This window comes from Lineus longissimus, chromosome 13 (genome assembly GCF_910592395.1).
Source record: "Lineus longissimus chromosome 13, tnLinLong1.2, whole genome shotgun sequence".
NCBI classification, from domain to species: Eukaryota; Metazoa; Nemertea; class Pilidiophora; order Heteronemertea; family Lineidae; genus Lineus; species Lineus longissimus.
In genome coordinates, this window is record NC_088320.1 from 9078688 (window position 1) to 9138163 (window position 59476).

At 43.1% G+C, this 59476-nt stretch overlaps 3 protein-coding genes across 3 annotated transcripts; 2 read left to right on the top strand and 1 right to left on the bottom strand.

Annotated features, from left to right (window-relative positions):
• Positions 1 to 19437: 19437 nt before the first annotated feature.
• On the bottom strand, positions 19438 to 19839 carry LOC135498384 (uncharacterized). The gene has a single exon (XM_064788641.1). It carries the CDS (start codon positions 19837 to 19839, stop codon positions 19438 to 19440), a length of 402 nt encoding a protein of 133 aa, XP_064644711.1.
• Positions 19840 to 33363: 13524 nt separating this feature from the next.
• LOC135498385 (uncharacterized) lies at positions 33364 to 35797 on the top strand. The gene is made up of 3 exons (XM_064788642.1): positions 33364 to 34473; positions 34790 to 34868; positions 34968 to 35797. The coding sequence occupies exons 1-3, from the start codon at positions 33364 to 33366 to the stop codon at positions 35795 to 35797; spliced, it is 2019 nt and encodes a 672-aa protein (XP_064644712.1).
• LOC135498386 (uncharacterized) lies at positions 35794 to 36660 on the top strand. The gene has a single exon (XM_064788643.1). It carries the CDS (start codon positions 35794 to 35796, stop codon positions 36658 to 36660), a length of 867 nt encoding a protein of 288 aa, XP_064644713.1.
• Positions 36661 to 59476: the final 22816 nt, after the last annotated feature.

The following is a 59476-nucleotide window of genomic DNA, read 5'->3' on the forward strand; positions in this document are numbered from 1 at the left end:
CTTCACATACAAAAAAGACCGTCCCAAACATTTGGCTGCATCCACTTCATCAATGTCCAGACAACAGTCGGTTCATTTGACCATTGTAAAGCACCAGACCCCACCTCACAAAATACACTGTAATAATTATGTACCTTGTGTCCATGTGCATGTTATTAGTTCCACCTACGCTGCATGAAGACAAGGACTCCACTCTTTGACGTCACCACACAACTCCTTGACGTCATCACACACCCCACTACTGCAACGGCAATAGAAATGACTTTACGTCATAATACCAGGGTGACGTCAACTCAGTACTTCAGCATGCACTGATATAGCAAGAAGGTCTTTCGCATCAGCACTTCTGCGTGCTAGACGTTATAGCTTCACGTTGCCTCATAATAACGGTACCGACACACACTTGGCCCTTGCTTTCACCTATCCATTTCAGCTGAGCGCCAGGCCCTTGGGCCTCTTGTTATCCAGTTATGTCATTGTCATTCCATCTTATAGGTTTGCAATACCTAGAATGTTCTCAAATTACAGTCTTGTTAAAGCTCCATGTATCATAGTAATACAAATAAATGTGAAATTGATACGCAACCAGTTAGGCTACTGTTCATAGCAGTACAACCATTCAAACTTTTAATTGATGTTGCGAAAAACTGAATAATATAAATAAAGATGTACGTACCACTTTTACATTCTAATACACCGTGACATTTTCAGCATTATTTGATAATGCAAAATAATCTGGTAACGTAGTGTAAAACAAACTTAAATGTTGTCAAAGCAACATTGCAACCGCTGCAAAAATAAAACCGTGTCATTAATCAAATAAAGTTTGTTTTCATGATGGTAATGCTCAAAATTGAAATGTTCTTGTGGTAGGACTTCTGTAGATAAGGTGATTTAAAGTCAGTATTCCATTTTTCTGCTTGGTACAATAAACAGAGTGAAACTGGTATGTGCATGCTCGGGCCGTATTGCCGCACACTTCTAATGAAAACTTAAATTGATAGTCATGTTATAAAGTGCATAATTATAGTTCTCCTACATAATCCTTTCGTAAATTTGCACATTCAGTTATAAGTTTCTAAATCCAAAAATCTTCAGATGGGGAATTGTTAAAGTGAATTCCACTCTGAAAGCACATCACAACGTAGTGTTCTCGCTATCCAATTCGTTGTTGTTCTACCTAAATAATGATTAAGAGTAAAAAGTTTAGTCCGCATTTGGCCTTGGCTCCTTTCTACAACTTTAAATATTACGTTCCCTCGGATGATCAGATGGCGGGCATAAACTTTAATAGAAACACGAGATCGGGTGAAAACAAAATACACAGTTCTCCTTTTTTCGTCTATATTCGTATATTCGTTTTACCTCATCCATTTAACAATGCATTGTCCTTTTTGGCTCACCGTAGGGGAGTCTATACGATACCGCAGTGTCCGTCGTCCGTCGTCGTCCGTCGTCGTCGTCGTCGTCGTTGTCGTCGTCGTCGTCGTCGTCGTCGTCCGTCGTATCCTAGTTCAAAAACAGTGGCACGTTTTTTAACCGCTAGGCCTATGAACTTAAAACTTTGTACACATGACCCCCTAGGTCAGATGACCCGTGACACTAAATTTCTGTCCGATCTGATTCTCTACTTGGCCACCAGGGGGCCAAATGTGGATATCTAAAAAGTGTGATATCTCGCTTATTAGTGACTTGTTTTCGATAAAACTTTTGTGGTAGGTACTCAAAGCAAGGATACATCATATATCTTACGGGTTTTTAATTTGATCTACTTTTCAAGGTCGCAGAGGTCAAATGGCGTGAATTGGCCGTTTGAGTGTAACTATGGCACGTTTCTCAACCACCAAAGCTATGAGCTTGAAACTTGGTACATATAACCCCCTATATCAGATAACCTCTGGTGCTGAATTTCAGCTTGATCTGATTCTTGACTTTGCCACCAGGGGGCCAAAACAGAAAAATTGAGAAATGCAATAGCCTGCTTATTAGCAAATTGTTTTTGATGAAATTTTTATGGCAGGGACCCCTAGCAAGGTTACCTCAGATGTTGCACGATTTTTCGGATTTGACCTACTTTTTAAGGTCGCAGAGGTCAAATGGCGTAAATTTGCCGTTTGAGTGTAACTATGGCACGTTTCTCAACCGCAACAGTTATGAACTTGAAACTTTGAACAAATGACCCCCTAGGTCAGTTGACCTTTTACACTGAATTTTGGTTCGGTCTGATTATTGACTTGGCCACCAGGGGGCACAAACTCAAAACTCAAAAGTGTGATTTCTCGCTTATTACTGATTTGTTTTTGATAAAAGTTTCATGGTAGGTACTCCCAGCAAGGATACATCACATATCTTACGGGTTTTTGATTTGACCCACCTTTCAAGTTCACAGAGGTCAAAGTTGAAAACTTTACCGTTCTTGGTACGTTTTGTCGTTGTTCAATGTAAAGAGTTTTAATTTTGTGTAATGATGCATCTTAGAAGCCACTATTTGTATGCCAAGTTTCAGCCAGATCGGAATTCAAATATGGCCGAAATTGCATGTTTTGTGGGTTTTTCCTCGTATTGTGGCAATCCAAAGGTCGTGAGTTCAAACCCCGGTCAAGGACAGCCAAAAATATTTTTATTTTTCATCTTTTCCTTTTTTCTTTTCTGAGTTCTATCTTACATTTTCTTCATTTTTTGATTTATTTGGTGCCATAGATTTAATTAGGCGGCCATCTTGGAAATCGTTTTTTGCCGATTGCTGTAGTGTAACAAGTGATGAAATTGTTATGGTCAGGTGGATGTGTCTACATCACATATCACCCTGGTTTGTTATTTGACCTACCTGTCAGGGTCACTGAGGTCAAAGTTAAAAATATATTCACCATTGTCATGGAGTGGCACGTTTCTTCACTATCATTTTCACCTAGACTCTACAAGCTTGGAACCACAAGTCTCGGATTCACCACTTGGCCAGGGCCGGCTCTGAACTGGTCACAGATGCATGTATAAATTATGAGAGGCCTACATACTGTAGCACTTTCTGTAACTGTCTACTAAAAATACTTACGGTGAGCACAATGGCCCCTGGCCGTTTCATTACTCCTCAGCCCAAATGGGGTATTGTCATCATGTGCCCCGTCCAGGCGGGCGGGCGGGCGTCTGCTACTTGGTTTCCGTCGATTTATAGGAGAACGGCTTTGACAATCAATTCAATTTTTGGTATGTACATTGGGGGTGACTAGAGGAAGGGTCCTTTCGAAAACGGGCTTGTTCCGATTAACAATATGGTCACCAGGGCGGCGTGTTTGAAATTGGTTTCCGTCAATTTCGAGGAGAACCGTTCGTCCGATCAAATTCATTTTTGGTATGTACGTTGGGGGTGACTAGAGGAAGGTTCCTTTAGAAAACCAGCTCTTTCTAATTCTCAATATGGCCACTAGGGCGGCGTTCTTGAAATCAGTTTCCGTCAGTTTCGAGGAGAACCGTTCGTCCATTTAAATTCATTTTTGGTATGTACGTTGAGGGTGACTAGAGCGAAATTCCATTTGAAAACGGGCTCGTTCGGATTATCAATACGGCCACTAGGGCGGCATGCTTGAAATTGGTTTCCGTCAATTTCGAGGAGAACCGTTCGTCCGATCAAATTCATTTTTGGTATGTCCGTTTGGGGTGACTAGAGGAAGGTTTCTTTCGGAAACAGGCTTGTTCTTATTATCAATATGGCCACCAGGGTGGCGTGTTTGAAATCGGTTTCCGTCAATTTCGAGGAGAACGGTTCGTCCAATCAAATTCGTTTTTAGTATGTACGTTAAGGATGACTAGAGCAAGGGACCTTTTGAAAATGGGCTCGTTCTGATTATCAATATGGCCACTAGGGCGTCGTGCTTGAAATCGGTTTCCGTCAATTTCGAGAAGAATCGTTCGTCCGATCAAATTCATTTTTTGTATGTATGTTGGGGGTGACTAGAGGAAGGTTCCTTTTGAAAACTGGCTCGTTCTGATTCTCAATATGGTCACCAGGGCAACGTGCTTGAAATCGGTTTAACTGTCAATTTCGAGGAGAACGGCTTGGAGGATGGAATCAATTTTTAGTGGGTGTAGGCCTAATGCAGTTTTGTAAGGGGAAGGTTTCTTTCGAAAATCAGCGCGATTAGAAATTCAATATGGCCGCCCACTAAGCCAACTCCACCATTATCTTACCTTCAACCTTAATAGGCTGAGGGGTTATGCTCGCTTTGCGATGCTATTTTTAGTGGGTGTAGGCCTAATGCAGTTTTGTAAGGGGAAGGTTCTTTTTGAAAATCAGCGCGATTCGAAATTCAATATGGCCGCCACGCTCACATCCTCAAAATAGGTTTCCACAATTTTAATTTCCATATGCAAACTAGCCACTCCACTAAGCCAACTTCACCATTATCTCACCTTCAACCTTAATAGGCTGAGGGGTTATGCTTGCTTTGCGATGCTATTTTTCATTTCTTTTGTCATTATAACATCCATCCAGATTGTCTCTTAGTTGCATGATACAAAATGTACAGCAAATCAGGGCCGTAAAATAAAATGTCGCAGTCCCAATTGCTTTTTTAGTTCTCTCTTTTCTCTAACAATCAATAAGGTATCTTGTGCAAATCGCTATTAACTCCGCTTGATTGTATTGCGTTAAATTTTCCTGTAGAAGGTCGCCATGAAGTGTATGGGCTTTCGCCCTCCAGGTTCCGACTCAATGTCAACGCGCTATATATCCTTTATATTCTTTATTTCCTCTTGCTTCTTTTGCCCAGTCTATACTCGACCAGAGCCAAGGCTAATCTCCCTCTCTTCAGAAAGTACCCCTTGGTTCACCTGGTATCATTACATAACAGAGCTTGGCATGAGATGGCACAGGATGTTCCTATTGGCTGCTACCAGTGAACTTAATACATATTCATATGTGACCTGTTCCAGCAAAACCAGTTGCATGTCGCTCTGAGCTTGGCAGGTTGAGATGGACTGTTTGTCTGCCTTTTGTGAAATCTAACGACATCAATTTCTTCTATTATCTCGTGGTGTCATCTAGGCTCATCTTATGTGCGACATGCGACTGGTTTTGCTGGAACGGGTGACATATGTTACATTACAATCAAGTTTGTGTACGAAAAACAACTAAGATGACAACATTTATATGTGTACGAGATGTCTCGTACTTATGCTATAGTACGTTTTGTGCCAAAGTACGATAGGTCTCGTACCCAAAGCTTCATTTCGAATTTTGTGCTATTGTGACGACATGTTGAATTCAATTGGGATATTGCGCTGCCTGCGCGTACTTTATGAACATAAGCAAATTTGCAATCAAATTTCAAGCGCTATTCTGCGAAGCCTGTAGCAGAAATTTGTGCTCATTCAGACTTCAAATTGAGTGATTTGAATTATGATGTCACTGATTTTGATCACTGCTGTGAGATGTACCACTCAAAAGAGAACTTATAATCAGGAGGACAGGACTAGAAGAACAGGCAGACAAAGTTTCTTGAAGATATCTTCATTCTATCTATATTCTTTATACAAGTGAAAAATGGTAAAAATCCTCAAAACACTGGCATTTTAGGGGAAACATTGTGGAACAACCCATGTCACCAAAGGTGTTAAAGTCGATCTATACCCTTGCGTGGTGCAAAACTGCACAACTTCAACTCAAGATGATTCAGAAAAAAATTATGGTACGGTACGTTACGTATGAAGCATCTAAGTGAACTTTCCCCTAAAATAACTGGATCGTTTTTCTGGACTACCCCAAAAAAAACCACTTTAAATGGGAAGGTAAAAAAATCTCCTTGATCAACTTTATGTCAACATGCTATGTCGCATCGAAGCATACTCTGTTGGAAAGGACACAGCCATTCCTAGCGAATGTCCGTATAACCACCGATTTAAAAAAAATAAATTCTAATTATGCATATAATTAACAAAGTATAGCTTTTTACTCCATATAATTTCTCCATTTCCGAAATTTCGCGGAAGTCTACTTGAAACCACTTTGGGAAAGTCAAGGGGAATAGGTGGTCATTATGAAATAGATTAATTAAGGAAACAAGTCATTTAACTTGATTTGAGTTCATTCATAAACTTCACTGCTTGCAACCCTAAGAAGAGGTGGTTGAGCCAATGAAGTAGGTTATCTTGTCAATGGCACTCATAATAACTGACAATAGGCTTATGTCATGATTGACTTGGCTGAATTGAGGCAAAACTGCCAAATCAATGATGTTTTCAGAACATTTTTGGGTGCTTTCCCAATTGAAATGTTAAGTATTTTTTTCACTATCTTGAGGAGTTTGTCACGGCGATTCTTATGGAATGTCTAAAAATGCAAAGCTCCCACTATTTACCCTTCGTTTTTGGGTTTGAAGCAAGATAAAAGAAATTTATTCGGTCAATTTCAATTCAATGTTTCACAATAATTGATGTTTTGGGCTATGGTGTCATCCATGTTTGTTTCAGAAAAAGCGCCCTGGTAGTTTTTGTTTGATCACAATCCAAGGGATGGTACCTTAAACACCCAGCCCCTTTACCCAGTGTTAGTCAGGAACCGGGCGCGATCACGCCGGTGCCAGTGAACACCCGTGAAAACGAATTGTTGGATTGATGTAATGACGCTGCTGAACCATTTTACTGGCGCACTTTGATAGCGCCCGTCAATCATATTCTTGCAGCGTGAATCACGCCTGTGATCATTCTCGAATCACGCCCGTCATGTTTCTTCAGCCATTAAACCAAAAGTTGACGAAAAGTACTGAGTCATCTCCAGGAACTACCGAAAACCATGCACGGAAACTCGATAGGAGGATTATAGCTATTCACAGCAGAAAGACTATTTGGCAGAAATTGGCAGATTTTAAGCTGGAAATTGTCGTCTGGTCAAAAGTCGCAAAACGGCCTCGATCCTACCTGTCACTGCAATGTACTGAACGCGCTACACATAAGGCATTGCCCTAAGGCATTGCAGCCGAGCGCTGATAAAGTGATGGCGATTTTGCGAATGTATAGTGTGTACGTTTACTTCAAAACATAGTTCCAATCTAAATTTTTCATAACGAGTAATAGAAAGTGGTATTTCCCTATATTTTGACTCTCAATGTAAACATGTCGTTTTGTGGGGTTATTTTGTCTAATTCTTATTAATATTGCCGATAAAAGACACGTAGAGAAACCCAGATTCATGCGCTCAGTTCATCTACCATGTCTATGTGTACGGTAGACGTTTTGACAGAAAACCAGGGTGAGTTTTCTCTGTATTTTCTCTTGATTTGCTAGGTACAATTGGCCATTACAACTTTTATTTGAAAAGTCATAGTATAGAATGACTCCCACAGCTTGTTTACATAGGAAGTGTTACCGTTTTTGGCTTTCTGTCTCGTTAAATTTGCTTAGTCATTGAGTCGAAGTCGAAGATCAAAACACTCATGAACGCCATTGTACATTTTATACACAAAACGGTGTTGCAAAAATTTCTTCCCAATCATCAGAATGAAATAATCGTAATACTTCACAATTATCTATCACACATAGATATAACAACTAAAGGAGAATGACTTTGAAATCCAGACAAAACTTTGTTATAAGAATAGGCTCTTTGTATTTATAAACATCATCGATGTAATCAAAACAAACCAGAACGCTATATGAACAAACATGGCAGACCGCTTCACAAGAAGTTGATGTTTTCTCATGTTTCTTGTCAAAATAACAATGAAATCGTACACCTTTGATAGTTACACTGGTCAGAGTACTCAAAGAATAGCGACGAAGTAGTCTGCGGGAATTGCGAGGTATTTTCAACGAACAATAAAACTGCCATTTGCAATCTATGCTGATACACAAAACCGGGAGGAGCTGCATGAACTTGGCCTACATTATTTACCATACATTACACACCCGATACTGGTACATGAACAAATGCAATGCACTGCATCATATGTTCAGGGGAAGTAAAGTATGCATTGCAAGCCATGTGTCCAAACTCTACCAAGGTGAACTTTAGTAAATAAGGGTGAACTTTTTCAAATTTAACTTTTATAGGTTTTTGCCCCTCAGCCCAAATGGGCTAAAGGGGTATTGTCGTCCAGTGCGCCATCCGTCCGTCCGGGCGGGCGTCTGCCACTTGGTTTTTGTCGATTTCTAGGAGAACGGCTTTGACAATCAATTCAATTTTTTGGTATGTACCTTTGGGGTGACTAGAGGAAGGTTCCTTTCGAAAACAGGCTTGTTCCGATTATCAATATGACCACTAGGGCGGCGTGCTTGAATTCGGTGTCCGTCAATTTCGAGGAGAACCGTTCCTCTGATCAAATTCATTTTTGGTATGTATGTTGGGGGTGACTAGAGGAAGGTTTCTTTCGAAAACCAGCTTGTTCTGATTCTCAATATGGTCACCAGGGCAACATGCTTGAAATCGGTTTCCTTCAATTTCGAGGAGAACGGCTTGGAGGATGGAATCAATTTTTACCCATCGGCCTGAATGGGCTAGAAGGGTATTGTCGTCACGTGCGCCGTCCGTCCGGGCGGGCGGGCGGGCATCTACTACTTGGTTTCCGTCGATTTCTAGGAGAACAGCTTTGACAATCAATTTAATTTTTTGGTATGTACATTAGGGGTGACTAGATGAAGGTTCCTTTCGAAAACAGGCTTGTTCCGATTATCAATATGACCACTAGGGCGGCGTGCTTGAATTCGGTGTCCGTCAATTTCGAGGATAACCGTTCCTCTGATCAAATTCATTTTTTGTATGTACGTTGGGAGTGACTAGAGGAAGGGTCCTTTTGAAAACGGGCTTGTTCTGATAATCAATATGGTCACCAGGGCGGCGTGTTTGAAATTGGTTTCTGTCAATTTCGAGGAGAACCGTTCGTCCGATCAAATTCGTTTTTGGTATGTACGTTGGGGTGACTATAGAGAAAGGTTCCTTTCAAAAACCGGCTCGTTCTGATTCTCAATATGGTCACCAGGGCGGCGTGCTTGAAATCGGTTTCCGTCGATTACGAGGAGAATCGTTCGTCGGATTAAATTCATTTTTGGTATGTCCGTTGGGGGTGACTAGAGGAAGGTTCCTTTTGAAAACCGGCTCGTTCTGATTATCAATATGACCACTAGGGTGGCGTGCTTGAATTCGGTGTCCGTCAATTTCGAGGAGAACCGTTCGTCCGATCAAATTCATTTTTTGTATGTACGTTGGGGGTGACTAGAGGAAGGGTCCTTTTGAAAACGGGCTTGTTCTGATAATCAATATGGCCACCAGGGCGGCGTGTTTGAAATTGGTTTCCGTCAATTTCGAGGAGAACCGTTCGTCCGATCAAATTCGTTTTTGGTATGTACGTTGGGGTGACTATAGAGAAAGGTTCCTTTCAAAAACCGGCTCGTTCTGATTCTCAATATGGTCACCAGGGCGGCGTGCTTGAAATCGGTTTCCGTCGATTACGAGGAGAACCGTTCGTCGGATTAAATTCATTTTTAGCTCAGCTGACAAAGTCAGCGGAGCTAGTCAAATAGCTATTCGATTGGTGTCCATCCTTCCATCCATCCAGCCATCTGTAGACAAAGTTGGGCATTTTGTAATCATACAACCGAGGCACTTCAAATCTAGTCTTGCTTATAAACACCGCAGAAAATGTTGCTTACGGAAAAAAATTTGGGCGATTCGACTCAAATTCAGCTCCCCAGGGGGCAAAATGCGTAAATGAAAAAACAATTTTTTGACGCTCTATTCCAGCAGATAAAAGCTTGAAATGAGGTTGAAAAGGTCTTCATGATACAGAAGTTTTGATATAAAATAGATTAGTGTCGATTTATATCACCAGTTGGCGGTAGTGAGCAAAACTGTTGTTTGACCCCGGATGACCCCACTTTAAGTTTCCCGCCGAGGTTACCTGGAGTACTATCATCAAGAAAATGCCGGTGACCTTTTTATTTCTACCAGAGCGATGATTTTGTAAGTGACAAATTTTCTTTTTTAAGCCTTTACGGAAACGTATTTTGGTACGAAACTTCACACGTTTATAGAAAAGGTCAACGAGAATGTGTTCAAATGCCCTCATAACGATGAGTTCAACAGAATTTGGTCAAAACAACCTTCGAATGGAGTCAACTTTCTTTGCGAAATTGAAGCGACGACCTCATTATTTATCGTAATTTATGCAGATCTGAGTCCAGCTGATGGGTGATGTTCTGATTTGTGTTCAAACTATTGGAAACTTCGGAAATTAGTTCTATTAATTCTACTATTCTGCAGGAGTATATTATAGCCATTGATGTTGACAGCTAAAAGCACGAAAACTTTGTTCAGGTTTCTCGTCCAATCACGTGACCTCTCCAACACTCGATAATGCACTCTTTTCGTCCACGTTTTAGGCCAATCTTCGGCCTGAACATGAAATCTAATAAGCGCAGTACTTAAATCAGATGTTTCTCTCGCCTTGAAAACATTCCTGGGTAAAATCCATTGAGATTAGCCAAGTTAATCCACTTTTTCCGTGCCTAAAATCTCTGCCGCTGAATTCTATAAATAGAAACTATTAACATCGCGGCAGTGTTGTTCCCATTGTGCGCCCTCCCACTTCACACCATGTCAGGAACTTTTACGGAGAAAGAGGGCGTGCGGTAAGAAGAATGGCCAAAATGACGTCACGTTTTCCTGGCAATGTCGCCATTGGGAAAGCGTCTTTAATTCAGACAACGTTAGAACTAGAAAAACGAATATGTTAATTTGCAAAATTAAAAGCAGATTTCACCACTAACCAGCCAAATCGGAATACGACGGCGCAAAATGTTCTCGCTTTCCTCCTGCTAAAAAACCTTGTTCCCGCACTCCTATTTTAATTTATGCCAAGGAATATGATATGATCTGTTTTCACTTTTTTGTAATTAAATGGTATTCATATAATGAGATCAATAGTAGTGTCCGTGTCAGATCCCATCATGGAGGTATAAACAACTAGTCTTCTCTCCCCAGGTGCCTCACAGGGACCTTCACGTCCCCATACTCAAGACCAACTCTTACAATATCGCCCTCAAAACAACCCTGGAGTCATGAATTCACAGGTGCTCCTGTGAAATCTCAGTTCTAGTTTATTTATCAAACTTTATCGAGGGTTATCGAATCGAATGGATGTGTCGATCGTCGGGGCGGATTGATATGTGGTTAGGTTGTGCGTCCAAGGCGATTAGGTCATTCAGTTAGTTTGAGAAAGATCATGATCATAAAGATGCGTGTTGTGTTATCATAACTGGAAAATAAGTTGAAAGTTATTATTAGTACTACGATTCTTACATGAGTAAAAAGTAGACGTTTTAAGCAACACAATAATGTTACTCCCATAAAAAAACTGTCAGTTCTCCTTACCACTCACAGAAGCCAAGCCATTGCTGTTAAGTTATGCAGGGGCTTAATCAATTACTTGCACTCCCTGTGGGGTGAATAACATAACCTTTTGAACGGCTGGCTGTAGGGGGATGATTGGAACAGCCGGTATACCTGCTGACCTGCTGAACCGAGGTTAATGTTATTTTCAATCCACGATTGCAGGTCACCTGATTTTCGAGATTTGCGGGAAATGAAATTGTAAACAAACGCATGTGTGCAGTTCAAATGTAAACAAAAATGTATTTTTGGTACTTTTGGTTGCTGGACTTGGGTTTTCCCGCAGTTAGGAGCTGGATCAAATTGGTGGTCTATTGTGCTGTTTTAGTCAGAGGTAGCACTTGATTTTGAAGGGATTTTCAAATTAAGGTGACCATGGTCTTTTATGTGCTCAGCTCACCACAGCTTTCAATACTTGATGTATCTGAAGAGGCGCGCGGAACCTGACATGGCCTTACCAAGGAGCTGCTCACTTTGCCTTTTTGGCTGAGACATTGCTACATGTAGGACTAGGAGGAGCACGCATTTTAAAGTTATAGTAGTGATAGTACAGTTGGTTCGAGCCATTTGGAAGCCGACATGTGAAGGCCTATCTGGGTTCTCCTTCTTCTCCGTATAAAAAGGGGCATATTGCTGACTAAGGAACAAGGCATATTGACATTGCCTCATCATCTCTATGGGACCAATTGATATACTTTTATATGCACGCATACATCGTGCCATTTCAGGGTCCGAGTCTGTGGACAATTGGTTTGATTAATTTGTCTCTTCGATATTGCTCCTTTATTGCATTAGATTTTCATCGCAATTCGATCTATTCAAGATATAGCCAATTTGAACCTGTCTGCGCCAAGGATAGATTGGTTCCAGATCGACTCACTATGACTAGGAATACGCAGTAGAGCACAATGTCATGAAAAACGACCCTTTGTATTGTAAATTCCAATCACCTGCAGAACAGGTCAATTTCTCTCAATAAAATTAATTTTGTTGACTCCTGTAATCTCTACCTTATTAAAAAAAAAAGAAAGTGGTGCTAGTCCCAAACTGGTAATTTCTATTTATTTTGACCTCTGTTAAATCAGGATACCTCTCAATTACACTTACAGACATCATTTTGTATCCTTGTGCTGTACAACCCAGCCTGGACATACCACAGTTGTCCATGGAGAAGTCTCATCCTCTCTGACACTTTTTTTCTGTAAAGCTACTGATACAACATACTGAACTAGGGATATCTTCCGTTGCCTCCTGTAATATTTACATACCATGGCTGATTAGTTCAATCATATTTCATCCAGCTGGCAGCTCTGCATTGGAAATTTTAGTGGTATAACGTGTTCTCTTGACCTTCAAACAGTAGTACAAAGCCGATATTTACTACTTTATAGTATACCCTCAGTCCTATGTTATCAGGTCATCCAGCTGAGCGCAAGGCCCTTGGGCCTCTTGTTGGTATGTCCGTTGGGGGTGACTAGAGGAAGGTTCCTTTTGAAAACCGGCTCGTTCTGATTATCAATATGACCACTAGGGTGGCGTGCTTGAATTTGGTGTCCGTCAATTTCGAGGAGAACCGTTCGTCCGATCAAATTCATTTTTAGCTCACCTCTTAGCAGAGGTGAGCTTATCCCATACCGTGGCGTCCGTCGTCCGTCGTCGTCGTCGTCGTCGTCGTCCGTCGTCCGTTAGCAGGGCACGTTTCGTAACTGTTAGAGCTATTGAGTTGAAACTTGGTACACATGTACCCTTATGTAATGACACCTGGGAGACCAAGTTTCGGTCCGATTCGTTTCATGGTTTGGCCACCAGGGGGCCAAACGTTAAAAGTGAAAATATGCAATATCTCCCTTAATAGTAGTCGGGAAATTTTGAAAAAAATATGGTAGGTACTTCTAGCAAAGGTGCATCATATATCCTCCGGATTTTTGATTTGACCTCCTTTTCAAGGTCACAGAGGTCAAATGGTGTAAATTGGCCGTTAGGATGTAACGATGGCACGTTTCTAAACTGCAATGACTATTGATACCAAATTTGGTACACATTTACCCCTTAGTCAGGTGATCTCAGCAACCGAAGTTTGGTCCAATATGATTCACCACTTGACCACCAGGGGGCAAAATCCAAAAACCTTAAAAATGTGATTATTCCTTAACTTCTTGCCCGATTGCCACCAATTTGATATCATGGGTACATCTAACCACCATACAGTATATGTCACACAGGTTTTTAATTTGACCTTCTTGTCAAGGTCGCAGAGGTCAAATGGCGTAAATTCGCCGTCGGGCCGTAACTATGGCACGTTTCTTAACTGCAATGACTATTGATCACAAATTAAGTACACATGTACCCCTTGGTCAGGTGATCTCAGGTACCGAAGTTTGGTGCGATCTGATTTGCCGTTTGGCCTCCAGGGAGGGGGCCAAATCCTAAATTCTTCAAAATGCCATTATTTCTAGTAATGACTTGCCCGATTGGCACCAATTTTATATCATAGGTACATCTAATTCTAACAACCATTCAATGTGTCACCCGGGTCTTCTTTGATTTGACCTACTTTTCAAGGTCACAGAGGTCGAATGTACTGTAAATTGGCCATTTTGGGGAAATTGTAATTGCTTGGACCTACATCAAACCTAACACTACATGACACAAGACCATGCTCTTTATCCATCTTTCCTCCACATGAGGTGAGCACAATGGCCCTGGCCATTTCATTTGTATGTACGTTGACGGTGACTAGAGGAAGGTTCCATTTGAGAACGGGCTCGTTCCGATTATCAATATGGCCACTAGGGTGGCGTGCTTGAATTCGGTGTCCGTCAATTTCGGGGAGAACCGTTTGTCCGATCAAATTCATTTTTGGTATGTACGTTGGAGGTGACTAGAGGAAGGTTCCTTTTGAAAACCGGCTCGTTCTGATTCTCAATATGGTCACCAGGGAAACGTGCTTGAAATCGGTTTTCGTAAATTTCGAGGAGAACGGCTTGGAGGATGGAATCAATTTTTAGTGGGTGTAGGCCTAATGCAGTTTTGTAAGGGGAAGGTTCCTCTCGAAAATCAGCGCGATTCGAAAGTCAATATGGCCGCCATGCTCACATCCTCAAAATAGGTTTCCACAATTTAAATTTCCAAATGGAAACTAGCCACTCCACTAAGACAACTTCACCATTATCTCACCTTCAACCTTAATAGGCTGACGGTTTTGCTCGCTTTGCGATGCTATGCTATTTTTTTATGATTAGGCCTAGGCCAATTTTATTTTATCTCCCCCCCCCCACCAGTTCGCTTGTTTTTCACACAAGTTTTGATCCTTTTTTGTACATTTATGTTTTACCATACCACCAACATGAACAGCAAGCCATACAGGGTTGTATATCCTCTCACGGTTTCGCATAATCTGCACAGACTACTCATTGTTTTTGTAACATATAATGGGGAATGTTAATAATAAATATCTTATTTTGATGGTGTTTTTTTACAAAGTGCTATTTTTTCTGATGTTTACAGGATGATGCAGTGTATCATCTACGAGTCATTCCGGTGGTCTCCACAGGCAAAGTGGTGTTGCTGTGCATGCTGTGGAACTGATGTCACGAAACCGATCAACCAGTCAGCCATGAGATTGACAGGATCGGGAAAGAAGATGCTGTATCTTAGCTGATTTGTCCTTCGCATTTTGGCTTTGTCTTACTGTATTATACAAGTTGATTGAATAAAGAAGCCTTGAAATTGAAAAGGCATCTCTGAATTTTTATTTATTATAATATTAAAAAATAAAGCTTGCCCTTTAAACCTAAACTCTTGAACATGCAACCTTTAACCCTTAAAGTGTCATGCTAGACCTAAGGTCGAGTTAAAATTCCTACCCCTTTACTGTCGCGCTGGACCCTGGGTCGATAGAGGGTAATGCCTCAGAAAAAAAATTATCCACGGCCCAATAGGAGTCCGTTATGTTTAGTTTATCTGCCAGTGTAAAGACATCACTGCGTCTGATCATTTGATACCAGGAAACCAAATTGTTTCTACATGAAAATTTCCCGCAACTTGCAACTGAACGTCAAGCACCTTTTCAGAACAGGTCAGGTCATGCCTCCTGTCACAATCAATTAAGAGACCGCATTGTCGCCTGAATGATATGAGACAAGAGGGTGATGTCACAATCAAGTAAGTGATCGATATAAGAGAAGAGCGTGATGTAAGGGACGTTATCATGCCTGATGTCACAATCAAGTAAGACTTTGTTGTAGCCTGATTGATATAAGAGAAACGGGTGATGCAAGAGACGGCATCATGCCTCATGTCACAATCAAGTAAGAGACTGTATTGTAGCCAGATTGATATGAGAGTAGAGGGTGATGTAAGATACGGCCTCATGCCTAATGTCACACTCTAGAGACTGCATTGTAGCCTTATGGGAGGGAATAGGGCAGTGTCACAAGAACTAATCTAAACTCAAGGTAATGAAGGCGAGATTTGCACTAACCTACTTTTATGACCTTCTGCCCTACTTTAAGACTGTTATAGCTAAGTAGTTGTGTTTGGTATCGAACTAAAGATAATGAACAGTAGGTTTGTGCTAACCCATTTTCATTACCAACTGACCTACTTTGAGACGGTTAAAGCGAAAGGTGTCATCCGTGTTTGATATCAAACTAAAAAGAGTTTAAGAGTATGTTTACCCTGATATACTTTTATGACTTACTAAACAACTTGAACACCGTTGGAGGAAATCAGTCGTGTTAATGGTATCAAACTAAAGGTATTGAAAGAGCAGTTTTGTGCTGGCCTGCTTAAACACAGTTGGAGCAAAGGCATTGAAGGTATTGAAGAGTGGCTGTGACAAAAGAACCCCTCAACTACTTCATTCACTGCAGTTCAAATTAAACTTTGACAATTGTCATCACCCCTAGGGCCAAATTCACAAAGGGTGTATAAGGGTTAGACGTGTGTTTCTTCTCCCTGATTGGTTATAGGGCCTATTCATATTCTGTGAAGATTGATATGAAGGACCTGAATCTGTCTATTCAGTAGTTAAACACTGTTTTAAGCTGAACGCCCTTCATGAATTTGGCCCCATTTGTCTAAGCTTGATTCCATCTCGTCTGTCTACATCTCCCTATCTACCATTCTGGTATTCGCATATACTACTTGTTACATTTTCTTGTCATTCATCTCATTCCTTGCTATTCAATTCCGCCAGCGTAGCTATTCAGGCTGCCAGGCCTCTAAACTCATTTTGGTCTCTTAAAATATTTGAAGGTATTGTTTTGGCAATTCTTCCAAAATGGCCCTGTGCCTGACCAATAAAAAAACAAGGGCCGCTGGCCCTGTAGTGTAGCCCCTTTCGACCCTAATAGCTCCCTATCCAACCTATCCTCTGAGGCTTGAGTTTCAGGGTGAAGCTAAAGGTCTGTGACTCTCTACATTTGTCACCATTTTTGCCTTTTTCCCCTGATCGTATTCAAACGCTTTTCGACCTTTCGTGGACCTTTGCCCCAATACTCTATTGTCACAAGCGTTTTACATTGCAGTTTCCTCCGGAATCAGTGTGGTCATTATGCCATGATTTTTCAACTCAAGCATTTTCGGTTCTCGTCGATCACCAAAAGCTCCTACTTTTAATTGTTGGTACATATTTTACCAATTTCGAACACTTCTTCATATTTTGCAACTTAAACTGAGTTACCCCCCATCACCTGTTCGGCTAGCTTGTAATGCTTTTTTGCCATTGTCGCCCACTGGATTAGTTTCTTCCAGATGAACCTGAGCCTAGCTGCATGTTTGAAACACCTTAAAAACCTTAATCCCTGGCCCCAATACCCGGGCAAGGAACGTCTCCAACTGACGACCCAAGCCAGCCGTACAGAGTTAAATCTTTCCCAACAAATGCCCTGCCAAAGTCCATGCCCTTCGCCGTCCACTGACTTCCTTTCACTTGTTAGCCAGAGCTTGCCTACTTCAAATGATTAAAGCACATAATAGCACATTTCCCAATTACCCAATACTCTTCCAACGTCGGCAGCTATTGCCTATAATTTAGCATACATGTACTGCAATCCACCCTGTTTGATGTTGACCTTCCAAAACTGCCCCGTTCATAGCTTTCTTCTGCTCAAGTCTGACAACAAATACTAATAGTACCAATATTACCTCACTGGCACAATCTTTAATGCCTTTCCCTGCGTCCTGACGCCTTACTTTACCCCGGAGTATCGGCTTCCGCTGATGCCCCAAATGAGTTTACATCACTAGGTTGGACTTTCACGACCAGGGTATTCGTCGGGCCGTATAATCTATGGTCCATCCTCGAAGGGATTGACATTCCACCTAGATGGTCTTCCCCGGAAAGGGTTCCCACCCCTCATACATGGTCTGTCCTCGCGAGGATTCCCATTCCTCACTCTATGACCTATCCCCGAAAGGATTTCCATTCTTTAAACATCATACGAACCTACCAACTATCAGTAGAAAAACTCTTCTACAACCAATTACCAACACTGAAAAAAGAAATAGAATGATCGACTACGGCCCAAAGATCCATTGCCCTGTACATACATGTACCGCATGTACAGAACAATGGAACAAAGGGAGCATAAAAACCTGCACAGGTCGGCATTCCAAAGCAGAATGAATTATATGGGTACATCACCCCAGTCGGGGTTAAGTTTTATATTTTATGCTTCATGTCTTTGCAGTTGTTCCTGTGTCAAGCATACCATGAAGAAATTAGAGACAGGGTGATGGCTTTCATTGAGAAGAATCACGACAAATTGAAATCGGTAAATGCTAAAACAAAAGTTATCTTTTTTTGTGGTTATTCCATGTTATTACCTGAAATGGCAGTATCAGTTTGTTGGTGTCAAATCCAGCAATAAAAAAAGCCTACCTGTCTTTCAAAGTTGTTTATCTGAAAGATGTTACTGCAGGAAACAGGTTGAAATCATGATCTTTATTATACAATATATTTCAGTATATAATGCATATGAGATAGAAGGAGATATGTGACCCAACACAACGAAATGAGTCAAATGGGGCAAAATTGAAGTATTTAGTTATGTATAACACTGGAAAGAAGAAGTTAGCTTCAAAATGACACCAAAACCATTTTATTATCTGTAAAATTGGCCGCGATATTATATTTTCATTTCAGTGGTATTCGGGACAAAGAGTTTGTAACATTTTGAGAAAAACAGCTTTAAATGATCATTTTAGAAGGCCTTTGCAAACAATGACTACATCACTTATCATACGGGTTTTTGATTTGACCTAAGGTCACAGAGGTCAAATGGCATAAATTGTCGGTTTGAGTGTAACTATGGCACGTTTCTTAACCGCTAAAGCTATGAACTTGAAATTTGGTAGACATGACTCCCTATGTCAAGTCACCTCTGACATCAAATTTCGGTCTAATCCGAATGTGTCCGAATGGAGTACACATGCAAAAGTCTGACCTGGGTAGGTATGAACTAATAAAATGACATTTTATGTCGTTCATACTCTACCCAGGTCAGACTTTTGCATGTGTACTCCATTCGGACACACCCGAGGAAGAAATAATCTATTTATAATAGAAATCTCTTAGCTAGTTCGCTCAGCTACACCTAGGCGGCGCCCCTATACAGCCTCTGCCTCGTGTGAGCCGCCATAATCAGTACTTTTTCCTCGGCACATTGTTGCACACTGTTCGAGTTTTTCTACGTTGTTTTCACCAAATTTTGATCGATCCTACGTTCGAGAAGGACACCCCGGGACACCTTCGGGAAGCTTATTATCTCTAGGGGACGGATGAGATCGTTGTTTTACCATCCTCCCTCGATTTCTGCTTTTGGAGCGTGCTTTTTCTGCGGTCTCCCAAGAAATTTTTTCTCCGTTTTCCCGGGCTGTTGGTCATGTGACCGTTCGTTTTTTTTATACTTTTGTGGTTTTTCTGTAAGAAATTTCGGCGTAATGACATCGTTATTGCCGTCCTTTCTTTCTTCTTTGGGTGTTCCACCCTTTGTTTTGGACCTCCTGCCCTTCAGGGCGGGTTTCCGAGGTCTGTTTACGGGTGTATCGGGGATTCATAGTCCCCGGCCCGGTTCTTCCCCGTGTCGGGGTGCGGGTAGTTCTGCCCCCATTGGGCCAAACCCTTTCGCCCCCGGGATGCCTTCCTCTTCTCCCGGCACCGGCGGCAAGAAGATGAAGAAGGTGAGGAGAGGAGCACGGCCCTCAAAGGGAAGGGGGTCTTTGACTCCCTCTCCCTCGCCCTCCTCACGGACCCCCGCTAAGCGGCGAGGTCCACGGGGCTCTGGGGGGTTTCGACCCGTCCCGATCCCTCCCCCCAGGCCGGGCACCCCTCTTGGGGGTGTGCCACCTGGGGAGGCCTTGGGTTTGAGTTTTGATGACCCTGATTCAGGGACACTCCCCAGGGTTAGCCCTGCCCCCTTTCCAGGGGGCAGGGCTCCGGGTGGGACTCTTGACATTTTACGTCCCGATCCCCCCACCGACGCCCCCTCCTGTCATGGGTTGGTGAGCAGCGTCGCCCCCGGTGAGCCGCCTGTTATTTCAGGTGTGCTCCCCTGTCCCCCTCCGGGGTTTGCGACGGGGTTGCGGCCGCTGCCCTTGCCGGCGCCAGCGCCACGGTTGAGTCCACGGCCACTCTGGGGATCCGCCACCCCTTCGCTTTGGGGCGGGCTCGTCCGTCCAACCCTCACTCTGTGAGTCGGTCGTCTCTTCGGACGCCCCCTGGCGGGGCAAGACCGGTTTTCACCTTCCCGTCTTTGCCGTCGTTCACCGCACCCGGAGGTGTCCTGCCCGGTGTGGGCAGGGGGTCGGTGATCGACCACTATTCACGGGCGAGGGGCCTTGGTGCCCCCCCCCCCCCCGTTATGGGTGCCGTCAGACCGACTATTTCCCCGGTCCGACCCCACCCTGCTCTGTCGGGTATGTCGGGGTTGACGGGTGTGGCTGCCGGTCAGGCATGCCCCCCTCCCCCCCTCCCGTGTCTGCCCCACGGGAGTCCGATTTGAGCTCTGAGCCTCTGCCTCTTGCTTCCTCTCTCACGGAGGATCAACGGCAGTTGCTTAGGAGCCTGACGGACCGCATGGAGGCTTCCAACCTCCATGACAGGTCCTCGGCTCGCCCGGCCGAGAGGCCGGTGGCTTTTGATTTGAGTCATCAGCCAATGGACTGTGAGTTTAGCGACTCACAGTCTTTTTCGGCCTCTCAGGCTGACCCCCCCTCTGGGGGTGAGGACTCCGCCATTGTCGCGGGTATGCGCGACTTGCGCGCTCTTGTTCGGCAATTTGTGCCGCAAGACACATGTCCTCTCCCGACGGTCAACCCTGCCCTCGGAAAGGTGCCGTTCGACTTGTTCGGCAACGCCTCCGAGCAGGAGTCGGATGCGGTCCCTGACCGGGCTTTCCAGGAATTGCCCGCGTCTCCGGCCCTGATTAGAGCCTCCACATGGTTGGATACGGCTCTCAGGGATACAGCACCTTCTTGCGGGGGTCACCAGCGCGCCCTGGTCTCGACGCTCCCGTCTACGGGACCGGGTGCCTGGACTCAGGCTGGGAAGCGATTCACAACCGCTTCCCCTCCAAGCCTGTCCTATAGATCCGATTATTATCGGGTCTCACCGTCGGGAACCGACCCGGTTTCACTGTCGCCCCTCAAGGACGACATCCAACTTTCGGGTTTGGTACCCCCTAAAGTCCTCTCTTCTTCGGCCTTAAAGGATGCGAAGAATGACGAGGCCCTGGCTAAGGAGACCCAGGCGGTGTTATCCTACGCCAACCTGACTCTGTGTGCCCTTACCAGGTCTCTAGCTGCGGATGCCTCGGAGGAACAGTGTATTCTCGCGATGTCCCTCCAGCAGTCCCTGCAGCATGCCAGTGATCTGACTGCTAAGCAGGCGGCTAACGGCATGCTAAAACGCCGCGACCTGCTCATCGGGGGGTTGAGCACGGTCAGGTCACAGTTTCTGCGGGGGGCATTAAGGACCGCTCCATTGAGCGGCCCTTTCTTGTTTCATGACTCCCTGCCTGACACCATGGGTGCTCAGGCACAGTCTGATCGCCTGATGGAGTCAGTCTCGACTCCCCAGGCCGCCCCCCGTCCGCGTTCCTATTCACAGGCCGCGGGCAGGGGACAACAGGTGGGGTCTCGACGCCCCCGAGGTTCGTCGGCTCCTCGTGGGCCCTCGTCCTCGCGTGGCTCCTCCTCCTTTCGTCCCCAAGGGCAGGCAGAAGCTGCGGCTCCCTCTCGCCGCTCCAATAAGCGCCACCGCTCCTCAGGCAGGGGCGGGGGCGGCGGGCAGCCCAAGCGTCCCTTCCAAGAGAAAGGTCGCGGGGGCAAGCGCAAGTGACTCTTTAGTCCTTCCTCCTGCGCCTCCAGGTGGCGCCCCCACAGTTGGCGTCGTGGGTGGCAGACTGCGACACTTCGGAGACTTTTGGGACCGGTGGTGTCAAAAAGACTCCCCCGTGCCGGATATGCTCCGACACGGTGTCCGATTGGACTTTTCCCGTCCCCCCCCCTATGACGTCGACCCCACCCCGGTGTCCCCGCCAGTAGACCCCGTCAGGGCGCTTGCCCTTCGATCGGAGGTCCTGTCTCTTCTCAAGAAGCAGGCAGTGGGGCTGGTGGACAACCATTCCTCCCCGGGCTTTTACAGCCACGTCTTCTTGGTCCCCAAGAAGTCGGGGAAGTGGAGACTGGTCATCGACCTGTCAACCTTGAATCGGTTCCTCCAGGTCCCCAGCTTCAAGATGGAGACAAAAAGGTCAGTAGCGGTCGCGGTGCAGCCCAACGATTGGGCTATCTCTCTGGACCTTCAGGACGCGTATTTACACGTCCCGGTCCATCCAGAGTTTCAGCCCTTCCTTCGTTTTTTTCTTCGAAGGAAAGGTTTATCAGTTTCAGGCCCTTCCTTTCGGCCTGGCTTCTGCTCCGCTGATTTTCACAACAGTCGTCAAGGCGTTTGCCGCGCCTTTTCATGCCATGGGCTTAAAGCTCCATTGCTATCTCGACGACTGGCTGCTACGGCACCAGGCTCATCGCCGTCTGGGAAAGCAGGCAAAGTTTCTGCTCGTCACAACCGGACAGGCAGGGTGGTTGATAAATTGGGACAAATCCGAGCTGGACGCAGCTCAGGATTATGTCTTCGTGGGGGTGCGATTTCGCACACGAGAGGGCCTGATGTCCCCCCCTCCGGACCGAATTCGCAAGATTCGGTCCTTGGTCGGGACAGCGCCACAGCCCGACATTTTCTGTCGCTGCTGGGGCTGCTCAATTCGGCAGCGGACCAGGTTCCTTTCGGCCGCCTGTATATGCGCCCACTCCAGCTCCTCCTGCTGTCGAGTTGGCATCCATTCACAGACTCCCTCGACCAGCGGATATTTATCCCGGGGTCTCTCCTGGGGCAGGTGTGGAGTTTCTGGGGTTCGGAGACGGAGCTCCTCCGCGGAGTGCAGCTCAGCCCTCCGTCGCCCCAGATGTCCCTATTCACGGACGCCTCCCTTTATGGTTGGGGCGCCCATTTGAACGAAGGGGATCTGACCACCAAGGGCACGTGGTCAGAGGAGGATGCGCGTCTCTCGATCAATATCCTCGAGATGCAGGCTGTCATCCTGGCCGTGAGGGCCTTCACGTCTCATCTGAGGGGTCACAGGGTTTCTCTTTTCTCCGACAATTCGACGGTGGTCGCTTATATTCGGAGACAGGGGGGGACGAGATCCGACACATTGTGCCGTCTCACTTGGGAGCTCCTGCAGCTTTGTCGCCACTTGGATATCCAGCTCCTCCCCCGTCACATCCCCGGCAAGAGAAATATCTTGGCCGACGCCCTTTCCAGGTCGGACCGTCTGGTTAAGACAGAGTGGACCCTCCATCGCGAGGTGGTCTCTCGTCTGGGGGCCCTGTGGGATGCTCCGGTCGTGGACTTGTTTGCGACTCGGTTGAACAAGAGGTTCCCCCTGTACTACTCACCCCTCCCGGACGGGGAGGCCTTGGGAGTGGACAGCCTGTCGGCCTCCTGGGACGGCCTCAATGCTTATGCATACCCGCCAACCCCTCTGTTGCTACCGGTACTCAACAAGGTGGCCAGTTCACGGGTCAGACTTTGTCTGATAGCACCGTGCTGGCCGAACCAGGCCTGGTTCCCGGTTCTGCTGGAGCTGCTGACGGATCACCCCCGCCGCCTGCCGGCGTGGGACCGTCTGCTTTATCACCCGATCGGCCGGGTCTATCATCAAGACCCTTCTTTTTACAGGCTTCACGCCTGGAGGCTGTCGGGTATTTCCTCCGAGAGAGAGGCTTTTCGGAAGACGTTATCCGTAAAGTCGCCCAACCTTAGAGACAGTCTACCCTTGATTCATACGATAGCAAGTGGGCTGTCTTTCGAGACTGGTGTCGGGAGCACGGAGTTTCTCCGGTCGCTTTCTCTCTTCCCAACTTCCTCGACTTTTTGAATTTTCTATTCTCGGTCCGGAAGTTTTCGGTTCAGGGAGTGAAAGGTTATCACTCCGCCGTTTCGGTCACCTTAAAGCTGACTGAATCGTGGCAACCGTCTTGGAATGACACTGTTTCATCGTTGCTTCGCAATATGTCTTTGGAGCGTCCTCGCTCCATTCAGCTCTCTCCCAAGTGGGACCTCTCGGTGGTCTTAAAGGCTCTCATGAAATTTCCATTTGAACCCATGCATCAGGCAGATTTTAAACATCTGACCTTTAAGACCGTTTTCCTGGTGGCTTTGGCCACGGCACAGCGGCGGTCTGAGCTCCATGCTTTAGCCTTTGATAAATTGGCTTTCACTGAGAGGGGCGCGGTCCTAGAATTTGAGCCTGCTGTTCGCCTAGGCAGGAAGCGCCTCTTTTTGTCTTATAGAGAGGGGTTTACTAGGGAGATAGCTGCAGCCAGGGTCACCAGATGGTTAGTGGCCACCATCCGCATGGATTATTCTATGACACTCGGTTCTCCAGAGCTTCGTCGCCTTGGCGCCATTACGACCCACGAGATTCGGGCCATTTCTACTTCGTGGGCCGAGTATAAGGGAGTGGCGCTGAACGAGGTTTTAGATGCGGCTACGTGGAGTTCTCACTCTACATTCTCCCAGTATTATATGCGCGATTGTTCCGGTTAACAGACGGTATGCTGTCTCTTGGTCAAGTTGTCGCTGGTCTAGGTGTTTCCCTGCCTAGACCACTCGTCGATTTTCTCTCCTGCTGGCTGTCTTGTCCTCCCTCCTTTTTAAGCGGGGGGGGGGGTTGTTCTATAGACTGTCGCCGGGTCTTCGGGCCCGCCCGTTCGCCCCGTCCAGCTGTCCTAGGGTTCAGCCGCCTAGGACTTTTGAGAGTTAGTCAGTGAGGCCGCTTCATGTTATTCTGGGGCGTGCTCTCCTTCTTATAAAAAAAAAAAAAAAAAAAAAAAAAATAATAATTTTTTTTTTCTCCACATTGTGTCTCTTGACGATATGTGCCTAGCTTATACCGTGTTGAGGTGGTTTTGTCCCCGTCTAGGAGGGGATGGGTTTTCCCAGTTATGCTTCCCTTTGTTCTCAAAGGGCCTGTTGACCTCTAGCCCGGGTTTTCCCCAAGCATTTTTTCTCTGGGTCCCCTGGTCTCACCCGTTGGGTTCTGCTGCGCAGCTTGGAGACAGTTCACTTCACTACATGGTAAGTCACCGTTTACCCTCCTTCCTTTGGTTGTTGGTATTCGATGCAAAAGTCTGACCTGGGTAGAGTATGAACGACATAAAATTTCCATTTCCTGTGGAAATGTCATTTTATTAGTTCATACCTACCCAAGTCAGACTACCCGCCCTGCCTGTCCCCACAGCAACGGGACTTACTCGGTGCGCTTGAGTAATAAGTACTGATTATGGCGGCTCACAGGAGGCAGAGGCTGTATAGGGGCGCCGCCTAGGTGTAGCTAAGCGAACTAGCTAAGAGATTTATATTATAAATAGATTATTTCTTCCTCGGGTGTGTCCGAATGGAGTACACATGCAAAAGTCTGACCTGGGTAGGTATGAACTAATAAAATGACATCTCCACAGGAAATGGAAATTTCCACAGGAAATGGAAATTCGCAAACCACACACTTTTGAATTTTCCTGTATTCTCCGCACGATTCAAGAGATTCATGTTTTGTGAAGTCATATCATCCGCAGTATATTCTCGTTCCTTTTAGCCTCTTTCTGCTTGCCATCACTTGGCCTTACAATCTCGATCATAGAAGCGCACTATCATTGGTTTGGGTTTTTAGCTCAGCTGACAAGCTGAGCTATTCATATGAGTAATTGGTAGAATGAATGTCCGTCTGTCTGTCTGTCTGTCTGTCCGTTAAACAGGCACGTTTCAAAACTATGGCGGATAGGCGATAGATTTTCCCTATAAGCCATTTAGACCCTTCAGGACTCCTGAATAGACCAAGTGTGGGTCCAGCAGGATTAACAGTTTGGCCACCAGGGGGCAAAAAGCCTAAATCACAAAACAATTTTTTGGCGCTTTATTCAAGCAGATTGAAGCTTGAAATAAAGTTGAAAAGGACCGCATGCATGTAGGTCTTGAAACTACTAAGAGTAGTTTTGATTGATACTACCAGTTGGCGTTACTGAGCCAAAATCTGTGTTGACCTAGTTTAAGCTTGATTTGAATTTCCCGCTCTTGTATGACTCTGAAGGTTGTGGGTTCCAATCCCACTTCGGGTCAATTTTTTTTTTTTTTAATTTTTACTTTTTTCACTTGTAAATACATTTTCTTTACTTTTTTGAATAATTTGGTGGGCGGCCATCTTGGTTTTTTTTTTCTATTTTAAAGCCTTTGCTGTATCCAGAGTGACATGAATTTTATGGTTGGTGTACAATAAGTCTCCTTTACATGATATCACATGGGATTTCTATTTGACCTACTTTTCAAGGTCAGCCTGGCTCAGGCACTTAGATTTGACTAATAAGTGGCATATTTGTCACCATTTAAAAGTCTTTTTACTTTGGTATGTTTGCCTGATATATTGACAAAACTGAGGTTGAAAGAGATCTATCGGGTACTTTCCATGTTCATATATTTCAGCTGAGCGCCAGGCCCTTGGGCCTCTTGTTCATTTCCCCTGCCTGAGTCGATGTGCAAACGCCTGGTTATAAGGTTCTGCCGTAATGCCCATCCTGCCAACTATATCCTCTTAACACTGCATCTTTCGAATCCTCGTCTTACTTTTCTTTTACACCAAACATTCTCACATTGACCTTTTATACTGGGCCTGTCTATTTGATTTGATCTTAAGATGCTTTATCTCGTTTTTCAACTCCTCGACCATCGCTGCTGGTGCTTCCCTGCATTACTTCAGCGTATCCTCCATCTTTTCTATTCTGCCCGCCAACACATTGATCTTCTCGGTAATTTGTTTTAGTGTGTCTTTCACATGTTTTGTAATCTCTATTTGGAATGTCTCAAACATTTTTCCAGGTTTTCTTTTGAATTCATCCACTATAGTGTCTGTTTTCTCCTCAAGATCAGAAGGCTCCTCAGAATCTTAAACGTCCTCAAGGCTATTTTTAGCTCAGCTGACAAAGTCAGCGGAGCTAGTAGTATAGCTGTTCAAATGGTGTCCGTCCTGCAATCCATCCATCTAGGGACCCATCTGTGGACAAAATTGGACATTTCTGACCGGGAAGGCCTAGCCACTTCGTTGACGGTGCTAAATTAGGAGTTGCCCAAGGTGAACTCAAAAAACGAAAAAATCGGCGCGATCCGACCTGTATTAGGAGAATGAGGTCATTTCGCGTTTAGATTTCTTTCCCTTTTTACCTCGGTCCACAGAGCAAATATTGTTTTCAAATGTGGCTGAATATTTTTAAATATTTTTTCATTTTTTACTTTTAATGGAATTAATATAGTTTTCACCGCCAGTTGGCGCTGCAGGCACATTGCCTGAATTTTGGCGATTTCAAATTTGGCGGTGGCTTAACTTTTTTGCAAGCAGTGCCGCTGATTGGCCGATCGATAGAAGAGATGCCACCATTTAAAAATGGCGGTAGTCGCTGCTTCGATGAAGGTGAGTGAACTTTCTCATGTTCAATCGGTTGATACTATTTTAATCAACATGACCATGTACCTGAAATTTATTTAGGTACTGAAAAGAGTCTATATAATTCAGATTTATCAATAGTTTTTTATAATATTCCGGAAATTTTGTGCACAAATTAGCAGAAGTTGGTGCTCGTCTCATGTCATTTTAGAGCGAGAAATTTGTTTCCGTCGATCTCTACCACTGAAAAATCGCTTGCATAGCTTCAAATTTTTGTGAAAATAAGTATCTGAACTTGGTTTCAAATAGTCTAGAGAGTTACCTTTGTGGTGATACATATGGTATGTGATAAATATTTGTGGAATTTGTGAAATTCGGTTTTCAAACGTGCCGATGATGCAAGCGATCTCGCGCGAATTTTGCAAGTCCTGATATGTCGACCGGGTGTCAAAAATCACTCGCCTAAATTCAATTCAAAGATCGAAAATGATATCTGAACTTAGTTTCAAATAGCCTACGCAATTATCATTTCGGTGATATATAATGCATGCATGTAATAATTGATTAATCTACCTAAAACGCGCAATTAAAACGGCGAAAGATCGTGATAAACACTCTGGTGGGGGTCACACTAAATAACGACCGGTAGGGCCCGGCGTGTGGCGGAGAAAAAAAGGGATTTTTATGCACTTTTAACTGTATATATATGTTGTTTAGATGTTTTTCTAACAGTTCTGTAATTTTTATGACCAAGCTTGCACCCAAAGTTGGTAAAATTGATGCTTGTTTATGGACTACGCTAGCGACCGGAGAATTCGCCGTCGGCCATTTTGGGACGGTCCCTGAGTTGTTGTGGTTGGCAATTTTGCAACAAATCTCGCCATTTACGTTTGTTTACAATTATTTTGAAAGTCACATTAGGCCATTCAAAATAAATTACTTGTTTATCATCACTCCACCTCACGATATTTGGAGGGGAGGCCCTTTGATATTGATATTTGATATTTTGTTTGGCGCCGATGTTTGATGGGGAGGGCCTTTGATATTTGGTATTTGATATTTTTCGGTCATGAACTTGGCAATGTATTCCATTGGGAGGGGCTTTGATATTCGATATTTGATAATTTTTGGACTGACATATAACAAATGTATGTATAAGCCATGTCAAGTTATAATCAGTACAACAGATGTGTCAGGGAGGCCTAAAAATGTATACAGTGATCAAATTCCAAAATGGATAGATAAAATAAGGACAGGAGAATACAAATTAAAGTTTAATTACAAAACTTGTATGGACATCAACAGCTGTTTCTTTTTTATATCCTGGTCACCATGATCTGCTGATGATTTATTCCCCTGACATTTTACATGTATGTACCGTACAAATCCATGTATATCTGACACAAGCATGCAAAGTGACAGCAAGCAGCATGGCCCCAAGTCTCGCCCATTGAAAACATTCTCCTCATACACCACATAGTGTGTAAGCTTTGGTCAAACATTCATGCGTTGAGCAAGAAATAAAAACACATGCGTTTATTCATCTCGATTCCAGGCTCATCGGCAATATAAAAATAACTGGTAGGCCTATACGCATTTGCCCACGCAGGTATGAGGTTGAGAAAGTATTGGTTCCAAAATCTCCCCGAGTGTAGTCTCACTGAGTCAATAATTCTTTTGTGTGCTGACAATTCACCTTGAATGAAAATAATTCATTGCCGTTGAGCGAGACTGGTGTCACCTGTACTGAGGTATTGAGACATTTTTTCAGCATCGGCTGGCTGCATGCTGCGTCTCTGGATTTGTTTAGTCGTAACTAATACCACATGTGTGATGGCCAGAACGGGGAAATGGATATCAATTATCAACAGGCCACCGGGTCAGGTAAAATTAGGGCGGTAGGTTGTTTGAATCTGAGTTGGAAGTTGAGGGCACAACTTGGAGCGGACGGTACCTTGATATTTGATATATCGAATATCAAAATAATCGGCACGGGACCTGAATGTCGGGGCGGGCGGTGATGATAAACAAGTAATTTATGTTGAATGGCCTTATGACATCGTAGTATGAATTCCACTGCAGTTTCCTTACGCAGCAATGCTCATGTTTTTGGTTGGCAATCCTGTACTGTCTGTACACTGCGCTGTGCAGGCTTAGAGTATAACTCAACAGGCCCTCATGATTCATTTGATGGACACCTTATTTGATAGTACCTCATCATTAAGTCCACTAGATCCTGTTCTGTCACATGTCGTAGACGATAGACAATTTTCAAAATGTAGTACACCACTCGCTCACGGCTCACATCATGTGGGCACGGTTGGCTGTTGAGTGTTATGGTTCAGTCTGTGAGACTAATTTAAAGAGGTTACACTTTTATTTTGAATTGGAAAACAACCCCCAGGACTGACTTTTCACTGAGTGATAAGTGTGCCCTTCGAAGGTTAAGTCTCTTTCTGGATTTGCTTCCAAAGATGCCTTGTTCAGGATATCATCTGACCGATGCCTGATCAAGCACAGACTGTATCCGGTGGTGTACATTTCCCTGTCTATGTCACCCTTTTTTATTCAGTCAGTGTTAATTTCTCTTCTCTTTTTTTACAGATTAACTGTTGTTGGTTATTGCAAGAGGAGTTGTTGGCACATTTCAAGTCCAGGAAAGCACTTGCTGTTCCCACATTCAGAGTAAGGTGTGCTTACTCGTTTTACTGCTTTCCATTCCTGGAGAGCGTTATCAAATATCTGCCGCAAGGCAACAAATATCTGCCGCAAGGCGCTTCAAATATCTGCCGAAAGGCATGAAATATCTGCCGCACCAATAAAGTTCATTTTGTTAACCAACTCTTTATCTTCTTCGTTGCCTCATAATAACGGTACCGACACACACTTGACCCTTGCCTTCACCTATCCATTTCAGCTGAGCGCCAGGCCCTTGGGCCTCTTGTTCAAACTCATTTTTCCTCTTTTTGCTTTTGGCTCATCGTAGGGGAGTCTATACGATACCGCAGTGTCCGTCGTCATCGTTGTCCACCGTCGTCGTCGTCGTATCCTGTGGCACGTTTCTTAACCGCTTGTGCTATGTACCTGAAACTTTATATTCATCATTCTCAGGGTCATATGTACCGTGACACTGAATTTCGCTCCGGTCTGATTCTTGACTTTGCCACCAGGGGGCTAAAACCGAAAAGTTAAAATTTGCAATATCTCATTTATTACTGATTTGTTTTTGACAAACATTTTATGGTAGGTACCCCTAGCAAGGATACATCACATATCATACGGGTTTTTGATTTGGCCTACTTTTCAAGGTCACAGAGGTCAAACTAAAATTTCACCGATAGTGGCACGTTTTGTCTTTATTCGTCCTATAGTCTTTAAATTTGGTATGTAGACACCTGTTACGTAGCTCTACATGTTGACAAAAATCAGATTGATGTGGCGTACTTTTCAAGGTCACAGAGGTCAAATGGTGTGAATTGACCGTTTGTGTGTAAATATGGCACGTTTCTTAACCACTAAAGCTATGAACTTTAAACTTGGTACACATGACCCCCTAGGTCAGATGACCTGTGACACTGATTTTCGGTCTGGTCTAATTCTTAACTTGGCCACCAGGTGGCCAAAACCAAAAAGTTTGAATAGTGCGATATCTCACTTATTACTGATTAGTTTTTTGGTAAAAATTTTATGGTAGATACTCTTAGCAAGGATACATCGCATATGATACGTGTTTAGAAGATATTGTTGTCTTCGGCCCGTCACGGCCAATGTAGAAGTGTTTTTAAGAGTTAAATAGAAAGAACATCAACGTATTGTAAAAGCCGCCTTTTTCCGTTTATTTGTCCGACAATATCATTAAAATAAGCATCTTTACGAAAACGAATGAAGACAGTGAAGACAACTCACGAACAAATGGTAACAGAGCGTAGTTTGGTATAGTACTTATGAAAGGATGGCTGAGAATATGACAGAAACTGATGTGTACAGTGTCGAAGCACGCCCCTATAGAAACCAGGACGCGATGACCCAGATAAAAAGCCCCAGCCAATCGAACCTTTCCCCCCTGCTGGTACATACGAGAGTACAGACGACATAGGACGGAGCTACGCTCAGCGCGCTGAGGGCTCCCAAAATATTCTATGTCCCTCCGGATGGTACGAGAAAAAGTGGAGGAAAGTGAAGGTGGCGCAAAAATCTGCCTTTACCAGGGCCAGACGGCAATTATCAGAATTAATTGCAGACGATGGTGGGGACGCATTGTTTGCACTTGCAGGCAGTCGGGTCTAACAAGCAGCAGCAAGTAAAGTAGATGAAACACAGGAAAAAGCTATGAACAGTATGAACACTCTAGCTGATTTGTATGCGTCGGAAAATAGATTTGACTTTGATAAAGTGACAGCCGAAATGGAAAAGATTGAAGAAGAATTTGCTGATTCGCAGAATGCAGTTGAACGATATTTTGCGGAAAGAAGAGAACAGTCGAGTAGCAGATCGAAACTTAGTATACCTAGTCTACTATTTCAGTCACCTAGTATACCTTTCAGACCGACCATAGATGAATGTGAAGAACCGGAAATCGACCTACCCGAAACAGAAGATAGGCCTCAAGATGACAAAATGAGTGAAGCTCATCGCACACCTGTTGATCGCACGCTAGATTATGTTGGAGTACAACTACCAGCAGTTATCAAAGATCAGGGTGAGATTGCCTTTGGTGATGAAGACCCTGGTGAGATAGCCAAGGGTGAGCTGGCCATGGGTTACAATGAGCCTGGTGGCGGATTTGGTTTTAATTCAATCATCAATCAAGACAGAAGTGATATCACCAAGGTCACTGTTAATGTTAAATCAGATGATTCAGCACTACCACAACAGAATAAAGTCAGCCAATCGAAAGTAGTCACTCAGCAGAAGCAAACGGTTACGCAGCAGATTAAAGACCTAAGTGTGACTGTCATAGCAGATGAAGAAGCAAGACACAGTAGCAGTAAGCAAGGGGAGGGTTCAGCCATTTGAACGTCCAGCTGAGCCTAAGAGTAGTCGTCACAGGGAGCCTTCCCATAATTGTCGAGTTGCTGAGCCTGCTGATAATTATCGGGTTGCAGAGCCTGCTGATAATCGTGTTGCTGAGCCTGCTGATATGCTTCGTGTTGCTGAGCCTACTGATAATTGTCGTGTTGCTGAGCCTACTGATAATTGTCATGTTGCAGAGCCTGCTGATATGCTTCGTGTTGCAGAGCCTGCTGATAATCGTGATGTTACTGAGCCTCCTGCTAATGGAGTTTACATGGGTGAAAAGGCCTTTGGGAGTAATCAGCCTAAACAGGACAGTAGGCACCTCAGATATCAAGGAAAAGATATTGATAGTATTCCGGTATGGTCCCCATACAACTATGGGGCATACAGTCATCCTACCCAGATGCCTAACAGAGTTAAAGGTGATTGGTCACAACCGTACAACAGTTATGGAGTCGGGTATCAAGAACCAAGATACCAGCAGTTCACGCATGACAATCATACTGGTCAGCCTTCAATGCTCGAGAAGGACATGTGGCGTCAATTGAAGAGAGTATCCATCCCTGTGTTTTCCGGAGACCTGAAATCGTACGAAAGTTGGAAGGCGGCGTTTGTGGCGTGCATTGACAAGGCACCAGCCACTGCAGAAGTCAAGCTTTTGCATTTGAGGGATCATCTCAAAGGTGAAGCTTTGAAGGTTATCGAAAATCTTGGACACTCGGCAGCAGCATATCAAGCGGCCAAGGATAGATTGGATCGAAAATATGGTGGATACAGGAGACAGGTGGCGCTACACTTTGAGGAAATCCATGATTTCCGACCAATACGACCAGGAAGGCTAAAAGAAGACGTGGAAAAGTTCGCGGATTTGTTGGATCTTACCGTCATAAACCTGAAGAATCAGGTCTCTACAGTGACCTTGACAGTCGTTTGTTGTACTCAGTCTTGATGAAGAAAATGACAGAAAAGATGGTTGCTGAGTATCACCGTTGGCTAGACGACTATCAGTACAAGGAATCGATTCAAGTTCTCCATGCTTGGGTCATAAAGGAAGCTCAAGTCAGAGTTGTAGCTCATGAAGCTGTCCGTGGATTTGCAGATGGTCCATTGCATACAGATGATAGGAAGAAGGGACACAGTACAGATGACGACAGGAGACACAGAACAGATGATAACAAGAGGAAAAAGAGCTTTTTCACATCACTATCAGGACCAGGAGAAACAGCAAAACCAGGCTTGAAAAAGGACTGTCCAATTTCATCATGTCAAGAGCAACATGGCATATGGAGGTGTGACAAGTTTAAAGGACAAAACGTGGACAAGAGATTGGAGATGGTAAAGGAGCTAAAACTTTGCTTTAGATGTCTGTCCGGCAGCAATCATCGTGGGGTTGACTGCAAACGTAGCCGCATATGTGGAATCGAAGGATGTCGAGAAACTCACAATCGTTTATTGCACCTATCCCCACGGCAGAAAGAAGAAGGATCAGCCACGAAAGGGGAGATAAGGAAAGAGAAAAAGCCTACCACAAGTGGCGAGAAGCCTAAAAGTCAGAATTATGGAAGCCTGACAACGACATCGGACAACAAGGAAGAATCGGAGTATATTGCTCTTCGGACTGTCCCAGTAATTCTGAAGAACGGAGAGAAACGTTTGAAAGTCAACGTGTTGTTAGATGACGGAAGTACGACAACCTACATCAACACAGAAGTAGCTGAAGAGTTGGGACTTAAAGGAGAAGTCATGAAGACTACTGTCGGTGTACTCAATGGAAGGATTGAGTCCTTCGAGACAACACCTGTTGAAGTTGGATTGGAGAGTTTAGACAAGCGAATGGATATGAAGATCATAGCAAGGACTACCGATAAAGTCACTGGAGATATGAAAGCGATTGACTGGAGAGGTTATGTTGACATGTTCGAACATCTTAAAGACATTGAATTCCCGAAACATGGAAGGAGAGAAACCATAGATATGTTGATCGGTGTCGACTACCCGGAGTTACACTTTTCTTTGAAAGAGATAGCAGGAAATCATGGCGAGCCAATTGCTAGAAAGACGAGACTCGGATGGACATGTGTAGGGTGTCCAAGCGGAGACAACAAAAAACAGAGGAACTTCTTTGTTTGTCAAGAATACGGTCCTGGATGAGATCAATGCTACAATGAAGCAATTTTGGGAGATATATAGTTCGGGAGCCAAATCCGAAAACTATGGAAGTAGTCATATGTCACTGGATGACAAGGCAATTTGCACGGCAACACGGAAGGAGGTGGTCTACAAAGACAACCGTTATGAAGTTCCGCTGCCATGGAGAGAAGGCAGACCCAAACTACCAGACAATAGTCAGATGGCATTGCAGAGACTTGCAAGCACAGAATGAAGATTGTTGCAGGAGCCAGAGGTTGCCAAGGCGTACACAGCTACCATCAAGCAGTATCTGAAGAAGGACTACATACGCAAGGTTCCACCAAGTGAGGTAAAGCCACCGTCAAAGTGGTACTAACCTCATTTCCCTGTCATCAGGCCAGAAAAATCCACAACCAAAACACGCATTGTTTTCGACGCTTCAGCAACATTTGAAGGGATATCGTTAAACGACACACTACAGCAAGGCCCAAAACTGCAGAAAGACCTAGTCGATGTCCTGCTCCGATTTCGTAAGGAACCAGTTGCTATTGTCGGAGATATCCAACAAATGTATCTCCAACTGGAGGTTGAGGCCAGGGATAGGCCGTACCAGCGGTTTTTATGGAGAGAGATGGAGGTATGGAGAGTCCCAGAAGAATATGAGTTCAACAGGGTAGTGTTTGGTATAAACTCATCGCCGTTCCTTGCGCAGTTCGTCACCCAGGAGCATGCCAAACACCATAAATCGACATTTCCTTTAGCCTCGGAGACCATACTTAAGTCAACCTTCATGGATGATTCAATGGACTCCGTTTTGAATGATACAGAGGGTGTGAAGCTCTATCAGGAGTTGGCAGAACTATGGTCCAGAGCTGGGATGTATTGTAGAAAATGGCTCTCAAACTCGATGACTGTGTTAGCCGAGATTCCTGAAGAAGACAGTGCAGCTGAGATTAGCTTAGACGAAGGGGAGCTTCCTTCCACCAAGACTCTAGGTGTTCTCTGGCAGGCCAAGGAAGACATGTTCACTTTCACAGCCACACCAGTTGAAGACAACTTCACGCTAACGAAGAGAACGTTTCTGCAGAAGTTAGCCAAAGTGTTTGACCCCATGGGTTTCATATCGCCCTACATCGTGCGCGGAAAGATACTCATGCAGGAGATTTGGACAACTGGAGTTGGATGGGACGATAGGAATCTTGGATGCCTTGAGCAGAAGGCGCAAAGCTGGTTTGCGGACCTTCAAGATTTAGGCCAAGATTTTAGATCATGATCCCAAGATGTCTGCGATTGGACTCCACAGAGAAGGTGCTGAGCATCGAACTTCATGCATTCTCAGATGCATCACAGGATGCATACGGCGCTGTACTTTACGAGCAAACAACCTATGAGGGAGGACTAGTCATGTCACGTCTGATAGTATCGAAGACCAGAGTGGCCCCATTAGCTGCAACCAGCATACCGAGACTTGAGCTGATGGGAGCGACCTTAGACTTGCATTTGACTATGACAGTGATCGCAGCCTTGCAGGTACCGATGCAGGATGTAACCTTATGGAGCGATAGCAGCAATGTTCTGTGGTGGATAAGAGGAAAGAGCAGACAGTTTAAACCGTTCGTAGCCCATCGGATTGGTGAGATACAGACTAAGACCTGCCCAGAACAGTGGAGGCACATACCAACAAAGATGAATCCTGCGGATATCTTATCAAGAGGAGCAAAAGTTGAAGAGTTGTCAGACAACAGTCTTTGGTGGAACGGGCCAGAGTTCCTGTTGAAGGAGCGTTTTGAATGGCCAGAACAGAACATTGGAGAAGACAAGTCGCCATCGAGTGAGCGGAAGAAAAGCTCAAATGGAGTTTTTGTAACAGTACTGAATGCACCACAGCAACAGGACAAGGAGGAGAATGTTCAAGTTGCCGATGAAAGAGTTGCACAAGACTGGCAATTAAACCCAGAGCGCTACTCTAGCTGGGTGAGATTGACCAGAGTTTCTGCTTGGGTCCAACGTTTCGTTGATAATTGCATACAGCCTGCAGATCAAAGGAGACATGGAGAACTCAATGCAGAGGAGATCCAAGAGGCCGAACAACAGTTAATAAAACAAGCTCAGCTAGAGGCTTTTCCGGCAGAATAGAAGGCACTGCAGAAGAAGAAAGCATTACCAGGTTCAAGCAAGATTCTGGGACTACGACCTATAATAGATCAAGATGGAATACTCGGGAGCAATGGCCGACTTGAGAAAGCTGAATTCCTCGCTTATGACGTGCATTACCCTGTGATACTACCACGGAAGAGTTGGGTGACAACGCTGATCATAAGACTTCATCATGAACAAGCTAACCATGCAGCCAGAATCAACCACACCTTGGCATCATTATCTGCGAAGTATTGGATACCAGCAGGTAGAGAAGCTATCCGCGAGTTCGAGAAGTCGTGTTATCAATGCAGACGGAGAAAAGCTAAGGCTGCAACACAGCTAATGGCGCCACTCCCAAGAGTTAGACTTAGGTTACCACTTAGAGCCTTTGCACGAACCTCAGTGGATTATGGCGGTCCTTACCTGACGAAGCAGGGCCGTGGCAAGGTCCGTACTAAACGCTACTTATGCCTGTTTACTTGCCTCCTGTCCAGAGCAGTACACCTCGAAATGGCATTTAGTCTCGACACAGATTCGTTACTGCATTGTTTCAACCGAATGGTGAACCGAAGAGGGGTGCCGTTGGAGATGTACTCAGATAATGGAACGAATTTCGTCAGTTTCGTTAGTCTTAAATTCCAGGCCCCTAACCTACCAGTCTGCCGACCCTCATGATGATACGCCATTGACACCGAACCACCTGTTGCATGGTCAAGTTGGTGGTGAGTTCGCGCCTGAAGCTGCAGACAATATTGCCTACAACCCAAGGAAGAGATGGCGACACGTTCAGAGATTGCTTAGGCACTTCTGGGGGCGCTGGATGAAAGAGTGGCTTCCGATGCTGCATTCGAGAAACAAGTGAGCCAAGGAGGTGAAGGACATCGATGTCGATGACATCGTCTTAGTCATCAGCCCGGACACGAACAGAGGAAAGTGGCCACTTGGACGAGTTGTTGAAGTTTGTCCTGGCGGAGATGGCCATGTCAGGGTGGCCAAGGTGCAGATCGGAAAGAACGCGACCTATCAGCAGACTTTGTCCTCTAGAGTCTGCATAGCCGGGCATTGAAACTCAACCAAGGAGATGGATACCGCTTTGAGGCAAACTGGTAGATGATCATGACTTCAAGGATCCTAGATGTATCGTTGGCAAATATGGACTATATATTAGTTATTTAGTACTAGCTAATCGCGTGATACAAAGAATCGTTCTTTTGTATCATATTTGGATATTCGTGGTGTTTCCTGCCTGCGCTACTAGTATACTTGTGTGCGCTACTGGACTGTGTTCTACGTATTCAGATCAGAATGTTGCGCTATAGGTTTGCGCTATCAGTTATTCAGTTGCCGTTAGTTAGACTGCGATGTGAGAAACTTTTGTGTGCGCGCCAAAGACATTCGTTAATCCGTAGACTCGCAAATTCGTGAAAGCGAAATTATTGGTGAAACTTAGAACAGTAATATCGACATTATTACACTTCCACAACGTACATACAGCTTGTATTGAGGACTTCGGACTATTAGGTTCCTCATTGGACTATTCGATCATTGTATTGAGAAACTCAGAAGTTTTCGCAGCGAATATCAAATTCGTTCGCGTTTTTAGTTCACGTTTAGTTAGAGTTATAGTTCGCTCCGTTAAACCGGTAAGATAAGTTTGTACTCTGGGAGATGTTTTGTTTGGACTGTCGATATGACACTGGATTTCATCCGTACATATCGAGAAAGGGGAGAATGTTTAGAAGATATTGTTGTCTTCGGCCCGTCACGGCCAATGTAGAAGTGTTTTTAAGAGTTAAATAGAAAGAACATCAACGTATTGTGAAAGCCGCCTTTTTCCGTTTATTTGCCCAACAATATCATTAAAATAAGCATCTTTACGAAAACGAATGAAGACAGTGAAGACAACTCACGAACAATACGGGTTTTTGATTTGACATACTTATCAAGGTCACAGAGGTCAAATGGTGTAAATTGGCCATTTGAGCGTAACTGTGGAAAGTTTGTTAACCCCTAAGGCTATGAACTTGAGACTTTGTACAAAGGACCCCCTAGGTCAGCTGACCTCTGACCCTGAATTTCAGTCCAGTTTGATTCTCGACTTGGCTACCAGGGGGCCAAAAGTGAAAACCTAGAAAGTGTGATATCTCGCTTATTAGTGATTCGTTTTCAATAACATTTTTATGGTAGGTTCTCCTAGCAAGGATACATCACATATCATATAGTTTTATGATCTGACCTGCTTTTCAAGGTTACAGAGGTCAAATGGCGTAAATTGGTCATTTGATTGTAACTATGGCACGTTTCTTAACCACTGAAGCTATGAACTTGAAATTTGGTACACATGACTCCCTCCGTCATGTAACCTCGGAACCGAATTTCGATCTGATCTGGTACTCAACTTGGCCACCAGGAGGCCAAAACTAAAATAGGTAAAGGTGCAATATCTCGTTTATTAGGCACTTGTTTTGATGATATTCTTATGGTACTTACTCCAAGCAACGATACATCACATGTCATACCGACTTTGGTTTGACCTAGATACTATACATGTACAATGTTTCTTAATCTGGATGACTATTTTTAGAGGACAATTACAAAAAATTACTCAAACTGTATCATGAACACTCTTACATCATTTGAAAGTAGAAGATAAGATGAATTAAATAATTATTGCCCTTCGTCAATAGGGTGAGTAGTTTTCAAATTATGATTTGGTGAACTTTGGCATTTTTGGTGAGAATCGCAGTCCTTTGGGTTCACGAAAAAAGGGCCTTGAGGCTGAAAGAGTTTGGTTAAGTGCCTGATTCTTAGAAAAACATCTGTATTCGCATCTGTTAAGTTTTTACCCCTCAGCCCATAAAGGCTGGGGGGTGAGGTCAAGGTGAGCGTCGTCAGTCCGTCTGTCTGTTGCACTTTTCCTGAGCATATCTTTGTATCCATAAATGCTAAGCATTTTTTATCAGCTCAGCTGACTAAGTCAGCCGAGCTTGTCAAATAAGTTGTTCAGTGGCGTCCGTCTGTCCATCCATCCATCCATCCATCCATCCATCCATCCATCCATCCGTCCATCGGTTAAACCCATGGTGCACATTTTGTAACCGTAAGACCTAGAGACTTCAATTTTGCATTTCTGGATACTTCTGGTCAAACTCTACTTTCAAAACAAGATTTGTCGCCATTCGACCTACTTCCTGCGAGCGAGAGTGCATGAAGGAAACTGGCCTATATCGGCCTAGGAGCAGCAGAATTAGTCGAAATATGCTCTAATATTAAGATAAAATTCTTGAAAATCTATTTTATTGAGAAAAAATTCAAAATTTTAACAGGAGAGGGCGCTACCTGCCTTTTAATTATTCCTGCCGATTCAAATTCCCGCCCGATGACGTCAGCCATCAATGAAGTCTCCTATTTGCCAGTTCTCAAAACATGGCAGCTGCACAACAAAAGCAGTAGCTCCAGGAATAAATCACTGTTCACTTCAGCTTCGTAATCGATTGTACCCCCATTTTATTGTGTTTTGTGTGGTGTTCCTATTCAATCACCGATGTAAGGCCTTATTATGTTGGTTTTAATTGAGAAGGTGCATTATAAGCGGCGTACGAAATACCGAAGCGGAGACAAAATGGCGGCATGTTGTTTAGGCTTGGAGCTCAATGACACTCAAGTACCCAATTTTCTGCTTAAAAAGTAGTCTGGTAGGCGATATTATCACCAGTTCGTTTCAGTGGTAGTCATAAGGACTTTAGGGACTACTTTCAGAAATTAGTTCTTGAAAATTTGACCACATTTCTGTGAAAACGATATCGGAAGTGCATGCTCTGTTCGCGATGACATCGCCGATGTATTTTGAAGTGGAGAATTCCCACAGTATGTACAGTGAATCGGCATGATTCTGTTCGCCTATTAAGTTTTAGTTCTACGATTCTTTCATGAGTAAAAAGTAGACATTCTAAGCAATACAATAATGTCACTCCCATAAAAATTGATTGGAAATTGAGGGAGCTACGGCATTCTGTTCGGCAACTGGCAGCGCTGAAAAAATACATTGCATACTGTACAATACCAAATGGCACATTTTAAAAAGCGCTCATTGGACAACGTAGGGAATCACCAGAAATGACGTCATCGCTGGTCTAAATAGAAAACTACGGTGGCGCAGTAGAGCACAAGAAAAAGTTTAGCATTAACTTCGTCATGCAAGCTTCAGCAACAAAACGATTTCTCATGAATGATTTATTTGATCATCATCAGCTTGTGTCCCCTGATAGATAAAAAAATAATTTACAATTTCCATCAAAGTTTTCTATTTTGTGTATAGTCACATGTTATTTAACTGGCAAGGAGCCAAGCAGTTTTGAATATTCGCGGGAAAATACTTCGTACTTGTAAACGAGGCTATGACAATGAGTATCCTCATTCATGGCATAAACTTCATGTTTCGGTAAATATTTTCATACAACGATTTCACCCGAATTATGGTCAGGATTGAGGAATGAACAGTGGCATAATTATGTCAACCAAAAACATTGGTACCGTAGTGAACGCAAAAGGATATCAAATACCATGGAGCATGCCATTTTCATGCATAATGAACTTAACACCGGGAAGATATTAATGATATTAACTCAGCTGAGCGCCAGGCCCTTGGGCCTCTTGTCTTGGGTTAGTATGAAGGTCTTATAATGCCATTGTGCCTTTTGGCATTTCAATGATTTTTCGATCCGTGCTCGGCCCTGGCGGGCACTTCATGTGAAAAACTTCTTTGGGCAATATCTGATGATCACTGTTAATAAAAATCATAAAATATTTATTGTGGACACTTCCAATTTGTAACCAATTTTTTTTTTGGGGGGGGGGGATATTTGGCATCTCTTAATGATGACAGAAATTTAAGTCAATGGAAGCTACTTTTTACCTCTGATCAGTATTGTGGAAGCGGGTGTCAACTATCTATTTGTCTGTCTGTTTAGTTTCGGGAGCATATCTTCGTAACCATTGATGCTGGGCATTTCATCTTTGGGTGGTAGGTCTTATTGTGCCTTTTGGCAGTTTGATGATTTTCGGCCCTGTCGTGTCTGAATCTTATAAAAACTGAGCCTTAATTAGAAACATAATAGGCCCAATCATATCTGATATGCTGTGAAAGAATCACATCATGACTACAATGTTAACAAACATGCCTGTAATCTGCTTATTCATGAAACGAAGGAAAGCTCAATGCTGATTTGCTGAGTGTGTCCTTGTCGAAGACGAGATGGTGTATAATCATAAACACGCTAGAAATCAGCCAAGAAGAATCCCCAGTAAGAATCTCATAAAAAATGAGTTTATTCAGAGTGTTCTGCAAATGCCTTTTGCATCAATGAAGGGACAATTGAACACAGCTTTGGTATTGGAATGCATACATGGCCTGACAACGAGTCGTAAACACTTGCATTGCTCACACAAGTCCCGAAAGGAGTTAAAGGGAAGCTATGGGAATGATTCCCCATTCGACCAACAGTTACAACCTTAACATCTACGTAAACTGCAATTTCTTAAAAACAACTGTGGCTCTTGGTTTTATAAATAAACAAATATTAATGAGTGAAATGGATGATCTTAATTGCTTATTTTTGAATCAAGTATGCCGCCATCTTGGTGGATTTTAATCTGGTCTCTCCTCCAAACGGAGAGCCAATGACGTCATGGATGCAGCCATTGTGACAATCAGCTGTTCGAACAGTGGCGAATGCTTGGAATGACAGATGACAGTTCTTCGATTTCTTTGGGTTCTTCGTTGACGTCCGGCGATGAATCCTTCGATTACAACCGTGCATCAGCAGAAGAACGAGCAGGTCTAGTTCCCTATGCATTTGAGCCAGGGTACCAGGGCAGAAAAAGGTCGGGAAACTTAGTGGAAACGAGTAGTACTCGCCTTGATGAAAAAAACCCACTGCATCCATGACGTCATTCGCCCGGGAGATTTGAACAAACATGGCTACCCCCGCAAACTGCTTATTAAATGCAATTTTCTGCACTATCTAGGAATATTCATCACATCCTTGGTGTAGAGTATTTGTTTGTCATGTAACTTGGTATGAATTTGTTTAAAAAAATATTTGATTTTGCTGCATCAATTTATTCCCCTAGCTTCCCTTTAAGATTGCCTCGTACGAGTTGATACCTCTTTTAAGTCTTCGAATTCTTGTATTTCAGGAGTGGACGACTAGAATAGAGTTTTTAGCAATTTCTTTGCTTTTCAAGTAAGTCTTTGAATTATTGTGGCTTGTCAGTTTGAGAGAAGGTAGTGTATCATTGTGCTTGATAAAATTCATGTATAGTAAGCAGCAGATTTGATCCTGGCCACAACTCTCCTGAACATTGTAGTCAAAACCACGGATGTAGAGCAAAAGGATTAGCAACTTGGCTTCCAGCTATTGTTTTCGAGGTATACCAAACAGATAACGATGTGTGATAGAGGGCAACAACCGGGACATTATTGGCGCATGCTTATTTGCTATCTGAATTTTGTTGCATGCAATGAGACTTGCGAAATAAACAGATAATTTGTTTAAATATAAATTATAAATGATAAATTCTCTTCTAAGGTATATTCATTGTCAATTGTTGATTATTGTGGTTATTCTTTAGCTGAGCTAGTCAAATAGCTATTTGAATGGTGTTTGTCGTTCCATCCATCCATCCGTAGACAAATAGGGCATTTTGTTCCGTAAGACCTAGGCATTTCAAATCTGGCCCTCAGTAAAAACTGCCCATGATATATTCAGTGCTATTCGATTTAAACTCAGCTCACCAGGTGGCAGCAAAAATATTGTCTCTTTATTCCAGCAGAAAGAAGTTTGAAGTAAAATTGAAGAGGTCTGCATAATATTGAGGTGTTGATATAGAAATGAAATAGATTAATTTAGATTTTTTTTCACCACTTGGCGGTATTGGGTAAAAGTGTAACTTGGCACACTGCCAGCCGTGTTTGAATTTCTCGGTTCGAGGCAATACTTCGGCATCCCGAGCAACGTCACAGTTGTACAGTTGCACCTGAAGCTGCATGTAAACGACAGCCACTTTGTTAACCCAAATGGGTCACCTACGGAGTACGCCGTAGCCTTTTAAAAATCTGAAAACGGGCACCTACGGCTAATTTCGTATGTTATTTGAATCACACGCCACAATGGGGAATCGCCATTAAGTCATCAGTTATCACCGCAGAGCTGTGAAGAATGACCAATACGCATGTTTTCTCACCATTGTGTGTTTGATTTCGTCTTTTCGATGTATTTTGGGGGTTTTTGTAGGGTTTCCAAGGGAGGGACCAGACCAGCTATGGAGGATGCTACGGAAACATGAATTATAAAATTCAGTATAGGGATAGGGGTTAGTTTTTGACTTTATTTGATAGTATATCACCTCTACTACAGTGCGTATTGGTCAATGTTTTTGGTACTGAGGGGTGGTTTGGCTGACCGACACCTTGGGCCCTTTTTGGCTCACCGTAGTGGAGTCTATACAACACCGCTGTCTCCGTTGTCCGTCGTCGTCGTCCGTCGTCGTATCCTGTTTCAAAAACAGTGGCACATTTCTTAACTGCTGGGGCTATGAACTTGAAACTTTGTACACAGGACCCCCAGGTCAGGTTGCCTCTTGACGATGAATTTCTGTCCTATCTGATTCTTGACTTGGCCACCAGAGGGCCAGAAGTGGAAACCTAAAAAGTGTGATATCTCTCTTGTGAGTGACTTGCTTTTGATAACATTTTTATGGTAGGTTCTCCTAGTAAGGATACATCACTTATCATACGGGTTTTTGATTTGACCTAAGGTCACAGAGGTCAAATGGCATAAATTGTCGGTTTGAGTGTAACTATGGCACGTTTCTTAACCGATAAAGCTATGAACTTGAAATTTGGTACACATGACTCCCTACCTCATATAACCTCGGACATCGAATTTCGGTCTGATCTGATTCTCGACTTGGCAACCAGGGTCTTGTTTTCAATTTTATTTTCATGGTAGGTGCTCAGAGCAAGGATACATCACATATCCTACGGGTTTTTGATTTTACCTAATTTTCAAGGTCACAGATGTCAAATAGTGTGAATTGGCTGTTTGTGTGTATCTATGGTCAGTTCTTAACCACTAAAGCTATGAACTTTAGTCTTTGTACACATGACCTCCTAGGTCAGATGACCTGTGACACTGATTTTTAGTCCCATCTGATTCTTAACTTGGCCACCAAGGGGCCACAAAGCAAAATTTTGAAAAGTGCCATATATCGCTTATTACTGATTCGTTTTGGTAAAGATGTTATGCTAGGTACTCTTAGCAAGGATGCATCACAAATGATACAGGTTTTTGATTTGACGTACTTGTCATGGTCACAGAGGTCAAATGGTGTAAATTGGCCATTTGAGTGTAACTGTGGCATGTTTCTTATGTAACTATGGCACGTTTCTTAACCGCTAAAGCTATGAAGTTGAAATTTGGTGCACAGTACTTCCTATGTGATGTAGCATCTGACAATGAATTTCGGTCCGGTCTGATTCTTGACTTGGCCACCAGGTGGCCAGAAGTGGAAACCTTAAAAGATATCTCTCTTATGAGTGGAGTATATAGAGGCAATACTATGAACTTGAAATTTGGTACACATTACTCCCTATGTCATGTTACCTCTGACAATGAATTTCGGTTCGATCTGATTTTTGACTTGGCCACCAGGGGGCCAAAAGTGGAAACCTTAAAAGTTTGATATCTCTCTTATTAGTGGAGTATATAGAGGCAATACATAGAACAAACCTCTATCTCAACCGGTACCACGGTAGCTAAAAGCAGTTAGACATGCTTACGGTGTATACAATGTATGCTATTATGTGGTCTTGTCTGCTGACACCGAGTCCCTGTACGAGTTTGTGTACATTAATGCGTGGTGTCTGTACGGTTTATGCCTGTTTCGCCTATTCCTGTTTCGCCTATTCCTGTTTCGCCTACAAAATTCCTGTTTCGCCTATTCCTGTTTCGCCTATTCCTGTTTCGCCTACTTTCCAGTACCCCTACAATAAATCGACTCTCCCAGGGGGAACCTTAGGGATGCATGTCCATTTTATGGGGAAAACGTGAGGGGACAATTGGATGATGTTAACGATGTGATGACAATTTGACTAATCAAATGCCATCAACTTTGTTAACAAACCATGCCATGACCGTTTTGAAAGAGTCGCCTTGAAAGCGGGGACAGTCCGGGACTTATTTGACCATATGACCATACTGACACACAGTAAAAACTAATAGATTAAGTAGAGTAAAGCAGTCGCTTATTTTATAAAAACAGGAATTCATGACTTTTTGATAAAAATACATAATACTGTACATTCTCATAATTATTTGATCAAAATCAGCTGTAAAACCCATGTCATAGTAAAGAACAATGTAGCTATAGGTATTCTTTCTATTACGAAGCCAGTTACTGACTAAGACAAAAGAAAGAGAATCAACAATATAAAATGCAGGCCTAAGAAACCTTTCTCAAATCTGATGAAAGGGTAAAATTTTCTTACTATTTTATTTCTTGCCTTTTAAAATAAGCTAAAACACAAGCCGATGTAAGCTATGTATAATTTTCCAAAGTTATTCCGAATAATACTGAAATAATTGACATGTCGCTAAATCCATTATTTCAGACTTTATTCTTAATGATAGCCTTTAACACTATAGTAAGGGACGATTCATATTCCTACGTCTGTGGGGAGGTTAGCAATACATTTGAATAGGCGAAACAGGAATAGGCGAAACAGGAATTAGGCGAAACAGGAATAGGCGGAACAGGAATAGGCGAAACAGGAATACACCGTCTGTACAGTGATTATTTACAATGTATCTACGTAGTGTGTTTATGCATCGATTTTGCCGTTTTTATAGTCCTCATTTGACTGAAGCAAACTCTCCCTAAAGCTTTGAAAGGTTTTGAATGGTATTTAATCTGTTCTAAACAACATATAATGACTGTTTCTTATGTCTGTGACAACTTAATCAACGAGTTTGAGTGATTTTCAAAACATTTCTTTTGGCATAAATTATAACGTCTTGGCCGCTGAAAAGTCTCAGTGGCGGGAGATTTGAACTTCTTATACATGGCAATGATGGATTTTGCTTTGGGCTCTTTCGAAGAAGGGGTATTATTTTGTTATGCTATAAAAATTACTGTAAATTGTTGACAGTTGCTAATCAATTTCCAAAACTAATCCATTTCAGACTTTGATTGTAAAATTGCTACTCGTTGGAAAAATGCAATTCAAGCCTAGATGTCCCCAAAATGTTCATATTTCAACCTCAGGGGGTTTACGCACAGCCTGACACACCCGCACCTCACTTTGGCAGAGAGTCCAGAGTTTGGCAAGACTCAACTGACAATTCTAGTTTTCAATGATATTTGTATGGTAGTTGCTTTGTCGTGAGACTCCGTACATCCTTAGATCCGAGAGAGGAATGACAAAAACTAAAGTAATACTATACTTGATTGTATTAAGCTTCATGATGATCAAAGTTCACAATATTTGAGGTTATCACTTTTTACCCCTCAGCCCAAATGGGCTACAGGGGTATTGTCGACACGTGCGCCGTCCAGGCAGGCGGGCGGGCGTCTGCTACTTGGTTTCCGTCGATTTATAGGAGAACGGCTTTGACAATCTATTCAATTTTTACCCCTCAGCCCAAATGGGCTAGAGGGGCATTGTCGTCACATGCGCCGTCTGTCCGGGCGGGCGTCTGCTACTTGGTTTCCGTCGATTTCAAGGAGAACGGCTTTGACAATCAATTCAATTTTTGGTATGTACATTGGGGGTGACTAGCGGAAGGCTCCTTTCGAAAACGGGTGTGTTCCGATTATCAATATGGCCACCAGGGTGGCGTGTTTAAAATTGGTTTCCGTCAATTTCAAGGAGAACCGTTCGTCTGGTTAAATACATTTTTGGTATGTACATTGGGGGTGACTAGAGCGAGGTTCCTTTCGAAAACGGGCTCGTTCCCATTATCAATATGGCCACTAGGACGGCGTGCTTGAAATCGGTTTCCGATGATAAATATGGCCACCAGGGCGGCGTGTTTCAAATTGGTTTCCATCACTTTCGAGGAGAACCATTGGTCCGATCAAATTCATTTTTTGCTCACCTGTCAGGTGAGCTAATACGATACCGCGGCGTCTGGCGTCCGTCGTTGTCAATGTCGACGTCGTCCGTCGTTAACTTTTGACAAAATCGTGGCACGTTTCTTAACCGCTTGACCCAGAAAGTTCATACTTGGTGTGTGGGTACCCCTAGGCAAGACCTTCCTTCAGAATGAAATTCAGCGCAATTTGACTGCTGGTCTGCCATATAGGGGGTGCTCTTTGAAAACCTAATTTTGTCATTTTGAAGCTTATGGTTTAAGCTAGAGCGATGAAAATTTTATGGTGGGTGTATCTAATAAAAGTACATCACATATCACACGGGTTTTTGATTTGACCTTCATTTCAAGGTCACAGAGGTCGAACTCTAAAATTTCTTTGATCATGGCACGTTTTTTTGCTATTGGTCATAGACTCTCTAAATTTGATATGTAGACACCTATTGGGCATCTCTACATGTTGACACAGATTTAGGTCAGTGTGACCTACTATTCAGGTATAAGTAGGTCAAGGTTAAAAAAGCCCATTTTCTTTATTCCAGCAGATTGAAGTTTGAAATGAAGTTTTAGAGGTTGGCCTGATATAGAGGTTTCGATATTAAATAGATTAATTTCGTTTCATATCACTAGGTGGCGGTATTGTGCAAAAATGTCAGTTGGCACATTGCCAGCAGTTTTGAGTTTCGATGTTCGAGGCAATCCGTCGGGTATCCCAGATGCGCAGTGTTGTACTGCGCCACTAGATCTGCATACTACAAGTATGGAAGACAGCCATTTTATGAATTTGAAGCGAGACGAAGAAGGAATTAAATCACCTTGAATCAATGCTAAAACTTAATCATTCGCTCTTCGGATGAGGTCGTATGTGTTGATTACATTCTTGTGATTGGTTTGAGATTATTAGTTTGTCCTCATTGCTGGTTGTTTTAGAAACTTTTGACTGTGATTGGAAGGTAAAATGAGAAACTTGTCACATTGTTCTTCGGCTTGGAATGGGGATAGTCAACGTAGAGCCAGTTGGTACAAGCTGCTTGCGAATCGGGGTGGCGTAATAATACTGTGAAAGAAAAATAAAATGATGAATTGTAGCAGTGTTTGTCAGAAATTATGTGATTTCCATTGCATTTGACGATCCCAAAGTTTCGAGAGTATGGCAAAATGGCGGCTGGGCGATTAGCGTCAAGCCGGAACCTTTCGTTACAATGTGGGCTTTTAAACACAAGTCAATGGTTTATAATCACCCAGACGCTACTCATTAGGTAAACCTCTACTAAAAACACTTGCTTTAATTTTTGTAAACATGTCACGAGTGCTTAAAAAGAACCATTTTTGTGATCGTTTTTCGTCGCTGTAGAAATGTACACAGTCAGAGTCGGTCAGTGTGTCAACACAACAACGGTGTTAGTTAGTATACACATGAATCCATGATACACGGAGACACGAATGTAAACATTTGCCTGTTGGGTCGGAAGGAGTTCACCGTTACTGATCACTGCCCCAAGGAAGGTCATCTGAGCTGGTTGACTAAAGTAGATGATAATAATGATGAAAGTGTGGCACAGCTGTCATCAGTGCTTTTATAGTTAGGCCTATAGCCGTATTCATAAGTAAATGTCACTAACACTGCCCTTAATTGGGTCGCTGTGCAAAAACTATTGGGCCGATTTCTTCAAAGTTTGGTTTGTCTTGAATCTTTGTATTTTGCACATGACAAGATGTAATCAGAGTATTGCCTTAACCCTTTCACTGCGGAACCCACAATTTCTATTGTTCTCTACCATTCTAATTCCATGGAGGACCACTAATAAATGAAACACTGTTGCCATCTATCAGACATTTACAGAACTGCATATCAGTCTATAACACATAGGAATCAAAATAGGCGAATTCGTCAACTATAGACATTTTTATTGGGGAATCTGGAGGGCCTGATTTTTTTTGATGGATAGTTCTAAATGAAACTTGGCAGCTTTAAAGATACACACGAAAAAAAATTAACCTGAACATTTCAGCAAAATGCATCCAGAAATAAGCAGTACAGAGGAGAAAATGTCAAAATCAATACACTACGTCAATGTACACCAATACATACAAAAAAAATTATTTCGTAACCATGGTTACTGAAATATGAAAATCCTCTTGGGTCCCGAAATTAGATTCAAGAAAAACCAAACTTTAAAGAAATCGGTCGAGTAGTTTTTGCGCAGCGGCCCAAAAGGTCAGTAACATTTACTTATGAATCCGACTATAGGGCTGTCTTGTAACTATGTTATTGTCTCAAAAATGAATACAAACTGCTACCTAGTTACTCAGTACATCATATTCTATACTGTGTATTCCTTGCTTCAATTGTTCTTGTATCATATTTTTCAACATTTCTCTCTAATCGTAAGCCGAGGATAAATACTCCTTTCAAGATAGCGTAATCACACGCAATTCCACAGGTACATCCCATTCATTTGAAATTTCGGCGAATGACAGCAGGTTTTACAAAATGTGAATGCGCTGTTTATTTTCAATAGTCACTGAATAGCTAAGACACATGTAAACCCATCTTAATTGGCCAGAAAACATCTCTCAGCTTCTCCCACAAATAACGATTCACTTATTCCAACGTCAGTAACATGTGCACGTGGAAAACAATACGACTAACTCCACTTTTTCAAGACAAACCACACCATCCCACAACTATTGCATGATTAACCCCTAACAATGACAAGTTCTTCCTCATACTCTCCCTTTCATATCGACAGGTGAGCACAATGGCCCTGGCCATTTCATTCAAGACAAACCACACCATCCCACAACTATTGCTTGATTAACCCCTAACAATGACAAGTTCTTCCTCATACTCTCCCTTTCATAACGACAGGTGAGCACAATGGCCCTGGCCATTTCATTGGTATGTACGTTAGGGGTGACTAGAGGAAGGTTCCTTTCGAAAACCAGCTCGTTCTGATTCTCAATATGGTCACCAGGGCGGCATGCTTGAAATCGGTTTCCATCAATTTCGAGGAGAACAGTTCGTCCGATTAAATTCATTTTTGGTATGTACGTTGAGGGTGACTAGAGTGGGGTTCCTTTCAAAAACCGGCTCGTTCTGATTTTCAATATGGCCATTAGGGCGGCGTGCTTGAAATCCGTTTCCGTCAATTTCGAGGAGAACGGCTTGGAGGATGGAATCAATTTTTAGTGAGTGTAGGCCTAATGCAATTTTGTAAGGGGAAGGTTCCTTTTGAAAATCAGCGCGATTCGAAATTCAATATGGCTGCCATGCTCACATCCTCAAAATAGGTTTCCACAATTTTAATTTCCATATGCAAACTAGCCACTCCACTAAGCCAACTTCACCATTATCTCACCTTCAACCTTGATAGGCTGAGGGGTTTTGCTCGCTTTGCGTTGCTATTTTTGGTATGTACATTGGGGGTGGCTAGAGGAAGGTTCCTGTCGAAAACAGGCTTGTTCCGATTATCAGTATGGCCACCAGGGCGGCGTGTTTCAAATTGGTTTCCATCAATTTCGAGGAGAACCGTTGGTCCGATCAAATTCATTTTTAGCTCAGCTGACAAAGTCAGCGGAGCTAGTCAAATAGCTATTCGATTGGTGTCCGTCCTTCCACCCATCCTGCCATCCTTCCATCATGCCATCTGTAGTCAAAGTTGGGCATTTTGTAATCATACAACCGAGGCACTTCAAATCTAGTCTTGCTTATAAACACCGCAGAAAATGTTGCTTACGGAAAAAAATTTGGGCGATTGGACTCAAATTCAGCTCCCCAGGGGGCAAAATGCATAAATGAAAAAACAATTTTTTGACGCTCTATTCAAGCAGATAAAAGCTTGAAATAAAGTTGAAAAGGTCTTCATGATACAGAAGTTTTGATATGAAATAGATTAGTGTCGATTTATATCACCAGTTGGCGGTAGTGAGCAAAACTGTTGTTTGACCCCGGATGACCCCGCTTTAAATTTCCCGCCGAGGTTACCTGGAGTACTATCGTCAAGAAAATGGCGGTGACATTTTTATTTCTACCGGAGCGATGATTTGTAAGTGATGAATTTTCTTTTTTAAGCCTTTACGGAAACATATTTTGGTACGAAACTTCACACGTTTATAGAAAAGATGAACGAGAATGTGTTCAAATGCCCTCATAACGATGAGTTCAACAGAATTTGGTCAAAACAACCTTCGAATGGAGTCAACTTTCTTTGCGAAATTGAAGCGACGACCTCATTATTTATCGTAATTTATGCAGATCTGAGTCCAGCTGATGGGTGATGTTCTGATTTGTGTTCAAACTATTGGAAACTTCGGAAATTAGTTCTAATATTATCAGTGCAGTGCCCTAGTAAGCGCGCAGCGCCTTTAGGTTGGGGGGAAACCCCCCAAACCCCCTGGTTGGGACCCTGCTATAGTTCCTTCCGCCAATTTTTTGTTTTGATAGACATTTTTCTCCGTGTATCGCATTAGCAGTAACTCAACTCCATCGTCATAATAGCCGGCAAAGAAATGGAAAACGCCCCCCCCCCCCCCCGAAAGGTGTCCAGACTATCGTAGTCTGGGACTCTGGCAGATTCTAATGTAAAGTGCAAGCTCTATTGAACTCGCGCAACTGTCGCCATGGAGAGCCCCTCCCCCCCCCCCCCAACCCCCGTCCTTCTGACATGTTTTAGCCAGTGCATTGGGGGGAAGGCCCCCCAAACCCCCTATTGGCCTCTCAATAAGTCCTTCTGAGCTGCTTACCCTGGGGCGCTCGAGTGGAACCCCCAAACCTTCATGATGGTGCAGTCCTTTGACAGAGCGAGGAAGAGGTACTCCTTTGATGGTACACTAACTGCAACCCTCAACCATCATTACCCTTCCTTTTCACTGGCATGATATTGGCAAGACTCCCACGAGGTCGTACTGGTGGCTTCCTTGAGGCAATTGCTTGTGGTCGTACCTGGGCAACCAATTCAAGGGGTCAGGGATCTAGGGATTAGGTTTTTCCCCCACCAACATGTTGCCGAATGGTTAATGCATAAAAAATTGGTTGGAAAGGGTTTTTGCTGGCCAAGAGACTTGAAGACACTTTACTCTTGAGGAACACCAGACTGATGAACAAAGAACTCAAGGAACATAGAACCCTCTTCATACCTGGGAGCATAAAAAGCCTGCTAGCGAATATTGATTATTCTTTAGAAAAAAACAGAAGATCTGCAAAACCAATGGTACCCCATAAAAACATGCATTCCTCCCAAAGGTGTCTTCGGATCCCACCACGGCCCATGTGGAATTCGTTCAAAAGGTTTATTGAAATCTCAAAATAACATTTTTTTTTCGGAACGCCTGCCCGTCTTTTGCTTCATTATTTCGGGATTATATCCATTTTAAGCATCTTTTGGATATCATTACTAAAGTCTCAAAAATCAAAACACATAATATGTGTTTTGATTTCTGGGGGTTTACCCCCCGACATATTATGTCGGGGGGTAAACCCCCAGAAATTGAAGTTTGATTAAAAAACAGTGAGAATAATCGTCTGGTTCTCTCTCGGAGCTCAGAATAGTCGAGTTACTACTTTCGCGCGTTTATCACTTCTGGCGGCCATTTTAAGTCAAATTTAAGCCATTTGAAACGAATCCATGGACTTGAGAAACATTGTTTACATTGGATGACGTCGTACGCACGTTAACCATAGTAGCGCTTCGCAGAATTCTGCTGCGCGCTTATTAGTTCTACTATTCTGCAGGAGTATATTATAGCCATTGATGTTGACAGCTAAAAGCACGAAAACTTTGTTCAGGTTTCTCGTCCAATCACGTGACCTCTCCAACACTCGATAATGCACTCTTTTCGTCCACGTTTTAGGCCAATCTTCGGCCTGAACATGAAATCTAATAAGCGCAGTACTTAAATCAGATGTTTCTCTCGCCTTGAAAACATTCCAGGGTAAAATCCATTGAGATTAGCCGAGTTAATCCACTTTTTGGCTCACCGTAGGGGAGTCTATACCATAGCTCTGTGTCCGTCGTCCGGCGTCCGTCGTCCGTCGTCCGGCGTCGTATCCTGTGGCACGTTTCTTTACCGCTTGTGCTGTGAACCTTAAACTTTCTATACATCATGCCCAAGGTCATATGTACCCTGACACTGAATTTCCCTTCGGTTTGATTCTTGGCTTGGTCACCAGGGGGCTAAAACCGAATTCTTAAAAAGTGCAATATCTCATTTATTATTGATTAGTTTTTGATAAAAATTTTATGGTGGGTACCCCTAGCAAGGATACATCACATATCATACGGGTTTTTGATTTGACCTACTTGTAAAGGTCACAGAGGTCAAACTCTAAAATTTCACCGATAGTAGCACGTTTTGCCTTCATTAGTCCTGCAGTCTTTAAATTTGGTATGTAGACACCTCTTATGTAGCTGAACATGTTGACCAAAAATCAGGTTGATGTGGCGTAATCTTCAAGGTCACTGAGGGGAAAGTGGTGTAAATTTGTCGTGAAGGGTGGAACATTGTACGTTATTTTAACGGCTAAAGCTTTTTACTTGAAATTGAATAGGCCTACACATGACGTCCTAGGTCATGTGATTAGTGACTTGTTTTCGATAAAACTTTTGTGGTAGGTACTCATAGCAAGGATACATCATATATCTTACGGGTTTTTAATTTGATCTACTTTTCAAAGTCGCAGAGATCAAATGGCGTGAATTGGCCGTTTGAGTGTAACTATGGCACGTTTCTCAACCACCAAAGCTATGCGCTTGAAACTTGGTACATATAACCCCCTATATCAGATAACCTCTGGTGCTGAATTTCAGCCTGATCTGATTCTTGACTTTGCCACCAGGGGGCCAAAACAGAAAAAGTAAGAAGTGCAATAGCCTGCTTATTAGCAAATTGTTTTTGATGAAATTTTTATGGCAGGGACCCCTAGCAAGGTTACCTCAGATGTTGCACGATTTTTCGAATTTGACGTACTTTTTAAGGTCGCAGCCGTTTGAGTGTAACTATGGCACGTTTCTCAACCGCAACAGTTATGAACTTGAAACTTTGAACAAATGACCCCCTAGGTCAGTTGACCTTTTACACTGAATTTTGGTTCGGTCTGATTATTGACTTGGCCACCAGGGGGCCAAAACTCAAAACTCAAAAAGTGTGATTTCTCGCTTATTACTGATTTGTTTTTGATAAAAGTTTCATGGTAGGTACTCCTAGCAAGGATACATCACATATCTTACGGGTTTTTGATTTGACCCACCTTTCAAGTTCACAGAGGTCAAAGTTGAAAACTTTACCGTTCTTGGTACGTTTTGTCGTTGTTCAATGTAAAGAGTTTTAATTTTGTGTAATGATGCATCTAAGAAGCCACTATTTGTATGCCAAGTTTCAGCCAGATCGGAATTCAAATATGGCTGAAATTGCATGTTTTGTGGGTTTTTCCTCGTATTGTGGCAATCCAAAGGTCGTGAGTTCAAACCCCGGTCAAGGACAGCCGAAAATATTTTTATTTTTCATCTTTTCCTTTTTTCTTTTCTGAGTTCTATCTTACATTTTCTTCATTTTTTGATTTATTTGGTGCCATAGATTTAATTAGGCGGCCATCTTGGAAATCGTTTTTTGCCGATTGCTGTAGTGTAACGAGTGATGGAATTGTTATGGTCGGGTGGATGTGTCTACATCACATATCACCCTGGTTTGTTATTTGACCTACCTGTCAGGGTCACTGAGGTCAAAGTTAAAAATATATTCACCATTGTCATGGAGTGGCACATTTCTTCACTATCATTTTCACCTAGACTCTACAAGCTTGGAACCACAAGTCTCGGATTCACCACTTGGCCAGGGCCGGCTCTGAACTGGTCACAGTAGGTATAGGCAAGCAAATTTTCAAATTGAATAAAAACACATGATTTTGGTATCAAATATTTTCTTTTGCCAAGATAAAAACACCCTGAAAATTTCAACTGATTATCTCAAGTAGTTTCTGAAATATGGCCGGTTACAGGATTTTGGGTACCCCCCCTCCTCGGAAACAGCAAAAAAGTGGTTTTTGACCCCCCATATATCAAAAACTAAGCTTTCTACACCACTGAATCTTCTTTAACATGGCGTACCTACTGCCTAGTATGGATAAATGCAAGGAAACGCCTGTGACTTCACTAATTTTGAAATTATTGACCTTTTTAGAACGCAATTTACTTAGCCTCGGCCATTGCTGCCGAAGACCAACTTTGCTCTGGAGCCATTTAGAACCCCCCATAGAATAACTTCTAGGTGTGTTACAGGCTTTTCCTTCCATATATCAACTGACATTGGCCCCCACAGTAGCCCCATTTTTTTTGACAGCCTAGAAAAGGCCCTAAAGAAAGATATTGGACCCAAAAATGGTCCCGAGCCACTATTTTGCACCGCGGGAGCAAAACGCCGAAAAATGAAAAAAAATGAAAATTTTTAATTTTCATTCAAATAGGCTGAAAATTTCTATCTTAAGGTAAAATGGGCTGCTGAATCCACTGGAGTAGTCCATTTTGCCCTATCTAGACTAGGAAAGGAGTTATTAACAATTTCATCTTCAAAATATCTCTTTTGGGGTGCACGCCCCCCCCCCCCAAATAACACTTTAGCCCATGACCACAGACATCAAATTCAGCAGAGGTATTGCTAAACCAAATACAGTAGAAGAAATCTTCGGCGGCACCCAGGTAATTAAGGAGAAAAAATACGGCTCCAGAAGTCTACTAGTACTAGGTAGGGGTCTGGACAAGTGCGTTGTAATGTAATGGCCAAAACATTGGTAACAATAGGCCATCACTGAGAACTGAAATAAATTATTTCAAAATCCATGCTGTCTTTATTGTATTCAATTAAGAAATCCATCTCAGAAACACTACTAAAATCACTTCAAAGCATGAAAAGAAATCCATCAACAAAGCCACGTGCTAATGTTTACATGTCTGTGAGCCTTTCCACCTATCAGGCAAGTTTATTTCGTCACGTGACCAAACTCAAAACGTAACCAGAGAAGTATGTCACCGGTCGCAAACGAACACTGCTGTTTAAAGAGGTTGTCTAAAGTCATCCTAGCGATATATAACTCAGAATCCTTGCTGTGTTGAATACTTATTCATATATCTAGCAGACTATGTTTCCAGAATGCTTGAATTTGGCCGTGAAAAAATTGAAACCAGCGATCATTAGCGATCTCCCGGTTCACTCGACGCCATTTTGACCACAGTCTCGCAGTGTACCCCAGTTTCAATGGTCCGGCGCTACCTTGGAATCAAAGGCGCCGGGAATAACTGAATAAATACCAAATCTAGGGATCATAATGAACATTTTGATACCTAGTTCTCCTTTATTATTTTAATGGGGTCTATGCTTATTTTGCTGTTGAATTTCGAGTTTTTATAAAATATTTAATTTTTCAACTTTCTTCATATCCAACCCCCGGACAATGTGGTATGTGGTGAAAGCTCGTCGGACATGCTAGAATATGGTAGCCAATACATTTTATATAGAGATATTCCAAGCCAGCGCTTTACAAAATTTTAGAATCAGTGCCAAACCGGCGTCAAATCTGATGCGGATTTAGGCCTGCACAAGGCCTATCCGGCTGAAACGGGTCATTTTCAAATGGCTTTTTTTGCTGTTTCACATGGAATAAATATATAAATGGGGTATCAATGAACAAGAGAAAGAAAAGACGATTGCACAGGTATGATTTATTTCACAATTGAGAAAATATTTATTCAGTGACGATCATGGAAAGATGACCATTGTTTCTACTAATTAGTGCAGATTCACACTTTCCTCAGCTTTGTCTTGGCGGCTGCCTATACCTAGTCACAGATGCATGTATAAATTATGAGAGGCCTACATACTGTAGCACTTTCTGTAACTGTCTACTAAAAATACTTACGGTGAGCACAATGGCCCCTGGCCGTTTCATTCCGTACCTAAAATCTCTGCCGCTGAATTCTATAAATAGAAACTATTAACATCGCGGCAGTGTGGTTCCCATTGTGCGCCCTCCCACTTCACACCATGTCAGGAACTTTCACCGAGAGAGAGGGCGTGCGGTAAGAAGAATGGCCAAAATGACGTCACGTTTTCCTGGCAATGTCTCTTGCCCGACCAGTCAAGCATTGGGAAAGCATCTTTACAGACAACGTTAGAACTAGAAAACGAATATGTTAATTTGCAAAATTAAAAGCAGATTTCACCACTAACCAGCCAAATCGGAATACGACGGCGCAAAATGTTCTCGCTTTCCTCCTGCTAAAAAACCTTGTTCCCGCACTCCTATTTTAATTTATGCCAAGGAATATGATATGATCTGTTTTCACTTTTTTGTAATTAAATGGTATTCATATAATGAGATCAATAGTAGTGTCCGTGTCAGATCCCATCATGGAGGTATAAATAATTATTTATACCTCCATGATCACATCGTGCCTCACACGGACCTTCACGTCCCCATACTCAAGACCAACTCTTACAATATCGCCCTCAGAACAACCCTGGAGTCATGAATTCACAGGTGCTCCTGTGAAATCTCAGTTCTAGTTTATTTATCAAACTTTATCGAGGGTTATCGAATCGAATGGATGTGTCGATCGTCGGGGCGGATTGATATGTGGTTAGGTTGTGCGTCCAAGGCGATTACGTCATTCAGTTAGTTTGAGAAAGATCATGATCATGAAGATGCGTGTTGTGTTATCATGACTGGAAAATAAGTTGAAGTTATTATTAGTACTACGATTCTTACATGAGTAAAAAGTAGACGTTTTAAGCAACACAATAATGTTACTCCCATAAAAAAACTGTCAATTCTCCTTACCACTCACAGAAGCCAAGCCATTGCTGTTAAGTTATGCAGGGGCTTAATCAATTACTTGCACTCCATGTGGGGTGAATAACATTACCTTTTGAACGGCTGGCTGTAGGGGGATGATTGGAACAGCCGGTATACCTACTGACCTGCTGAACCGAGGTTAATGTTATTTTCAATCCACGATTGCAGGTCACCTGATTTTCGAGATTTCGCGGGAAATGAAATTGTAAACAAACGCATGTGTGCAGTTCAAATGTAGTAAACAAAAATGTATTTTTGGTACTTTTGGTTGCTGGACTTGGGTTTTCCCGCAGTTAGGAGCTGGATCAAATTGGTGGTCTATTGTGCTGTTTTAGTCAGAGGTAGCCCTTGATTATGAAGGGATTTTCAAATTAAGGTGACCATAGTCTTTTATGTGCTCAGCTCACCACAGCTTTCAATACTTGATGTATCTGAAGAGGCGCGCGGAACCTGACATGGCCTTACCAAGGAGCTGCTAACTTTGCCTTTTTGGCTGAGACATTGCTTCATGTAGGACTAGGAGGAGCACGCATTTTAAAGTTATAGTAGTGATAGTACAGTTGGTTCGAGCCATTTGGAAGCCGACATGTGAAGGCCTATCTGGGTTCTCCTTCTTCTCCGTATAAAAAGGGGCATATTGCTGACTAAGGAACAAGGCATATTGACATTGCCTCATCATCTCTATGGGACCAATTGATATACTTTTATATGCACGCATACATCGTGCCATTTCAGGGTCCGAGTCTGTGGACAATTGGTTTGATTAATTTGTCTCTTCGATATTGCTCCTTTATTGCATTAGATTTTCATCGCA

Bases quoted from the DNA above. Each gene is read 5' to 3' on its own strand.
- LOC135498384 (XM_064788641.1), bottom strand. From the start codon at position 19,839: ATGTCAAGAGTCCCACCCGGAGCCCTGCCCCCTGGAAAGGGGGCAGGG.
- LOC135498385 (XM_064788642.1), top strand. From the start codon at position 33,364: ATGGTTGCTGAGTATCACCGTTGGCTAGACGACTATCAGTACAAGGAA. The intron at 34,474-34,789 runs GTAGGGTGTCCA...AGATTGTTGCAG, and splicing joins CGAGACTCGGATGGACATGT to GAGCCAGAGGTTGCCAAGGC. The intron at 34,869-34,967 runs GTGAGGTAAAGC...TCGACGCTTCAG, and splicing joins CATACGCAAGGTTCCACCAA to CAACATTTGAAGGGATATCG.
- LOC135498386 (XM_064788643.1), top strand. From the start codon at position 35,794: ATGATCCCAAGATGTCTGCGATTGGACTCCACAGAGAAGGTGCTGAGC.